Raw genomic sequence first — 72089 nt, 5'->3', positions numbered from 1 at the left:
AAGATAGAGGACAAGACAGCAGGGAGTCAAAAACCCCAAGCAAGTAAGCAGAACTGGAAGGGCAAGGATAACAAAAGGAAACGATGGAATACAGGAGACAGCCAAAAGGGAGGTCTAGTAGACAAGCAGGTCAAGTTCTCTCCCTACCCTAAATGTGGGAGACCACATCCAGGAGCCTGTCTTTTGGGTATGACTGGATGTTATTCGTGTGGTCAAGAAGGACACCTGGCTAAGGCATGTCCTAACAAGCTCAAAGCACCTCAGCAACAGGCAGCGCCATACGGGAGCAAGCCTCAGTTACATTACATGCCTGTAACTCTGGACGGACCTCAGCTCAGTCAAGGAAAGTAGGAAGCACCACCAGTTCCAGCCAGTACCAGAGTATTCTCCCTCACTAAAGAGGAAGCTGCTAGTGCCTCCACGGTCGTAACAGGTCAAGTAGTATTTTTTAGCATTTAGCTACGATACTTTTGATACTAGGGTGACCCATTCTTTTATATCAGTGCCCTTTGCCAAGGAATTTTTGTAACGCCCCACCCCTCCTGCTAAGGCGACGGGGGTTACTTGCGACACATACATACTTAACACAGCGGAAGTCTTACTTAGAGAATTTAAAAAAAAAACATTTTCTTACTTAAAAATTCACTATAGATATAAAAGAACCACATAGCATACCTATCATATTTTTGAGTCTTAAATACCCAAACACATACTTAAGGTCATGGAGTCATAAGGTAAAAACATCAACATGGTAAATCTCCTATTAAATAAAAGCAGGTCATTTCTTTTAGTCAGTCCACTACCGCACACATCCTTCTAGCCCCTCCTGCTGCTCCCCTAGTCCATCCATTTCTTGCCTTTATCTGTGGTACAAGTAAGCTGTGAGCACTCATGGCTCAGTAAGTTCCTTTCCTACTCACAAAAACCGTAAAGCATATTAAAAACACAAGTCATAAGGCATAAAGACAAATGTATCATGTCAAGAGCATATCATGGCATATCATAACACAACATAAAGTATCATGGCATAATCATAAAGTATAAGCATGGTAAATTCCTAAACATATATCATGCAACATATGCAACATGTCTTTTGAAAACTTATACAGTACATACTTAAACATAATCTCAACATGATTGGGGCCCCGGCTTGTACCACATACATAAATGCGCGCGTCCTATGTAGGTCCAAGGTAGCAAGTCTTGAACCCTACAAGGCATACATACTAGGCCCGTTTCTTAGTCCATCGACCTAGGGGAACTTAGTAGCCCATCCCTAACGAGGCCCGTTTCTTAGTCCATCGACCCCGGGGCGCTTATGGAGCCCACCCTTGGTACAAGCCATACATAAAGTAAAGTAGCATGTCATACATATCGTAGTTCTTATTCTTACATGCATATCATGTTTCTTGACATATCATAAAACATGCATTTTTTTGGGCACACAGCACATGCATGAATCATTGCATACATTATGAACATATCACTTAGCATATCATAAAGCATGCATATTTGGGCACACAGCACATGCATGAATCATAAGCTTGCATAATGAACATATCATTTTTATCATATCCTAAAGCATGCATGATAGAGCACATAGCACATACATGGATCATAAGCATACATAAGAGAGCATATCACTTATCATAAAAGACATAACCATTCATGGAATCATTAAATAACATCCCTTGATTCATTCATAACATGTGAGGTACATCTAGATCACTAAACCCATATGGCCGAAAGTCATGAATAGAGGCATGATATCTAGACAACATACAAATATAACAATCTCATGATATCTTCACATACTAGCATAATAAAGGTCATAAGCATGTTAACCTAAATTTTAAGCCCTCCTAGGTTTCAAATTCTTCATGGCCGAAACCTTTCATGTAGAGCAAACAAGTTCTAAATAACATGCAAACATGTAAACCCTAAGCTCATATCATATCATATTTCATAAGGAACCACTTAAGCATATTTAGTTTGGGTTCTAAGTTCCTTAAGCTCCCAAACTTATCATGGCCGAACCCTAACATGTCTCCTTCTAGGTTACAAGGAGCATGGAAGTGTTGAACCTTAAGCCAATATCTTATACATTTTCATGAGAAACAACATAAGCATATTTGTTTTAAATTCCAAACTTCCTAGACCCCTTAACTCAAGGTGGCCGAAACCTATACCTCATGGAATTAGGTTTTTAGTGGAATAAGAGCATGGTAACCACAACTACATTTCATAGCATATATCACAAGACATCATAAGCATATATAAGTTGGGTTCTAAGTTTTCTCTAGGCTTTTAAACTTGTAATGGCCGAAACATATAAATCATGGAACTAGATTTTTAGTGACATAAGAGCATAGGAATCACAACTACATTTCATGGTACTTATCACAAAAACATCATGAACAAATGTAAGTTGGTTTCAAAATTTCTCTAGGCCTTTGCACTAGTATTGGCCGAACCCTAACAAGCATGAACTACATTTCTAGTGGCATAAGAGCATGGAAACCCTACACAATTTTCATGACATCATAACAAGGAACAACATGAGTAAACTTAGTTAAAAAAAATCTACACATACTAGCTTTAAAACTTAGTGTGGCCGAAAGTTACATGTACTCAAAATTCTATGTAACAAGCAACCATAAAACATCCACTAGTTTCATATTATTTTATCAAGAAAGTCATGAGCTTCCTAGCCTTGGTTTAAACTTTCCTAGACTTCAAATCTCATCATAACCGAACCTTCATAAGTATGAAATAAGATTTATAATTAACATACAATCATGGCATAAAACTTCATACTTTGTCTTAGGAACAATCTTAGCATGCTTAGCCCTAGATTTAAAACTCTCTTAAGCCTTTACTTCTTACATGGCCGAATACTCATGGGCATGAAAAATGGAGTTTCAACAATATACAAGTAGGAGAAATAGTTAACAACATTATTATCATAGGGTACATAACTCAAGAATAAAGAAACATGCTTAGTTTGAGTCTTAAACTTACCTAGTCTTCTTGTTCATGCTTGGCCGAGAGTTTAAAGCTTATGGATCTAAGTTTTCATCATTTATTCTAGCATGGAAACCTTAGATTAACTTTTTACATAAAATACATATCACAAGAAGGATAGTAAGCATATCTAGTTACCACTTTCTTAAACTCTTCTTCTTCTTTTGGCCGAATTTTCTTAAGGCAAGTCCTAGGTTTTTAAGCGATCTAACTCCATGAAAAACCATACAAACTATTGTACCACAGGTGAGGGGAAGCTTACCTAGTGTTCACTTGTTAATCTTTAAAGAAATGGTACCCTTGGTGAAGAGGAAGTAGGGGGCTTCTTCTTCTAGCACTCCTTTTGATTTTCTCTTGCTTGGAAGGGTACACCTTGAAGGCTCCTTCTTGTAGTTTAGTTTTCTCTTAGGGAGAAACCTAAACTTGGCTTGTGGGGATGAGGGAAGAGGCTTAGAGTCTCAGCAAGGGTGAGGGGGAAGGAAAAAAAAATGAAAACCTTTAGTTCCTTTCCTTTTTATGCTAAGTAGGTGGAAGTTACCAAAATAAACTTTGCTTCCCTTCCTCCTTATCTCATGCATGTATTTTCTTAATGAGAATATGTCCTCATTCCCTTCCCTAAATTCTTCTCTTTATTATCCTCTTAAACCCCACAAAAATAGAGAAGGAAAGGGAGAAGGACAACTTGTCTTTTGCTACTCTTTTTCCTTAACCAAGAGGTAAACAAGAGAAAGAAGCCACTTGATTTTCCCTTTGTTCCTTCACTAAATTTTAGCTTTACTTTTAACTACAATTCCCATCATTTCCCATTCACATATTATTCATTATCCTAGTGGTTATCATACATAATTTTATTTCTATCCTTTGTGAGAGGTTCAAGGTTCAAACCTTCACCTCTTCTTTTATTTCTCTTATTTCTTTTTTTTTTTTATTCTTCTAACTTTTATGCTCTAAAGCAACTAACACCCATATACTTATCTTATAGTTTTGTGGGTATTACAGTACCCCATACCTCATAGAAAGTTCATCCTCAAACTTAAAATAGCTCTGGATACTTTTGTTTCATATCATCTTCTCATTCCCACGTGGCTTCTTCGTACTGTTGATTTTTCCATAGGACTTTTACTATGGGTACTTCTTTGTTCCTTAGTCTTTTGACGTCTCGATCCAATATCTGAATTGGTCGACTCTCGTAGGTTAGGTCCTCTTGCACTTGTACCATCTATGGTTCGATCACTTGGCCCGTGTTCGGAATACATTTCTTCAGCATCGAAATGTGGAACACGTTATGAATGGCTGACATTTCTTGAGGCAGCTTTATTTCATATGCTACCTTGCCGATTCTTTTCAGAACCTGGTATGGTCCCACATAGCGCGGGCTTAGTTTCCCCTTCTTACCAAACCTCATCACTCCCTTCACAGGAGCTACTTTGAGGAATACTGAGTCTCCGACATTGAATTCCAATGGCCTTCGTCGCTTATCCGCATAATTCTTCTGTCGACTTTGAGCAGTTTCTATTCTTTGGCGGATATTCTGTATGACACGGGTGGTGTTATCGATAAGCTCCGTTTGAAATCCCATCTCCTTCTTTTCTCCGCCTTCATACCAACATATAGGTGATCTACATTTTCTACCATACAGAGCCTCGTAGGGTGCCATCCCGATAGTAGCCTGGTAGCTATTGTTATAAGCAAATTTTGCTAAGCATAAATATCGGCACCAGCTTCCTTTGAAGTCCAAGGCACAAGCCCGTAGCATGTCTTCTAGCACTTGGTTCACCCTCTCTGTCTGTCCGTCGGTTTGAGGGTGGAAGGCAGTACTAAATAATAGCTTTGTACCAAGAGCCCTCTGAACACATTCCCAAAAATGCGAAACAAAACGACCATCTCTGTCAGAGATGATGGTCTTAGGGACCCCATGTAGTCTAATAATTTCCTTGACATATAATTGAGCCAGCTGCTCAATTGAATGAGTCATCTTAATTGTCAGAAAATGGGCGGATTTAGTTAGTCTATCCACGATTACCCATATAGCGTCATAGCCGTTTGTTGTCTTGGGTAATCCTGAAATAAAGTCCATAGAGATACCCTCCCATTTCCATTCCGGAATTTGGACAGGCTGCAGTAATCCTCCAGGCCTCTGGTGTTCTGCTTTAACCCTCTGACAGGTCAGGCAGGCACTGATGTACTGAGCCACATCTCTCTTCATACCGGACCACCAGAATTTCTTTTTCAAATCTTGGTACATTTTGGTGGATCCCGGATGCATTGCATAAGGCGTTGAATGAGCTTCTTCTAATATCTTTCTTCGCAACTCAGGGTCCTCGGGAATACATAATCGATCTCTGAGGTATAATATCCCGTTGTCCGTGGTACGAAATCCATCATTCTTTCCCTCTAAGATCTCTTGTTTAATCCTTTGGAGGCTTTGGTCATTGGTTTGCTTCTCTAATATATTGTCGAATAGGGTGGGTGCTATGGTCAGGGTGGAGAGTTGCTCGGACATAGTCTCGATCCCATGACACGAAATGTTTCTCGGTTTCCCGATAGACTTGACCACTGGTTTGCCTTCAGTATTTAATAAAACTTTAGTATGTTGGCTAGAGATAAACGGTTGACCTGTAACAACGGTAGAGGCGTTCGCTGCATTTTCACTAGATATCGCAAAAACCCTGGCATTCGTCATTGCTGGCGGGGCTTCCAATCTCCCCTGGCTGATTGAAGTCCCTTCTATAGCAGTTTGCATCTGGTGTAGTTGTGAAGGGGCACCCCTATTCTGGTTGTTCTGCTGGAATGGTGCCTGCATTTGAGTAGGACAATCTCTGGCCAAATGTCCCTCCTATCCACAATTATAGCATTTTCGTGTACCTTTGTGACACAATCCGGAATGCAGCTTCCCACAAATAGAACACTGGGGGTATCTCGGTTGCTTATTTACTGACCCACTTTTTGCATTGTCCCACTGCTTTCTTTTTCCGGTAGACGTTCCTTTCCAGCCTATTTTGGTACTCTGAGGTTTCTGTCCCTCGGCTCGTGTCTGACCTTTATTCTCCTTCATTGCTTTCTGATAATGCTCTGTAATCAATGCACTGCTGACTAATTCCTCTGTAGTCTGCGGTCTATTAACTCCGCCGGCCATGTTCAGTGCTATCTCGGGTCGAAGCATCTTCAGCATTAGTCTGACCCTTTCTCTCTCTTTACGCACTAATTCAGGACAAAGGCGTGCTAGACGGTTGAAGCGCTTTACTGCTTCATTCACTGATAAGTCACCTTGCCGGAACTCGGTAAACTCGTCGTAATGTCGGTTCGTCATTTGCGTATGAAAGAATTCATCGAAGAACTCTGTCTCGAAGTCCGTCCAATTCATCAGATTAATTTGCCTCTTCGCTTTAACTCTTTCCCACCACATTCTCGCATCTCCGGAGAAGCAGAAAGATACACATTTGATCTTCTCTGATTCAGGCCAGTCCAAAAGCTCCACTGTGCTTTCTACTGTCTTGAACCAGGCCTGGGCATCCCACGGCTCGCAAATACCCGAGAAGTTTTCCAGTTTCAGCCTCAACCACTGTATCAAGTAAGTCTCTTGTCGAACCACTGGGGCAGGGGCTACCGGTGGTACTGGTGCAACTATTGGCACAACGGGCACTACGTTCTGAACTACTGGTGGGGTGGTAGGGGTTCCTTGTTGACCCATCAAGGTCGTGATCAACTGTTGTTGTTCCATGATCTGACATTGAAGGTCGGTGACTACCTGAGTCAGATCTGGTGGAGTGATTGCCTCGTCTGCTCGAGTAGTACGTCTCCTAGCCATGCTTATCTTCATTAAACAATAACAAATTATCGTTATCCCTATTTGTTGTCATAAGGTTATTACTATTCCTATCCTACCATCATGCATACCTATCCTAATTCAAAGTATAAGTAAGCATGCAGATTATTAGATTATTAACAAAAAAATTAAATTACCCTAAATCAAAGAATAAATAAACATGCATAATATTAAAGCATCAAAACAAAAATTAAATTAACTAAATCAAAGAATAAATAAACATGCATAATATTAAAGCATCAAAACAAAAAATTAAATTAACTAAATCAAAGAATAAATAGACATGCATAATATTAAAGCATCAAAACATAATTTTACATTAAGCATATAAAATCTTACTTGGAGCGGCAGGATAGAGGCTTGACATGTGTGTAGTGGAAAGGCTAACCTGGCTCTGATACCAAACTGTAATGCCCCGCCCCTCCTGCTAAGGCGACGGGGGTTACTTGCGACACATACATACTTAACACAGCGGAAGTCTTACTTAGAGAATTTAAAAAAAAAACATTTTCTTACTTAAAAATTCACCATAGATATAAAAGAACCACATAGCATACCTATCATATTTTTGAGTCTTAAATACCCAAACACATACTTAAGGTCATGGAGTCATAAGGTAAAAACATCAACATGGTAAATCTCCTATTAAATAAAAGCAGGTCATTTCTTTTAGCCAGTCCACTACCGCACACATCCTTCTAGCCCCTCCTGCTGCTCCCCTAGTCCATCCATTTCTTGCCTTTATCTGTGGTACAAGAAAGTAAGCTGTGAGAACTCATGGCTCAGTAAGTTCCTTTCCTACTCACAAAAACCGTAAAGCATATTAAAAACACAAGTCATAAGGCATAAAGACAAATGTATCATGTCAAGATCATATCATGGCATATCATAACACAACATAAAGTATCATGGCATAATCATAAAGTATAAGCATGGTAAATTCCTAAACATATATCATGCAACATATGCAACATGTCTTTTGAAAACTTATACAGTACATACTTAAACATAATCTCAACATGATTGGGGCCCCGGCTTGTACCACATACATAAATGTGTGCATCCTATGTAGGTCTAAGGTAGCAAGTCTTGAACCCTACAAGGCATACATACTAGGCCCGTTTCTTAGTCCATCGACCTAGGGGCACTTAGGAGCCCATCCCTAACGAGGCTCGTTTCTTAGTCCATCGACCCCGGGGCGCTTATGGAGCCTACCCTTGGTACAAGTCATACATAAAGTAAAGTAGCATGTCATACATATCGTAGTTCTTATTCTTACATGCATATCATGTTTCTTGACATATCATAAAACATGCATTTTTTTGGGCACACAGCACATGCATGAATCATAGCATACATCATGAACATATCACTTAGCATATCATAAAGCATGCATATTTGGGCACACAGCACATGCATGAATCATAAGCTTGCATAATGAACATATCATTTTTATCATATCCTAAAGCATGCATGATTGAGCACATAGCACATACATGGATCATAAGCATACATAAGAGAGCATATCACTTATCATAAAAGACATAACCATTCATGGAATCATTAAATAACATCCCTTGATTCATTCATAACATGTGAGGTACATCTAGATCACTAACCCATATGGCCGAAAGTCATGAATAGAGGCATGATATCTAGACAACATACAAATATAACAATCTCATGATATCTTCACATACTAGCATAATAAAGGTCATAAGCATGTTAACCTAAATTTTAAGCCCTCCTAGGTTTCAAATTCTTCATGGCCGAAACCTTTCATGTAGAGCAAACAAGTTCTAAATAACATGCAAACATGTAAACCCTAAGCTCATATCATATCATATTTCATAAGGAACCACTTAAGCATATTTAGTTTGGGTTCTAAGTTCCTTAAGCTCCCAAACTTATCATGGCCGAACCCTAACATGTCTCCTTCTAGGTTACAAGTAGCATGGAAGTGTTGAACCTTAAGCCAATATCTTATACATTTTCATGAGAAACAACATAAGCATATTTGTTTTAAATTCCAAACTTCCTAGACCCCTTAACTCAAGGTGGCCGAAACCTATACCTCATGGAATTAGGTTTTTAGTGGCATAAGAGCATGGTAACCACAACTACATTTCATAGCTATATCACAAGACATCATAAGCATATATAAGTTGGGTTCTAAGTTTTCTCTAGGCTTTTAAACTTGTAATAGCCGAAACATATAAATCATGGAACTAGATTTTTAGTGACATAAGAGCATAGGAATCACAACTACATTTCATGGTACTTATCACAAAAACATCATGAACAAATGTAAGTTGGTTTCAAAATTTCTCTAGGCCTTTGCATTAGTATTAGCCGAACCCTAACAAGCATGAATTACATTTCTAGTGGCATAAGAGCATGGAAACCCTACACAATTTTCATGACATCATAACAAGGAACAACATGAGTAAACTTAGTTTAAAAAAATCTACACATACTAGCTTTAAAACTTAGTGTGGCCGAAAGTTACATGTACTCAAAATTCTATGTAACAAGCAACCATAAAACATCCACTAGTTTCATATTATTTTATCAAGAAAGTCATGAGCTTCCTAGCCTTGGTTTAAACTTTCCTAGACTTCAAATCTCATCATAACCGAACCTTTATAAGCATGAAATAAGATTTATAACTAACATACAATCATGGCATAAAACTTCATACTTTGTCTTAGGAACAATCTTAGCATGCTTAGCCCTAGATTTAAAACTCTCTTAAGCCTTTACTTCTTACATGGCCGAATACTCATGGGCATGAAAAATGGAGTTTCAACAATATACAAGTAGGAGAAATAGTTAACAACATTATTATCATAGGGTACATAACTCAAGAATAAAGAAACATGCTTAGTTTGAGTCTTAAACTTACCTAGTCTTCTTGTTCATGCTTGGCCGAGAGTTTAAAGCTTATGGATCTAAGTTTTCATCATTTATTCTAGCATGGAAACCTTAGATTAACTTTTTACATAAAATACATTTCACAAGAAGGATAGTAAGCATATCTAGTTACCACTTTCTTAAACTCTTCTTCTTCTTTTGGCCGAATTTTCTTAAGGCAAGTCCTAGGTTTTTAAGCGATCTAACTCCATGAAAAACCATACAAACTATTGTACCACAGGTGAGGGGAAGCTTACCTAGTGTTCACTTGTTAATCTTTAAAGAAATGGTACCCTTGGTGAAGAGGAAGTAGGGGGCTTCTTCTTCTAGCACTCCTTTTGATTTTCTCTTGCTTGGAAGGGTACACCTTGAAGGCTCCTTCTTGTAGTTTAGTTTTCTCTTAGGGAGAAACCTAAAATTGGCTTGTGGAGATGAGGGAGGAGGCTTAGAGTCTCGGCAAGGGTGAGGGGGAAGGAAAAAAAAATGAAAACCTTTAGTTCCTTTCCTTTTTATGCTAAGTAGGTGGAAGTTACCAAAATAAACTTTGCTTCCCTTCCTCCTTATCTCATGCATGTATTTTCTTAATGAGAATATGTCCTCATTCCCTTCCCTAAATTCTTCTCTTTATTATCCTCTTAAACCCCACAAAAATAGAGAAGGAAAGGGAGAAGGACAACTTGTCTTTTGCTACTCTTTTTCCTTAACCAAGAGGTAAACAAGAGAAAGAAGCCACTTGATTTTCCCTTTGTTCCTTCACTAAATTTTAGCTTTACTTTTAACTACAATTCCCATCATTTCCCATTCACATATTATTCATTATCCTAGTGGTTATCATACATAATTTTATTTCTATCCTTTGTGAGAGGTTCAAGGTTCAAACCTTCACCTCTTCTTTTATTTCTCTTATTTCTTTTTTTTTTATTCTTCTAACTTTTATGCTCTAAAGAAACTAACACCCATATACTTATCTTATAGTTTTGTGGGTGTTACAATTTTAGGTGCCTACAGAGAGCATGAACTCCAAGTTCTTGACAACCCTACCTTCTGGGGAAGTCATGGAGTCTAACCAGTGCTTCGGGTTGTACCAGTCAAAATTTCAGACCGAGAGCTATATGTTAATTTAGTAGTCCTTGCGATGCAGGATTTTGATGTTATTCTGGGTATGGATTTCCTCAGCAAGTACAGTGCTTCGGTGGACTGCCGCAGAAGGAAAGTGATCTTCAGCCCAGAAGGCGAACCACCCTTTGAATTCATGGGAGTCCCAAAGAGGAGGACTAAGAAGTTCCTATCTTCTTTAACAGCTCACCAAATGTTAGCTAAAAGGGTGTGCTGGCTTTCTTGCGTATATTGTGAATATAGAAGGACAAAAAGGACCCAAGCAGGAAGATGTTCGGGTAGTCTGTGAGTATCCAGAGGTATTTCCAGAAGAGCTACATGGACTACCTCCCAACAGAGAAGTAGAGTTTGAAATTGAGTTGGTTCCTGACACTGGTCCAATTTCAAAATCTCCGTACTGAATGTCTCCAGCAGAACTAAAAGAGTTACAAGAACAACTTCAGGAGCTACTTGACAAGGGTTTCATCCGCCCTAGTCATTCACCCTGGGAAGCTCCAGTGTTGTTCGTTAAGAAGAAAGACGGATCTATGCAGATATGCATAGATTATAGAGTATTGAACAAAGTAACAGTTAAGAACAAGTACCCTCTTCCCAGAATAGATGATCTATTTGATCAGTTAAAGGGGGCAACAGTGTTCTCTAAGATAGACTTGCGCTCTGGGTACCATAAGTTGAAAGTGAAAGAAAGTGATATACCCAGAACAGCTTTCAGGACCAGATATAGACACTACGAGTTTGTAATCATGCCTTTTGGTGTGACTAATGCACCTGCGGTCTTCATGGACTTAATGAACAGAGTGTTCAAAGAATATCTCAACAAATTCGTCATTGTTTTCATCGACGACATTCTGATTTATTCAAGAACCCTAAAGGAGCATGACACACACTTGAGAATCGTACTGCAGACCCTTCAGCAAAAATAGCTTTATGCCAAATTCTCAAAGTGTGAGTTTTGGTTGGAGCAGGTGGCGTTTCTAGGTCACATCATTTCTAAAGAAGGTATCCAGGTGGATCCTGCCAAAATAGAGGCGGTCAACCACTGGTATAGACCCAAGAATGCCAGCGAGATCAGAAGCTTCCTTGGTTTAGCTAGGTATTACAGGAAATTCATGGAGGACTTTTCGAAGATAGCCTCTCCACTAACAGCCCTAACTAGGAAGAACAAGAAGTTTGAATGGTCAGACAAATGTGAGCAAAGTTTCCAACCATTGAAGAAAAGACTGACCAGTGCTCCCATTCTGACTATTCCAGAGAGTGACAAGAGTTTTGACATATACAGTGATGCTTCCAAGATGGGCCTTGGAGTTGTTCTCATGCAAGAGGGGAAGGTTATAGCTTATGCTTCCAGACAACTCAAAGACTATGAGAAGAACTACCCCACTCATGATCTTGAGCTGGCAGCTGTGGTCTTTGCACTAAAACTCTGACGACATTATTTGTATGGAGTTCAGTGCAGAATCTTCACCGACCATCAGAGCTTGAACTATTTCTTTACCCAAAAAGACTTAAACATGAGACAGCGCAGGTGGCTAGAGTTGGTTGAAGATTATGACTGTAAAATCCTCTACCACCCAGGTAAAGCTAACAAAGTGGTGGATGCACTAAGCCAAAAATCCAATGCAACCCTGATGCCCTTGTCATCATTAGCACTGCCGCTGCAGAAGGAATTGTCAGACTTTGGAGTTGAAATTATTTATGGACAACTCTCGGCATTGACCTTAGAGTCAACCCTGCTTGAGGATATATAGAGAAAGCAAAGTGAAGATCCAGATATCCAAAAGATCAAGCAAGGGATACAAAAAGGAGAAAATTCATAGTTTCGAGTATCAGACAGTGGAATCCTCTATCAAGGGAGCCGCCTTTGTGTCCCCAACGATGAGGAATTGAGAAGGAAGATTCTAGAAGAAGCTCATAGTACATCGTACTCCATGCATCCTGGTTCCACCAAGATGTATCAAGATTTGAAATAAAGATTCTGGTGGTCTGGACTCAAGAGAGATGTTTCAAAATATGTCAGTACATGCCTGATATACCAGAGAGTCAAAGCAGAGCACCAGAGACCAGGAGGAGTCCTACAGCCTCTCTCAATACCAGAGTGGAAGTGGGAAGAAATATCCATGGACTTTATAATAGGTCTTCCAAGGACCACTAATGGGTACGATGCGATATGGGTGATAGTGGACAGGTTGACAAAGTCTGCCCATTTTCTAGCCATCAAGGTGTCCCACTCTATAGAGCAGTTGGCACAGCTATATGTTAAGGAAGTGATCAGACTTCATGGAGTTCCGAAGTCGATTATTTCTGATAGGGATGGGCACTTCACCTCCCATTTTTGGGAGTGTGTTCAGAATGCATTAGGCACCAAACTCAAGTTCAGCACAGCCTTCCATCCCCAGACTGATGGACAGATAGAGCGAGTAAATCAGATTTTAGAAGACATGCTCCGGGCTTGTGCATTAGATTTTAAGGGCAGTTGGTGCAAGTATATGTATTTAGCTGAATTCACCTACAACAATAGCTACCAGGCCACTATCAAGATGGTACCTTACGAGGCACTGTATGGCCGAAAGTGCAAATCACCCATTTGCTGGCAAGAAGTAGGTGAAAGGAAAGAAATGGAAGTTGAGTTGGGCATTCAGATATAGATGATAGATGAGACCACTCAAGCTATCCAGAAGATCAGACAAAGAATTGAGACTGGCCAGAGTAGACAGAAAAGTTATGTTGACACACGTCATAGGCCACTTGAGTTCTAAGTAGGGGATTCAGTCTTTCTCAAGGTCGCTCCTATGAAGGGAGTGATGAGATTTGGCAAAAAGGGCAAGTTAAGTCCTCGCTACGTAGGACCCTACCTGATCACAGAGAGGATTAGGAAGGTAGCTTACAAGCTGGACTTACCTCAAGACATATCAGCAATACACAATGTATTTCATGTCTCCATGCTAAAAAAGTGCCTCCACGACCCTAGCCAAGTGATTCAGCCTCAGTCAGTGCAGATCCAAGAGGATCTTAGCTATAAGAGCAGACCTACACAGATAGTAGACAAAGGAGTTAAGAGACTAAGAAACAGAGAAGTGCCACTAGTGAAAGTCATCTGGCAGAACCAGAAGCACGAGGAAATTACTTGGGAGCGTGAGGATAGCATGAAACAGAAATATCCAAAATTATACTAAGTTCAAGGATGAACTTTTTATAAGGTACGGAGAATTATAACACCCCAAATTTCAATTGTTTGGAGTTCTAAAAGTGCTTATAAATATTTAGAAATGCTTTAGGAATATTCTAGAGATTTTTAGAAATTTTTAGAGTATTTTTATGAAATTTTCGGAGTTCGTTTGGTATTTTTACCAAAAGAAAGAAGTTGCAAAAAATAAAGAGGTTCGGTCGAGGTTCGAACTCGCGACCTTCGACCCGATCCAAGACTTAAGCGAAGCGCGATAGCCAAGCGCTCAAGCAGGTGTCTCGTGATAAAAGTGATGGCGAAATAAATTTAAGTAATAACTGAAACCGAGAATACCCATTGGTATAAAAAGGAATCGGGTTATTTCCTCACGACCAAAACCCTCTCATCCTTACCTCTCTCGCGTACGACGGCGCTGCTCGAGCGAAAATGAAGTCGAAGCTAGGGCTTCGTCTCCGGCGGGCGGCCAAGGGGTAATTCTGTGAGCTCTTCACAGATTCGAGACCCTCTCGTCGAGTAGAACCCGTAGGCACGAAAAAGAGGCTGAGATTTCAAGCCCTCTGAAACCCTAGAAGTTTCTCTTCTCGGCTGTAAGTTCAAGAACACATAGGTAAGTGCTCTCGCCTGCAGTAGGAGTAGTTTTCGGATCTTTGTTTCCTTCTTTAGTTTTAGTTTTCAACAAACAATTAATAGAAGTCTAATTCCAGCAGGTTTAGATTTTCTTTTGCTATTTATGGGGTACGAACAACCCCTTACCCTTAGCACGTTATTTGAGTTTCCTTGCTTCTTGATTGTGCATGTTAGTATTTCAGTTTTTAGTTTTGTTACTGATTTAGGGAGCATGAACAGCCTGTGTTTTAAGTATACCATGTTGGTTTGCTCTGTTCCTGCAATGAATAAGAACAGCTTTATTTGAACCATGTCATTTAGACCTTTTCTGCTTTCCAATTAACACGGATAGCCTTACCTACGCTCCAGCATGCAATTTTAGATGTTCCTTTAGCATCCCAGTTTGCTTGTTTTTAGTTCGTGTTAAGTTATTGAGCATGAACAGATCACATATTTGAGTAGTTATAAGTAAGAAAAGACCAAGGATTTAATTTAATCCCAAATTCAAGAATTTGAGATCAAACATACACCAAGTGTTTGAAGAAATGTCGAGGCACTTCATTTTAGGAGTATTTAAAGATAATATATATTTTATTTGAAAAGGCTAGTACCCGACTTTCGAGGTTGTCGTTAAATAAATCCAGGTGACCAATTTCGAGGTCTTGGCCCTGGTAAGACCAAGGTCTTGGCCCTGGTAAGACCAAGGTCTTTACCCTAGTAGGACTGGTGGCTCGCTACCTCAGTTTCTATTAGGGAGCGTGCAATGGTACTAAGTCTGGGCCCAAGAGATTATTATTATTTTGAAGTATAAGAGTATAAGTTTGGGAATAAATGAAATAAGCTTCACATAGGTTTAAAAAAACCCAGCAAATTTAGCTCTTTTATTCTAGCATGTTGTTTAGACTTTCTTACTGCTATTTGCAAGCATGAGCAGCCTTACATGTTTAGCATTTCAGTCTGTTTTGATTCCTCTGTTAGCTTGACAGGTATGACCAGCCGATCCTTTAGCTTTGCAGTATTGATTTCTTTGATTTCGGTTCCTTTGCTATTAGATGAGCATGAACAGCTTTTCTTTTAAAGCATTCAGTTTCTAGATTCCTTTTTATACACATGCATATCCGAGTTTTGCGAGTTAGATAGCGCTTACTAAGCATCCGCTTATAGTTGCATTTCCTCTTACTGCAGAAAAAGGAAAAGGAAAGCTACAGTGAAGGAAGGCGACAAGGAGGTGTGGGATGGATGTGTGATGTCTGGACTATGAAAGCCTTGGGACCTTGCTAAAGAATTTAATAAGATTAATTCCTTATTTAAGTTAATAAGAAAATTTTTGAATCGGATTATCTATTTCGTGCTGCTAGGGGATTCATTGATGGGTTAACTATTTTCCTTATTGTTAGCTAAGGTTGCTTGGAAATTTTAATATGATACAGTCATTACACTTGAATTGCATGCATTAGTTGTTGTAAGTTACATGTGTTGGAACCTCAAGGTTGTTTTGGTGTGATCAACAAGTTAAGTTAGGTCCCTTGGATTAACAACCTCCCCGGTTGTAACCAAGTCAAAACCGGTGCCTCGTTTTTATGCTTTACTTTCTGATTAATCCATTTTTTTTCAAGTGTTAGCTTAATTGTCCGAGAAAGGGTTGTGTTTTACTCAGGGCTATTCAACCCCCCCTTCTAGCCGGCCGCATCGGTCTTACAACATGTTCTATTCTTATTTTCCGGATCAGGTAAAGGGGGTTAAGTGTTACTATCTTTAGAGTAAGCAATATCAGTTAAGTAGAATGAGTAGTTAAGTAGCGTCCACCCTTAGATAGTAGTAGTAAGGAGGGTGGTCGTTACATGTTAATCCAAGGTGATGAAAAGCGCAGTAAGAAAACTCCTTCTCTGAAGGCGGAAAAGCCTTTTACATACTTAGAAAGCTCAACAGTTGCTAGGAAATCAAATACAGAGTTGAATGAATATTTCCTATCTTCAGGGGCCTTTATATAGCTCCTGGAAAGTTTATCCCGAGGGTCCAAGGCGCCTGCAACAAGGTTCAAGGCGCCTCCATCTCGGTCAGCGGATAAAGATTTATCCGCAGCGCAAACGGTCAAATCTGTAACGCCCCGCCTCCTACTAACTAAGCTGTAAGGCTGGGGGTTACATTATGCTGTTGCTAAACTATTCTTAATGTGCGAAAAACTGAACAAATTTAAGATTTTGCTAACTAATACAATTTCTTGGTTCTGCCTGTGCTAAGGGGTGCATTCTAAGGTATACATGGCGTATCCTACATCCCCTAAGGTCAAGGAGCTGAGTCACAAGGTTTCCTGGTCGAAACCTAGCTTCCCAATCGATTCAGATTGAACTCAATCGATTGACAGCTACTGGATCGATCTGTGGATCGATTCAGTTTGCTACTGTATACGGAAACTACGTTCGGATCGATCGGCTGATCGATCCAGACTGGTTGATCGATCCACTGATCGATTCAGCGTGCTATTGTGCACGGAAGAATTTATGGATCGATCGGCTGATCGATTCAACTTAGTCAATCGATCCAGTGATCGATCCTAGAGCTCTCTGTTCGCTACAGAATGCGACTGGATCGATCGGTAGATCGATCCAGAAGCTTACTGTTCGCGGAACAAGTTGCCCAATCGATCAGCTGATCGATTGAGGAGCCTCCAATCGATCGACTGATCGATCGAGGTTTCTGATTTCGTATCAGGAGTCTGATTTCAGCACTGTTTCATACTCAAATCACATATATCAGTTCTAAATGGCTGGGAAAACATCATAATATAAAATAACTAATATTCCAAGCATGGCATCGCACATAATTCACTAGTTCATGGCATTTAACATACTAAGGTGCGGAATAATAAAATGCTAAAGAGTTCTAATGCTCAAAAACAAAACTTGCTGGATCCCTAAGATCTTTATTCCAAGTTCCTGCCCACACACATCTTTGTAGCATTGTCCTCTAGTCTCCGCTAATCCATCCTTCCTTTACCTTTATCTGCAGTATAAGGAAAAGAAGTATCTGTAAGCTCGAGAGCTTAGTAAGAAACCATCTACCTCACAAAACATGCATACGATGCCATTTATGCTTTTAAAACATGTTATTTGAAATATATGCTGAACATTGCTAAACATGGATTCTAAAACATGGCATAATCACAAACGATATATGGCAATCATAGCTAAGCATAAAACCATCATGTGGATCCATAAGAACTAAACTGAAATAAAAGCTAAGCTACACTACTGCTAACTGATGCTAAGCTGCTCTGTATTCACATAAACTATGTTATGAAGTTTTGAAAGCTATTTATCATAAATAGATGAACATACATAATCATGCTGCTGATGGGCCCGGCAACTGTACTTGTTGTGCGCGCATCCCTAACTAGACCCAGGGTTGCAAATTCCGAATCTAGTAGGGTTTACTAGGTTATCTAAACCTAGGGACGACTATGAGAGCCCAACCCAATGGACATCTAGTCCAGTACAGTGCCACTGAAAAGTAAAATACTGTGCATAAGCTAATAATTCTTGTCTTTCTTTTACTAGGTTGTCTGAACCTAGAACTAGGTTATCTAAACCTAGAGGCGACTGTGGGAGCCCACCCATTGGACCGTAGTCCCATATAAGCTGTAGCAAGACTAAATATGTTATTCTAAATGCTTCTACTGCATTTACTGATCTATTAAAATGTCTACTGTAGCATTTTACTGAGCTAAACATTTTATCAAGCACTTGGTGTGCACTAGAACACACCCTACGTGCTGAAAATCTGCATACTACTAAACTAATACATAAAGCACACGTATAGCTACTTATACTGCAGGTGAGGGGTTTCTTACCTCCTGCTCGAAGTTTCTTACAAATCTAAACGCTAGGTTTTCCGGTGGAGAAGATCCCTTCGTCGATTTCCTCGCGTCTATGTGCTCTTCTCTTGGAGAGGAGTGTTCTCGTGCCGGAGTTGTCGCCGGAAGGTACTCTTATGGCCCTAGGAATGGATCCCTAGGTTCTTCCTTGGACTTGGGCGTTGAGAGGTGAGGAAGGGAGAGGGGTCGACGGGTGAGGGTTTGAGGGAGAGGAAAAGTTACGATGAAAATAACTCTCCTCTTAATTTCCTATTTATATTAAGTGGTTAATTCACCCAACTTAAATATAAATATAATTGATTCCCTTTTCTTTCAGCACGGCCCTGCTGGGTTCACTTGGTTACTAGAGTTATCTATAAGACTTAGAGTCCTATAGGTCTCGGGTTCGATTCCCGCTTAAGCTGTTTTACGTTTTATTCATTTTTGCTACTTCTGCTACTCCAAAAATTCCATAAAAACATCCTAAAATTTTCAGAAAAATCATAGAATATTTCTAAAATTTATTTGAGAATTTTCGGGCGCTACAATCCCCCATACCTTATAAAAAGTTGTTCCTCGAACTTAGAATAACTCTGGGTACTTATGTCTCATACTGGCTTCTGTCTCCCAAGTTGCCTCTTCTGCTGTGTGACTTTGCCAAATAACTTTTACTAATGGTACTTCCTTGTTCCACAATTTCTTAACTGCTCGGTCTATTATCTAAATAGGCCGACTGTCATAGCTGAGGTCTTCGCGGACTTGTACCGACTGGGGCTCAATCACCTGGGTGGTATCTGGGATATGCTTCTTCCGCATAGAGACATGAAATACGTTGTGGATAGCTAACATCTCCTGAGGTAGCTCTAGCTCATATGCTACCTTGCCAACTCTTCTGGTGATAAGGTATGGTCCCACATATCTGGGACTTAGTTTGCCCTTCTTCCCAAAATGCATTACTCCCTTCATGGGAGCCACTCTGAGGAATACTGTATCCCCAACTGAAAACTCTAGGGGTCTGCACCGTGTATCAGCATAGCTTTTCTAGCGGCTCTGAGTTGTCTCTATCCTCTGGCAGATCTGCTGTATAGCTGCTGCGGTATCTGCTACTAGATTTGTCTGAAGTTCTAGTTCTTTCTGTTCACCACTTTCATACAAGCAGATTAGAGATCTACACCTCCGCCCATAGAGAGCCTCGTAGGGTGCAATACCGATAGTGGCCTGATAGCTGTTGTTGTATGCAAATTCTGCTAAACTCAGATATTTGCACCAACTTCCCTTGAAGTCTAGGGCACACGCTCGGAGCATATCTTCGAGTACCTGATTTACTCACTTTGTCTGACCATCTGTCTGAGGATGGAAAGCTGTGCTAAATTTTAACTTAGTGCCCAATGCTGACTGTACACACTCCCAGAAGTGTGATGTGAATTTGCTGTCTCTGTCTGAAATAATGGTCCGTGGGACTCCATGCATCTAACAATCTCCTTGAGATACAACTGAGCAAGCTGCTCCATGGAGTAGGATATCTTGATAGCTAAGAAGTGGGCTGATTTAGTCAACCTGTCGACTATTACCCAGATGACATCAAAACCATTCGTGGTTCTAGGTAATCCCACTAAGAAATCCATGGAAATATCCTCCCACTTCCATTCTGGGATCTGAATGGGCTGCAGAACTCCTTGTCACGCTCCGCAAGTGTATGGAAATGTCGCAAGTAATATAAAAGATTATCGTATCCACAGGGACTGGAATAAGCACTAGAAATGTCTCAATGCGAATTAGCTAAACAACTATCCAATTGTTTCGAATGCAAAGTGAAGGTAAACAAATCTAATATTAAAGATCAACAAACAAGAGTTTAGTGTTTTGGGTTATGATAAAGGGAGATTCTAGGAATTTTTGGTTTCTTTGTAGGATTTCTCGAATGTAAATGGTTCAACAATTCTTATCCCTCAATTGCCAAACATGTAGAAAGTTACCGGTTCTCTCTTGCAATAGACAACCGGCTAAGGACTGAGAAATGTATCTAAATAGGATTAATTAGACATGAACCTATGTTGTCCTTACACAGAAGTGTACCTATTACTATGCCTTCCTCGGATATCAACATAGAAGCCCACGACTTATTAATCTATCAAGATACAAGAAACTAATCACAAAATCCATCCTACTCTCTTGAATATTCTTATTTCCTCTTCAAGATTGTCTCTCAAACGTCCTTACACGGGCTTGCACCTGTCACGTGGATCCCTCGGATGATCGAGTGAGAGTTTATCTTTACAAAGTCCATAAGAAATCCAAACAATTAATCAAGAATGAGAATTAAGCACGAATCACCATTAATCATTCAAGATCTAATTGATACAAGCAAGATAATGTCATTGAAACAAGAAAATGGCAAATCCATAAGAGATTACATCAATCCATCATACAAATACTCCCTTCATCCTAGAATACAAGATCTACTCCATGAATCGAGGAAGAAAACCCGAAGAAATAGAGAATACAAGCATTTCTTAAATCCCCAATCCAAGAAACCAAGAAAAGGGGGAAAGAGAAAACTTATCTACGAAGAAGCTTCGTCTTCGGATCCAATCCTCGCTCCGGAGTCGAAATCGTCAAGAACTCCCCTTGAATCGCCCAGAAATCCTGCCAAGATTGGGAAGAAACCACCAAATCTTGCCTTCTCCCAAAGGGGGAGAGATCCCCTTTCAATTCATGAAGGAAGGTTTAAATAGAGGAGGGAATCGGGTGCCACACGGCCCCTCGACACGGCCGTGTGAGATCCACACGGCCATGTCCAGTTCCTTCTCTGCCAATGTTGCACGGCCGCGTGGTGCACACTGTTGGTTACTACTCGGAAAACCTAGAGGTTCCACTGTACAAAAATTTTGTACAAAGGTCTGAACCTTTTCCTAGCTACCATATGTTCTTTTAAATTAAATTTTGGATCGCCTGCGGAACTTAACACGTTTGATCCAAAACTTAATCTATTTGTTCTTTAAGGTTTAGACTTGGATCTCCTGCGGAACTTAACACGTTTGATCCAAATCACCTAAGTTATTAATTCCATTAAATATTAATTTCCATAATTGGTTCCCAGTACTGACGTGGCGAGGCACATGGCCTTCTTGGATATGGGAACAACCACCACCGACTAGACAAAACCTTTTATGGAAAGTTAATATTTAATTTCCTAAAATAACTTTAGGTCAACCAAAAAGAACAATCAAATCACAAGGAAAAGAAAAATAAAAGAACACAACTTCGAAAAACATATTCGAAATACTAGAATCGTAAGCCTCTTGTATTTGGTATTATTTCCATAAATAACTAGCATGATGGGGAAAGGAAAAATTACTAGTTATACCTTCTAAAAAGACCTCCTGATCTTCTACCGTATTCCTCTTCTAACCTCGGACGTTGTGTGGGCAACGATCTTCCGAGATGAGAACCACCAAGCACCTTCTTCTTCCTAGCAAGTTTCGGCCACCACAATTCTCCAAGAGAAGTAGAGGTCCGGCCACCACCACCAAGCTCCAAGGGATGCAAGAAACAAAATCACCTTTCTCTCCTTCTTCTCCTAGCTAGAACTGACCACCATCAAGAGCTCCAAGAGAGGTTGCCACCGGCCATAAGAAGAAGAGAAGAGGAAGAAGCTAGGGCCGGCCACCAAGGAGAAAAAGAGAGGAGAAGAATAATAGAGTTGATCACCCGTGAAGGCACCTCTACCCCCTCTTTTATAATCCTTGGTCTTGACAAATAAGGAAATTTTAATAAAAAATTCCTTAATTCTTTTGTCATAAAAAAAAATTATTTTAATTAAAAAACAATTTTCTTCTTTTAATAATAATGGTCGGCCACTTCTAATTCCCCAAAACAAGGAAAATTTAATTCACACAAGAATTAAAACTTCCTAATTTGTTTCTAGAAATTTATAAAAATTTCTCCAATAATTTTTATCCCTTCATGATTGGTTAATAAAAAGAAATTTTATAAATTAAAATTCTTCTTTTAAACATGTGGATAATTTCCAAAAGGAAAGTTATCTCTAAAAATTAAAATCTCTTTTCAATCTACAAATAAGGAAAGATATCAAATCTTTTCTTAATCTTTTGTAGAAACTAATAAAAGAGAATATTTAATTTTTAAACTTCTCTTTTAAATTATTATCATGGTTAAAAAGGAAAGTTTTTCTTAAAAATAAAATCTCCTTTCAATCTACAAATAAGGAAAGATTTCAAATCTTTTCTTAATCTTTTGTAGAAAGCTTTAAAAGGAAAGAATTAATTTTTAAACTCTCTTTTAAAACTATGATATCCACATAAGAAATAATTTAAAAAAATCCTTTTTAATATGATGTGGCCTCCAAGCTATTGGCCGACCACCTTAAGGCCAACCTTTAGGCTTGGCCGGCCCTAAGCTTGAGCTTTAAGCTTAGCTTGGCCGGCCCCTATTGGTTGGGTAAGAAGGTGGGTATGTGGTGGGTATAAATCTCTATATACAAGAGGCTACGATAGGGACCGAGAGGAGGAATTGGTTTTGGTCCCCTGATGAAATTAAGCTTCCCGTGTTCGCCCCGAACACACAACTTAATTCCATCAATAATAATTCATTCCACTAAAGAACTATTATTGAACTACCGCACCAATCCCAAATTACATTTTTGGGCTCCTTCTTATTATGAGTGTGTTAGTCTCCCTGTGTTTAAGATAACAAATGTCCACTAATTAAGTAAGTTACTGACAACTCACTTAATTAATATCTAGCTCCAAGAGTAGTACCACTCAACTTCATCGTCATGTCGGACTAAGTCCACCTGCAGGGTTTAACATGACAATCCTTTTGAGCTTCTCTTGGGGACATTCTCAACCTAGTATCTCTAGGACACAGTTTCCTTCTATAATCAACAACACACACTATAAGTGATATCATTTCCCAACTTATCGGGCTTATTGATTCATCGAACTAAATCTCACCCATTGACAAATTAAAAAAATAAATATCAAATATATGTGCTTGTTATTATATTAGGATTAAGAGCACACACTTCCATAATAACTGAGGTCTTTGTTTCTTTATAAAGTCAGTATAAAAGAAACGACCTCTAATGGTCCTACTCAATACACTCTAAGTGTACTAGTGTAATTATATAGTTAAGATAAACTAATACCTAATTACACTACGACCTTCAAATGGTTTGTTCCTTTCCATCTTGGTCGTGAGCTACTGTTTTTAATTTATAAGGTACTGATAACATGATCCTCTGTGTGTGACACCACACACCATGTTATCTACAATATAAATTAATTGAACAACTACATTTATCACAAATGTAGACATTTGACCAATGTGATTCTTATTTCTAGATAAATGTTTATATCAAAAGCTAGGCTTTTAGTATACACTCTAACACACACGGCCAAGGCCCTCCTGCTCTCTGGAAATGCTACACGGCCGTGTGGTGCACACGGCCGCCACCTGCTTGGTCTCTACAAACTCCACACGGCCATGTAGATCTACACGGCAATGTAAGGCTTCTGCTCTGATTTCTTCAAATCGAGACACGGCCGTGTGGGATTCACACGGCCATGTCCTCTTCCCTTCCTGTTAGGACCACACGGCCATGTGTAGTTCACTGCCCGATGCTCTTTCTCCCTTCAATTACTTCCAAGCTTGCTCAAGGACACTTAATCTTCACCAATTTCGACTCCTGTGTACAGAAAATGCACAAAAAGCAAATCTCCAAACCAAAAGAGTAAATATGCTAAAAGGAAAGCTGGAAGTATAAAAATGCATAGATCAAGCATGCTCAAAGTATATAAATGTGCGTAAAAACATGCATAAAAGAGTATATAATCTACGCACATCACACCCCCAGACTTAAACCTTTGCTTGTCCTCAAGCAAAATGCTGTAGTCTAAATTCATATGTTCTACAACACATTCATAAAACCTAGTGCACTTTCCTAATTCTATCAAAAAGTTTCATTAACAAGCATGATCATGGAAACAAGTAAAGTATGGTTCGAGCATAAGAATCTTGTGCACAGTGTAAAAGTAACTCAACACCCTTCAAGTTTCAATCCATGTCCTAGTCAAGTCGTCATCAAATTTGAATTCCTAATGTTTCCAGTGAAAGACAAGTAACCAGTGATAGGCACTTACTCACCATTCACTTGGTTCATATTTCTCAACTAACCCAAGGTCTCAAAGGTGTGCTCAATCTCAAGAGAAGCTAAGCAGTCATTTCCCCAGTAACCTAACTCGGTCTCAAAGGGGTGACTTGCTAGATTCCACTCATGACAACTATTTTTTATATCCTTTTTTTTTATAAGTGTTTGCATTGTGCAAAACTTATTCACAAATGCACTTTTAGCACACATGTTGGGATATTTTGATTTTTCCAAATGAGCTTTAATGATTTGAGCCTCATCCAGTAACCAAAATGAAAGTTGAGAAATCACCATGGAAACCAAGTACTAAGCAAACAAGATGAATCATGACTATTTCAATGACATCAACTATTCAAGCATCAAGCACAAGTGTAGTGAAGATAAAATCCTTAAGGTTGAACCAAAACTAAAACTCATCACCATAAGATTCTTAGCTTATTAATGCTTCCCAAGATAGAAAAAAGAACTACACAAAATTTACTACTAGCATCATTCGAACATCATGAATCAAGACAATAATCGTGCTAACATTTCACTTGAATCCAAGAAAGCATATAAGTGAAGATTTGATGTTCTCAAAAAAAAAAATTTTTTTTTTTTTGCCATGATTATTTCAAAAACAAGCAAAATAAAGCAACAAGCAATGAAAATAAGAACCAACATGAAAAACTAACAAAAACTAAAAACTGAAAACCAAACTAAACAATACATGACACCCCCCAGACTTAAACTTTTCATCGTCCTGATGAAATCAATATGGTGGAGGAGGTGGAGGTGGACGAGGAAAAGGGGGTCTACGACGTGGTTGGCCAATAGGAAAACTAGGAAAACCTGGAATCTCACCCAAAGATCTATGATACTCATATAAAGCATCTACTTGTTGGCTAGTAAGTGTCATACTCTGCATAAAATCTCTCATCCTAGCCTGATCAGTATCATAATCCTGCACAAACTCAGCCACTTGACCTTGAAAATTCCTCGTAAACTGAAAATGATTTTGTACCTCCCTAAACTGATCATCAGATAAAGAGAAGCGACCCTCCAACATTTTTCGTTGGGCATCTTGCTTCTCATGAAGTGACTCTAGAGACGCACGAAAATCTGAAAAATCAAACCTAGAAGATCCCGTGTCATATGCAAAAGAATGCCTAGCAGGCTCCATAAAACTAGAAGGCTGCGGGTATCCAAATGACGGGGGCTCATGATGTGGCTCAGTGTCTCCAGGTATAGAAGGGTTATCCTCAAAATCCAACTCAAAAATTACCCAATTAGCCGGGTTACGGATAGTAGTTCGTTCAGGAAAAGGAAGGGGTAAAGGAGAACCACTCCTCCTAGGAAACGCAAAACCATTCTCATCCCGAACGATCATTTTCATAGCAAGACATGCATCAATGTCAATCATGTCATTACCATGAATTATTTCCAACCCATCAACATCAAGATTTAAATTATACGCTATTCGGATAATCAAACCACCAAAAACAATTGATCCCAATGATGCCCTAGCAGATCTTAATAAGGTTTGAACAAAATGAAAACCAGAATCAAATTCAACCTTATAAAGCATAGCCCATAAAGCATAAAACTCTATCTTTTTAACCACCCCATCACTCTCTCCCCTACCAAAAATAGTTTTACTCATGACTCTATGTAGATACCTAAAGATGGGGTTTTGCATATTGGAGGCCTTAGCTCTTGAAGGCTCATAAGGTTGACATAACCCAGTTATTGCATTCCAAAAATGATTCCAATTAAACCTTGGATCAAACCTACGAGGGCTACCGGTGGTTATTCCAAAACAAGAATTAAAGTCGCTAAATGTCCATAGAAATTCTTGATTCATTAGTCTAAATGAGATTTTTCCAAAATAATCATCTTCATTAGTAAAATGGACATCCAATGAACTTAAAAATTCCAAAACAAGACGAGGATATGTAGGCAAATGTGTGTACATAATATCACCCCAATCTAAAAACCCAATCATCAAATCTACATCTTCCCTAATTCCAAGCATATCAAGAACAGTTGGGTCCATATATCTAGTACACACTATCTTTCTATTGACAAGAATTGCAAATCTAGTTACTTGATCATCATTTCTAAACACGATATTGAATTCATTGTCATTACCTTCGTTGCGTGAAGTCATTTTGCCTTTGCCCTTCACTGGTTGTTTTCCCTTGTCCTTTGATGGCTCCTCCTCTTTGTCCCCACTGGATCCACCACCTCTTTTGCGAAGTTTCTTCAAAATGTTGGACATCTTGATGAGTTTAGATAGGGGAAAAGTTATCTAGGGTTGGAAGAATGAAACTCAAAGAACAAAACTTCAAAGAGCAAAGATCTTAGGTTAGGAGGATGAAAAGTGAAGAGGAGAATCCGGATCTAAGAGATCTTGAGAGATTAGAGAGGAGTTTTTAAGAGATTGGGAGAGAGAAAGATGTTTTGGAGAGTTGGGGGTGTGCGGAACACGGCCAAGATCTCCCCGTGTGAGGTAGAAGAAAGACTTTAATAGTTCTCCTACACGGGCCGTGTAGATCTACACGGCCTCCCCCTCTTCCTTCTCTGGATTCCTCGCACGGTCGTGTCTGGGACACGGCCTCTCCATCTTTCCTCTCGGGATACTTTACACGGCCGTGTTTGAGACACGGCCTAGATCCTTTTCTCCTCGGAAGATGCTACACGGCCGTGTCTAGATGACACGGCCTAAGCACTTCCCTTCTCTGCAACTTTTGCTTGGCCGTGTATAGCACACAGCCGAGCTCCGTTTTGTACCTAACCTGAAAACAAAATCAAAAGAATGCATCAAACTAAAAGAAATTTAGATACAAATCAAAACTAACTAAAAGAACCTTTGGGTTGTCTCCCAAGAAGCGCTTGTTTATGGTCTTTAGCTCGACCAAACTTTATCATTCGCTTCTTTTCCTCGCCCTTGGAGGACAGATATACTTTTCATTTTTGTTGGGAGATCTTCTCCCAACATCTTCCACCACATTGTCTCCTTCATTTGGTGGCCTTCCATGAGGATGGAAATTCCATTCCTCAAGTTTATAAATGCTTGTCCTGCTACAAGCATTTAAAAGAGACGAGACATGGTTAGAGATATTAGATAAATTATATTCCAACTTTTCCTTACCAATTACCAAAGAAAGCTTATGATTTTTGACATCAATTATAGCTCCAGCTGTAGCAAGGAAAGGTCTTCCTAATATGATAGGAATCCTAGGGTCCTCTTCCATGTCCAACACGACAAAATCTGTGGGAATAACATTCCCATCCACCTCTACTGGCACATATCTTCTATAATACCCAAAGGGTACCTGCAGGAATGATCGGCAAGTTGAAGTGCCATAGTAGTAAGTTTAATGTTTTTGAGACCTAATTTATTACAAATTGAATAGGGAATGAGGCTAACACTCGCCCCCAAATCACAGAAAGCTTTTTCAAAAAATTCTTTTCCTATGTTGCAAGGAATATAAAAGCTCCCTGGGTCCTTCAGTTTTGGAGAAGTGTTCTTCTCAAAAATAGCACTACATTCCTCTCCTCTTCTTCTCTTGTTTGACATGAGATCCTTCAGGAATTTGGCAAATCTAGGCATTTGTAGAATAGCATCGATAAGAGGTACCTCTACACAAATTTCCTTAACTTTTTCTAGAAACTTGCCAAATTCTTCATCTTTCTTGAGCATTGTAAGTCTTTGAGGAAAAGGGACAGCTTTGCTCTGATGGTTCAGTGGAAGAGTTTCTTCAACCTCAATGGTACTCTCCTCATTAGCTTGAATCTGATTTGGTATAGGAGGAGAGAGCTCTTCTTCTTTTTGTATCCCTTTTGAAGCAGTCGCTTGGGAGTCTCCCAAGGTCCGTCCGCTCCTAAGCTCAATTCTATTGCAATGCTCCATAGGATTCACATCAGGTTTTCCGGGAAGTTGTCCTGGTACTCTGGATGAAGAGGAAGCTAGTTGGGCAATTTGACTATCCTGGATCTTTTGATGCTTTTCAGAATTATCCATTCTCTGAATGAGCTTTGCTAAATCTTGCTTCATTTCATTCTGACTTGAGATAATTTCTTCAAGCATCTTTTCAACATTTGACTTTGGTAAGCCTTGAGAAGATAGATGTTGAAAATTTTGTTGCCCAGCTTGGAAATTTGGTCTTGCCCCCATAGATGGTCCTTGATCTTGATTATTTCTGTAAGAAAAATTTGGATGACTCTTCCATCCAGGGTTATAAGTATTTGAGTATGGGTTGTTCTGCCTTTGATTGTAACTCATGATTGCATCACATTGTTCAAGTTGATTGATTTGTGCAGTGATAGCTCCTAATGGACATGAGTCATTTGAATGCTCTGAACTCCCACATACTTCACAAGATGTACTAATAGCATTGATCATATTAGCACTAGCCCCCATATTCTCAAATTTCTTTGTAAGAGCGTCCAATTTTGCAGACAAAAGAGTGACTGCATCTACATCAAACTTCCCTGATGCTTTAATTGTTGGGTTTACAGAAGAATAGCCACCACTTCTTTCATTTGCCCATTGATGATGATTTTGTGCTACACTTTCAATGATTTCTTCGGCTTCATCTAAGCTTTTGTTCATAAGTGCCCCTCCAGCAGCTGAATCAAGGGACACTTTGGTATGATAATTGATACCATTATAAAAAGTGTGCAACACTAACCATCTTTCCAGCCCATGATGTGGGCATTGTCTGAGCATACTATTATATCTATCCCATGCTTCAAAAAGAGATTCCGAGTCAGTTTGCTTGAAGCTTACAATTAAATTCCTCATATGAGCTGTTTTGCTTGGTGGATAGAACTTATCAAGAAACTGTTGCTCACACTGCTCCCAAGTGGTGATGCTATTAGGGGCCAAAGAATTCAGCCATTGCTTTGCCCTATCTCTTAGAGAAAACCCAAATAACAATAATCTAACTGCATCTGAAGGAACTCCATTCATTTTCATGGTACCACATATTTCATAAAAGACCTCTAAGTGTTGATTGGGGTCTTCATGAGGTCCTCCACCAAATTGGTTCTGCTGCACCATGGATATGATTGCGGGTTTGATCTCAAAGTTATTAGCTTCCACTGAAGGTCTTGAAATACTAGATCGAAAACCTCTTGCATAGGGTGCTGCATAATCCTTGAGTGGTCTATTTGCCATGTTCAAATGTTCCTGTTCTTCAATTTGCCTTTGCAGAATTCTCCTTTTATGGAAAGTTCTATCAATCTCAGGGTCAAAAGGAAAGAATTCCCCTGCAAAGTTAGATCTTCGCATACACAAGAACAAGATAGCAAATGGCAATTCGACAAAAAAAAGAAAAAATAGAAGAATCAAAAATGCAGAATTGAATTTGTACAAAAAGAATTAACAAGAAGTGAAAGTTATACAAGAAAGTAAAAACAGAAATCTAATGATTAGTTACAACTATGCAATATGAAAGGAAAACAAATGTTATGTTTAGTCTAACTCAATTGATAATCTCCAATGTTATAGCGCAGTCCCCGGCAACGGCGCCAAAAACTTGTCACGGAAATGTCGCAAGTAATATAAAAGATTATCGTATCCACAGGGACTGGAATAAGCACTAGAAATGTCTCAATGCGAATTAGCTAAACAACTATCCAATTGTTTCGAATGCAAAGTGAAGGTAAACAAATCTAATATTAAAGATCAACAAACAAGAGTTTAGTGTTTTGGGTTATGATAAAGGGAGATTCTAGGAATTTTCGGTTTCTTTGTAGGATTTCTCGAATGTAAATGGTTCACCAATTCTTATCCCTCAATTGCCAAACATGTAGAAAGTTGTCGGTTCTCTCTTGCAATAGACAACCGGCTAAGGACTGAGAAATGTATCTAAATAGGATTAATTAGACATGAACCTATGTTGTCCTTACACAGAAGTGTACCTATTACTATGCCTTCCTCGGATATCAACATAGAAGCCCACGACTTATTAATCTATCAAGATACAAGAAACTAATCACAAAATCCATCCTACTCTCTTGAATATTCCTATTTCCTCTTCAAGATTGTCTCTCAAACGTCCTTACACGGGCTTGCACCTGTCACGTGGATCCCTCGGATGATCGAGTGAGAGTTTATCTTTACAAAGTCCATAAGAAATCCAAACAATTAATCAAGAATGAGAATTAAGCACGAATCACCATTAATCATTCAAGATCTAATTGATACAAGCAAGATAATGTCATTGAAACAAGAAAATGGCAAATCCATAAGAGATTACATCAATCCATCATACAAATACTCCCTTCATCCTAGAATACAAGATCTACTCCATGAATCGAGGAAGAAAACCCGAAGAAATAGAGAATACAAGCATTTCTTAAATCCCCAATCCAAGAAACCAAGAAAAGGGGGAAAGAGAAAACTTATCTACGAAGAAGCTTCGTCTTCGGATCCAATCCTCGCTCCGGAGTCGAAATCTTCAAGAACTCCCCTTGAATCGCCCAGAAATCCTCCCAAGATTGGGAGGAAACCACCAAATCTTGCCTTCTCCCAAAGGGGGAGAGATCCCCTTTCAATTCATGAAGGAAGGTTTAAATAGAGGAGGGAATCGGGCGCCACACGGCCCCTCGACACGGCCGTGTGAGATCCACACGGCCATGTCCAGTTCCTTCTCTGCCAATGCTGCACGGCCGCGTGGTGCACACGACCAAGGCCCTCCTGCTCTCTGGAAATGCTACACGACCGTGTGGTGCACACGGCCGCCACCTGCTTGGTCTCTGGAAACTCCACACGGCCATGTAGATCTACACGGCCATGTAAGGCTTCTGCTCTGATTTCTTCAAATCGAGACACGGCCGTGTGGGATTCACACGGCCATGTCCTCTTCCCTTCCTGTTAGGACCACACGGCCATGTGTGGTACACGGCCCGATGCTCTTTCTCCCTTCAATTACTTCCAAGCTTGCTCAAGGACACTTAATTTTCACCAATTTCGACTCCTGTGTACAGAAAATGCACAAAAAGCAGATCTCCGAACCAAAAGAGTAAATATGCTAAAAGGAAAGCTGGAAGTATAAAAATGCATAGATCAAGCATGCTCAAAGTATGTAAATGTGCGTAAAAACATGTATAAAAGAGTATATAATCTACGCACATCACTCCTCCTGGTCTCTGATGTTCTACCTTGACCCTCTGACAGGTCAGACAAATACTAACATACCTAGCGACGTCTCTTTTCATTCCAGGCCACCAAAAACGTTTCTTCAGGTCTTGGTACATTTTGGTGGAACCAGGATGCATCGCATATGGAGTCCTGTGAGCCTCGTCTAGAATCTTCCTCCGTAGTTCCTCCTGATCCTGAATGCATAGTCTGTCACCAAAATATAATACCCCACTATCTGAGACTCTGAACTCTCTACTTTCTGATTCTGTTAACCCTTGCTTGATTTTCTGAATTTCAGGGTCCTGATCCTGAGCTGTCTGGATGTCACCAAGCAGGGTAGATGCTAAAGTCATAGTAGAGAGCTGTCCCACTATAAGTTCGAGACCAAAATCTGTAATCTCCTTCTGTAGGGATGGTGACATGGCTGCCAAGGATAGTAAGGTGGCACTGGACTTCCTGCTAAGTGCATCTGCCACCTTATTGGCCTTTCCTGGGAGGTAGAGGATGTCTATATCATAGTCCTTGACCAGCTCGAGCCATCTGCGTTGTCTCATATTCAGATCCTTCTGAGTGAAGAAGTACTTCAAACTCTGATGATCTGTATACACTCTGCACTGAGCTCCATACAAGTAATGTCTCCAAATTTTGAGAGCGAAGACAATTGCTGCAAGATCGAGGTCATGAGTAGGGTAGTTCCTCTCATAATCCTTGAGTTGTCTGAAGGACGAGGCGATCACCTTGCCATTTTGCATTAGTACTGCTCCTAGTCCCAACTTAGAGGCATCACTATAAATGTCAAAGATGTCTGTGTTTTCTGGTAGAGCCAGAATGGGAGTACTGGTCAATCTCCTCTTTAGCTCGCTGAAGCTGTTCTCACAGTCCTCTGTCCACTGAAATTTTCTGTTCTTTCTGGTAAGAGCTGTCAGTGGGGAGGCTATCCTTGAGAAGTCCTCTACGAATTTTCTGTAATAACCTGCTAGTCCCAAAAAGCTTCTGATTTCACTGGCGTTCTTGGGTCTTTCCAGTTACTCACAGCTTCTATCTTACTAGGGTCTACCATAATACCATCCTTGGAGATGATGTGACCCAGAAAGGACACCTGATCGAGCCAGAATTCACACTTCGTGAACTTGGCGTATAGCTGGTTCTGCTGAAGGATCTGTAGTACTGTCTTCAGGTGCTCTGCATGTTCTTCCTGAGTTCTGGAATAGATAAGAATGTCGTCGATGAACACAATAACAAACTTATCTAAGTATTCCCTGAATACTCTGTTCATGAGATCCATGAAGGTAGCTGGAGCATTTATCACGCCAAAGGGCATGACTACGAACTCATAATATCCGTATCTGGTCCTGAAGGCTTTCTTGGGTATATCACCTTCTTTAACTCTAACCTGGTGATATCCTGACCGTAGGTCTATTTTGGAGAACACTACTGCTCCCTTTAGCTGATCAAACAGGTCATCTATTCTGGGAAGAGGATACATGTTCTTGATCGTGACTTGGTTCAGTGCTCTGTAATCTATACACAGGCGCATGCTCCCGTCCTTCTTCTTCACGAATAATACAGGTGCTCCCCATGGTGAGTGACTAGGATGTATAAAGCCCTTGTCAAGCAGCTCCTGTAGTTGCTCATGAAGTTCTTTCAGTTCGGCTGGAGCCATGCGATAGGGTGCTTTGGAGATGGGATTCGTATCGGGAATGAGCTCTATCTCAAATTCTATCTCCCTGTCTGGTGCTAGGCCTAGTAACTCCTCAGGAAAGACTGCTGGGTAGTCACATACAACTCAGACCTCTTCTAGCTTTTGGTCCTTGTCCTGACTGGTATTGACTACATGCGCTAAAAATCCCATACATCCTAAATCTAGCAATTTCTGTACTTTCAGAGCTGAGAGAAATTTCTTGGCTTTTCTCTTTGGTTCTCCACTGTACTCAAATTGTACTCCTGCTTCAGGTTGGAATATGACTTTCTATTTATGGCACTCGATAGAGGTACCGTATCGGATCAGGAAGTCCATTCCAAAAATGACATTGTAATCAGTCATATCTAACACTATCAGATCACAAAAGAGTTCTCTGTCTGCTATAATGACTGGCACTGTTCTAAGCCAGTGCGTGGATGTCATAATTTCTCCCGAAGGTAGTTTCGTCAAAAATTGACTACTGAGTACCTCTAGAGGTATTGCCAACTTTTCGGCGAATCCCCTGGATATATAAGAATGGGTTGCCCCAGTATCGAATAAGACAGTTGCACTTTGCTGTAAAATACTAATCTGACCTGTAACAACTGTCGAGGCATTCGCTACATCCTCTCTGGTGAGTGAGTAGATCCTCGCATTTGTCGCGGCTGAGGGGGCTTCTAGTCTGCCCTGGCTAATGTGTGGACCATCTAAGGCAGCCTGCATCTGATGCAACTGTGCTGGCTTGACTTCGTACTGAATCGGCTGTGGTGGAGGCAAACTGGTCTTGTTTGGGCATTGTTTAGCCATATGCCCTTCCTGGCCACATTCGAAACATCCTCGAGCGCCCTTGCGACAAACTCCTGGGTGAAATTTTCCACAAGTGGAACACTTGGGATAGCTGGGCTGTTTACTAGCTGGTCCTCCTTTTGGGTAACTCCCTGATTTGCGTTTGTTGTTGGAGTTCCCTTTCCAGTGGGAGCTGTGGCCCTGGTGTTTCTGAGTACCTGAGCCTCCTTGGCCTTTTGACTCTGAGAGGACTTGTTTTTGCTGCTTGATGCTGTTCTGATAATGCTCGGTGGTTAAAGCACTGCTCACTAGTTCTTCCGTAATTTGTGGCCTATGGACCCCGCTGGACACATTCATTGCTATTTCCGGCCTTAACATCGTGAGCATGAACCGGACTCATTCTCTTTCAGTGCTGACTAGTTCAGGGCATAGACGAGCCAATCTGTTGAATTTCCTCACGGCCTCCTCGACTGAAAGGTTGCCCTGACGAAATTCAGTGAACTCGTCGTAGTGGCGGTTTGTGACCTGCATGTGGAAAAACTCCTCGAAGAATTCCCATTCGAAGTCAGCCCATGTCATCTGATTCACTGGGCGCTTCGCTTTGATTTTCTCCCACCACATACGTGCGTCTCCTATCAGACACAAAGAGGCGCACTTCACCTTCTCATGTTCTGGCCAGTCCAGAAGCTCCATCATACTCTCTAGTATTTTGAACCAGGCTTGAGCATCCCATGGTTCACTGGCGCCTGAGAAATTCTCTTGCTTGACTTTCTGCCACTGGATCAGATAGGCTTCTCTCTGTGTCCTTGCTGTTGGGGCCTCTAGTGCTGCAGGTTGGACTAGTGGAACCTCTATCACTACTGGAGTTGCTAAGTTAGGCTCTGGAGTGACAGTGGGAGTGTTCTGCTGGTTAGCCCTCAAAGTGGCTATTTCCTGTTGCTGTTCAGCTAATTGCTGCTGTAACTGAGCCACTACTGCTGTAAGGTCTGGAGGAGGTACTGAACTGCCTGCCTCATGCTGGGGCTCAGTAGCTGGTGCCCTTCTAGCTGGGCGTCCTCATGCCATTTCTAGAGACATAGAGGACATACATAACTAATACAATCATAATTGCGTAACTATTGTTATCATGTTAAATGCTATCATAAACAAACATGCTTTAGTTATCTATAAACATGAAAACAAGAAACATAAATAAAGTGAGAGATGTTCTTACTTGGAAGCTGCAGGTTCAATGCTGATGTGTGTGTAGGAAGTATGGAACTTGCTCTGATACCACTCTGTAACGCCCCGCCTCCTACTAACTAAGCTGTAAGGCCGGGGGTTACATTATGTTGTTGCTAAACTATTCTTAATGTGCGGAAAACTTAACAAATTTAAGATTTTGCTAACTAATACAATTTCTTGGTTCTGCCTGTGCTAAGGGGTGCATTCTAAGGTATACATGGCGTATCCTACATCCCCTAAGGTCAAGGAGCTGAGTCACAAGGTTTCCTGGTCGAAACCTAGCTTCCCAAACGATTCAGATTGAACTCAATCGATTGACAGCTACTAGATCGATCTGTGGATCGATTCAGTTTGCTACTGTATACGGAAACTACGTTCGGATCGATCGGCTGATCGATCCAGACTGGTTGATCGATCCGCTGATCGATTCAGCGTGTTACTGTGCATGGAAGAATTTATGGATCGATCGGCTGATCGATTCAACTTAGTCAATCGATCCAGTGATCGATCCTAGAGCTCTCTGTTCGCTACAGAATGCGACTGGATCGATCGGTAGATCCATCCAGAAGCTTACTGTTCGCGGAACAAGTTGCCCAATCGATCAGCTGATCGATTGAGGAGCCTCCAATCGATCGGCTGATCGATCGGGCTTTCTGATTTCGTATCAGGAGTCTGATTTCAGCACTGTTTCGTGCTCAAATCACATATATCAGTTCTAAATGGCTGGGAAAACATCCTAATATCAAATAACTAATATTCCAAGCATGGCATCGTACATAATTCACTAGTTCATGGCATTTAACATACTAAGGTGCGGAATAATAAAATGCTAAAGAGTTCTAATGCTCAAAAACAAAACTTGCTGGATCCCTAAGATCTTTATTCCAAGTTCCTGCCCACACACATCTTTGTAGCATTGTCCTCCAGCCTCCGCTAATCCATCCTTCCTTTACCTTTATCTGCAGTATAAGGAAAAGAAGTATCTGTAAGCTCGAAAGCTTAGTAAGAAACCATCTACCTCACAAAACATGCATACGATGTCATTTATTCTTTTAAAACATGCTATTTGAAATATATGCTGAACATTGCTAAACATGGATTCTAAAACATGGCATAATCACATACGATATATGGCAATTATAGCTAAGCATAAAACCATCATGTGGATCCATAAGAACTAAACTGAAATAAAAGCTAAGCTACACTACTGCTAACTGATGCTAAGCTGCTCTGTATTCACATAAACTATGTTGTGAAGTTTTGAAAGCTATTTATCATAAATAGATGAACATACATAATCATGCTGCTGATGGGCTCGGCAAATGTACATGTTGTGCACGCATCCCTAACTAGACCCGGGGTTACAAATTCTGAATCTAGTAGGGTTTACTAGGTTATCTAAACCTAGGGACGACTATGGGAGCCCAGCCCAATGGACATCTAGTCCAGTACAGTGCCACTGAAAAGTAAAATACTATGTATAAGCTAATAATTCTTGTCTTGCTTTTACTAGGTTGTCTGAACCTAGAACTAGGTTATCTAAACCTAGAGACGACTGTGGGAGCCCACCCATTGGACCGTAGTCCCATATAAGTTGTAGCAAGACTAAATATGCTATTCTAAATGCTTCTACTGCATTTACTGATCTATTAAAATGCCTACTGTAGCATTTTACTGAGCTAAACATTTTATCAAGCACTTGGTGTGCACTAGAACACACCCTACGTGCTGAAAATCTGCATACTACTAAACTAATGCATAAAGCACACGTATAGCTACTTATACTGTAGGTGAGGGGTTTCTTACCTCCTGCTCGAAGTTTCTTACAAATCTAAACGCTAGGTTTTCCGGTGGAGAAGATCCCTTCGTCGATCTCCTCGCATCTATGTGCTCTTCTCTTGGAGAGGAGTGTTCTCGTGCCGGAGTTATCGTCGGAAGGTACTCTTATGGCCCTAGGAATGGAACCCTAGGTTCTTCCTTGGACTTGGGCGCCAAGAGGTGAGGAAGGGAGAGGGGTCGGCGGGTGAGGGTTTGAGGGAGAGGAAAAGTTATGATGAAAATAACTCTCCTCTTAATTTCCTATTTATATTAAGTGGTTAATTCACCCAACTTAAATATAAATATAATTGATTCCCTTTTCTTTCAGCACGGCCCTGCTGGGTTCACTTGGTTACTAGAGTTATCTATAAGACTTAGAGTCCTATAGGTCACGGGTTCGATTCCCGCTTAAGCTGTTTTACGTTTTATTCATTTTTGCTATTTCTGCTACTCCAAAAATTCCATAAAAACATCCTAAAATTTTCAGGAAAATCATAGAATATTTCTAAAATTTATTTGAGAATTTTCGGGTGCTACAAAATCTGACCTGTTGAAGGCGCCTTCATCAAGCCTGAAGGCGCCTTCATGTTGAGGGTGCCTTCATGCTTCATGAAGGCGCCTTCAAGTTGGTTTTCCAGCTTGTGCTTCTTTTCCAGCTCCATTCCGTTGACTGTCCATGCTCCAATAGTTTGGGTGATTCGGCCAACCGAAATAGGGCTCACCCGAACCCAATTTCCGGCCTTCCTCGAGCAGCCTTCCTCCCCAGCTTAACGTCCCTCGAACTCCGTGCACGTTCTTCTCGCCCACCGATGTACTCTTCCGCAGCTCTCTCGTCCTTCGGACGCACCGAGCCCGTCGGCTCCCTTCCCGTGCCGTCCTTCTCGCTAGTTGCGTCTTCCGCTCGACTTCCTGCGCTCCTAAGCTCCTACACACTCAAACACAGGGATCAAACACAAAGCAGGACCTAACCAATTTGGTTGATCACATCAAAACACCCACGGGGTCCAACACCGTCGACCTAGTTGGGCTTCGTTCCAGCTATCCGGTCGGCCTGTCGACCTAGCTGGCCTTCATGTCAGATATCAGGTCAGTCCGTCGACCTATCTGGACTTCTCCTGCACACTTCATCAAAGTGTTAGATCACAACAAACTAACTTAACCTACTTTGTTATTCATCAAAACCTGAGTTAGACCACTAGTGCTAACCACACTACCAACATCAAGGATGAATGCCCTAAACTAAAGAAGAAGGAGAAAGACAAGGGCAACAGACCAAAACACAAGAAATTGAAGGTCATATGGGATGAATCATCATCCTCTGAGTCTGAGATCGAGGCCTTCTCTAGACTAGCCCTAATGGTAAACCATCAAATAGAAGATGAAAACAGCTCAGAGATGAGCATCAATGAAGGGGGAGGATCATCAGAAGAAAGCTGCGATGAAGGGGAAGTATTAGATCACGAGGTAAGTGAGGTACGTGCACTATCTCTTGAGTAGTCTTTTAATTTTATCAAAATGCTTTCTAAAAATTTATACAAATTAGAAAAAGGAAGTATTGATTTAAAAAGACAATTAGCTAATGTATGCCCTCTAAAATTGTATGATAATCTAAAATTAGAAAATGAAAAATTGAAAAAAGACCATGCATGCTTGAATTTGAATAATTGTCAAAAACCAAAATCTAGAAAGTATGGTAGACTAAACTGATATATTAGACATCACCAGGGGTAAATTAGAAATATTCCTAAAAATTATGTATCCCCTAATTTTTAATTAACCCAGTAAGTAGGAACTTCTATTCGGTTCCAAAGTCATGGTTAGATTAAAATTTTTTAAATAAAATCTCAGAAAGGAAATTAAATATTAATTTCTTTAAAGGGCTTTGTCTAAGAAAGTGGTTGTTATTCTAATATCCAAGAAGGTCTAGTGTCTCGCCATAGCCTGAAAGCTAATTATTAAATTTAATATTTAATTGACTAACTGTTAAATGATTTACTGTTATAATCATTTAACAAGTTTTAAGATTTTTTTTTTAGTCGAGTTTTTAGAATTGATAAAATATTTTCTATAAAACTCTTTCTCGTCAAATACAAAGTATGACTTTATTGAAATTTTTTAAGTCCCCTAAAATTTATTTCTAACTTTTTATGTTATTTTCTTATTTTTTTCGATGTGATCAAAGGGGGTGGAATATGTACAAGTTTAGGGGGAGATTTTAAAATTTTGAATTTTGCAACATTTTAAAATTTTGAATTTTACAACATTATACTTAATGTTCCTAAAATGTTATTAATGTAATTTCTTTACAATACTTTTATTGCATTATTTTTACCCTAACTTGAACTTGGGTTGATGCACATCAAAAAGGGAGAGATTTTTGGAACCCCGTGGTAGTTTTGATGTGATCAACCAGGTTAAGTTAGGTTTTGCTATGTTTTGATCCTTGTGTCTAAGTGTGCAGGAGCTTAGTAACACATGAAGTCGAGCAGAAGATGCAGCTAGCGAGAAGGATGGCACGGGAAGGGAGCCGACGGGCTCGGTGCACCGATGGACGAGAAGGATGTGCACGACATTCCAAGGGACGAGAAGCTAGAACGGAAGCCTGCTCGAGGAGAAAATCAGGAAATAAGTTCAGGTGAACCATATCCTAGATGGCCACGATCACCCATGCGATCGGAGCAGCAGAAGAGCAAAAGGAAAGCTGGAAATACTACTAGAGGTGCTTTCAAAGGGAGTTGAATGCGCCTCTGAGGTGCCTCCGCACCTTCATTGTGGAAGGCGCCTTCCATGGCTAGAAGGCGCCTTCGATGAACAGTACCAAGGCGCCTTTCAGCCCTATGTAAGGCGCCTTTGACCAGAAAAATATTACTGTTTCCAAAGGATAAAGCTTTATCCTTTGGCGCCTCACTGGAGGTGCCTTCTAGCCTGTTGGAGGCACCTTCCAGCCTATTGGAGACACCTTCCACCCACGGATATGATTTTTTAGGAGCTATAAAAAGGCCCCTGGAACTAGGAAATAGATAAAAACTTTAGTATCAACTCTTGTATTCTTTTCCTAGCAACTATCTGAGCGTCTAACGATTATAAGAGGCTTCTCTGCCTACACAAAGGAGATCTTTTAGAGCTTTTCATTGCCTTTGGATTAACAACCATCTAGGTTGTAACCAAGTAAATAGTGTGCCTCATCTTTTTAGTTTTTAATTTAAGTTATTATTATTGTTGCTTTTAATTTGAGTTGAAAGAGCGGGAAAGGTATTATTTTCTTTTTTAGGTTATTCACATCTCCCTCTTACTGGCCTCCAAGGGTCTTAACACTCTGTTCTGCCAGCACTTGGACATCAACTTCCACTCTAGCTCAAACATTCATTCTACAATTTTAGCCTCATATTGTGGATGTACTATTTCCCTACTACGCCCGACTACTGCTGGAGGACTGACACTAACACACGAGGACATCCGGATCTTTATCTTTCATGTTGGTAACGAATTTACTATTATTTTTTTTATTATACCTGCTTAAAGAAAGTGTAGTTTGTTACACTATTCAATTTTTTTTTTTACTCTGATATGGGTTATGATGAGTGGACCCGGAAGGTGACGTGGTAGAAGGAGTCAAGATGATGGGGTGGTCGAACTCGAACAAGAGTAATATCCCCTCATCTGACATGGACTAGTCACCCAGTGCTAAGCTTCTTAGATTCCACCAGACCAAGTTATAATTCAGTCGAGGAAGGATGATCAACCCTTAAGCCGAGCGAACCGAGGAGCCTGGTGCCTCAAGGCTGGCTAGATTCTAAGGCAACCATGAGTGAGACCGGTTGACCTTAAGGGCTGACCGAAACGATTGACTCATTCCACAACAAACTAACTACTGGAGGATAGAAGGTAGGTAAACTCGTCTAGTTATAAAGTCAGACAGACTTATATGTCTCGGCCGTATAAAAACTAGGGCAGGACAAATACAACCCCTCTTAGTATGTTGATCAAGGCTCTCAGATCGAAGCAGGCTTTCTCTAGGTAACTTATCACACTCTCGGTTAGGTAAAGGGATGACCGGGCATATGACACTTACACTTATATTATTATCACCTGATCAGAATTCCAACATAACATATATTATTATTAAAGGGATTTCTTGGGAGCATGATACACTCTACCATTCTCCGGCGAGTATCTTAATGTTACGCAGAACGTGGTTGAGCAGCTTAATATAATGCATAGCAGTGGAATATACAGAATATAGCTGAACAGCTCAATGAAAGCGACCGGCTTAAGGACCAGTCTAATTATATTCAGCTAATAGCATCATCCTAATAGGGTGGCCAGCTTAAGGGACGACCGAATTATATTTAGTTGATAACATCACCTCAACAGGATGACCAACTTAAGGACCGGCCGAATCATGTTTAGTACATAATATCCTGACAACTTGTCATAATAGCAGGGAATATTCTCCTGGAAACTTCTTCAGGGACTATCATGTCTCCCATTATCAGACCAATAATAACCACATATTCTTTCGGCAACCTTAGTAATACAGAAAAGGTTTTAACTGATAAAAGGAGTATATATATGGGTAAAATATGTTCAAGTGTATACTAAAAGCCTAGCTTTTGTAAACATTTATTTGTTAAAATAAAAGAATCACATTGGTCAATATCTGCATTTATTTATTAAATGTAATTGTTCAATTAATTTATATAGTAGACAACATGGAGTATGGTGTCACACTCAGAAGATCATGTTGTCGGTTCTCTATAAATTATAAACAGTTGCTCGCGACTAAGATAGAAAGGAACAAACTATCAGTGTAGTCGTAGTGTAATTAAGTATTAGTTTATCTTGACTAATAAATTACATTAATACACTTTAAGTGTATTGAGTAGGATCATTTAGGTATGTTCTTTTTGTACTGACTTAGTAAAAGAACTAAACCTTAGTTATTATGGAAGTGTGTGCTCTTAATCCTAATATAATAACAAGCACATATATTTAATATTTATTTCTTTGATTTATCAAAGGGTGAGGTTTAGCTCGATAAATCAATATGCCCGATAAGTTGGGAAATGATATTACTTATAGTGTGTGTTATTGATTATAGAAGAAATATGTGTCCTAGTTATCTAGGATGAGAATGTCCCCAAGAGGAGCTCATAAGAATTGTCATGTTAAACCCTGCAGGTGGACCTAGTCTAACATAACAATGAAGTTGAGTGGTACTACTCTTGGTACTAGATATTAATTAAGTGAGTTGTTAGTAACTTACTTAATTAGTGGACATTCGTAATCTTAAACACAGGGAGACTAACACACTCATGATAAGAAGGAGCCCATAATATAATTTGGGATTGGTGCGGTAGTGCGGTAATAACTCTCTAGTGGAATGAGTTATTATCGATGAACTTGAGTTGTGTGTTCGGGGCGAACACCGGATACTCAAGCTCATCGGAAGGCCAAAACCAATTTCTCCTCTAGGTCCCTGTCGTAGCCTCATTATAGCCTCAAATCCATCCAAATGTAAGGCTCTTCTTGGTGTCCAAGAAGGGGGTCGGACCATTGCTTGGTGACCAAGCAATGGCCGGCCACATCCTCTTGAAAGGGCCTGGCCCTATAGCTTGGTGACCAAGCTTGTAGGGGCCGGCCATAATAATTCAAAAAGGGAGGGTTGTTTTGAATTTTTAAAATCTTCTCTTTGTAGAAGACTATAAGTTTTAAAAGAGATATTTTAAATTTTAAAACTTTCCTTATTTAAATTAGGCCACATGTTTAAATAGAGAGTTTAAAAGATTTTAAAACTTTCCTTTTTTAATCATCCTTATGGTTTAAGACAAAAAAGGGAAAAGAAGTTTTAAAATTTAAATTTTCTATCACCATGTTAAAAAAGGAAATTTTATAAGAGAGTTTTTAAATTTTAAAACATGGTTTTAATTTTTTTAGAAACTTTCCTTTTTTAACTCATACTTTAGGAAAGAGAGCTTGTAAATTTTATAAGAGGATTTCTTCTTGTAAAATTTTTAAAAATTATTTTTCCTTTCCTTTTAATTGTGGTCGGCCACCTTGCTTGGTGCCCAAGCAAGGGCCGGCCAATAGGATCAAACCAATCCCAATCCTAAACCAAATAGGATTGATCTCAACCATTGATTGGTGATTGATTCAATCAAGAGGAAAGAAAATGAAAAATAAAAAGGGAAAAGGAAAAACTCTTGGATGATTTTATTTTTTGTAAAAGGTTTTTCCTTATTTGCCTTGGGCAAGTAATATAAAAGAAGGGGTGAGGGGGTTTCATGAGAAACAACTCTTATTCTTTTGCTTGGGTGATCTCTTGGTGGCCGGCCCTCTCCCTTCTTCCTCTCCCTTTGCTCTCTTCTCCTTGGTGGTGGTGATGGCCGGATTTTAGAAGAAGAAGGAGGAAGATTTTGGGTGGTGTTCATCTTGGAGGATCGTCGCCCACACGACGTCCAAGGCGAGGCGAGGAATACGGCAGAAGATCTCAAGATCATTAGCTTACAAAGAGAAGGTATAATTAGTAGTTTTCTTCCGCATCATACTAGTTATTTTTCTTTGTATGAATTCTAAATACAAGAGGCAATTAGATCTAGTTTATCGAATTTATTTTTCGATTTTGTGTTTTCTTCTATTTCGAATTTGTGATTCGATTGTTCCTTTTGGTTAACCTAGAGTTATTTAAGGAAATAAATATTAGCTTTCCTTAAAAGGCTTTGCCTAGGCGGTGGTGGTTGCTCCCATATCCAAGAAGGCCATGTGCCTCGTCATGCAGTCCTGGAAGCCAATTTTAGAAATTAATATTTATGAAATTAATAACCTTGGTAGATTTGAATCAATAGTGTTAAATTCCGCTTGCGATTCAAATCTAAACCATTAAGAACAGATAAGTTAAATTTGGAATCAATGATGTTAAGTTCCGTCTGCGATTCCTTAATTAACTTCTAAAGAACACAATAGGTTATTTAAGGAAAGGTTCGACACTTGTACAAAAATTTTTGTACAGTGGAACCGGTACGTTTTCCTAGGTTTAACCAACAATTGGTATCAGAGCTAGGGTTTGCCTCTGTGTATTTTTAGAATTCAAATAGGTTATGCACATGTCATACATAATTTAGGCAGGAAAATAGTAGGATGTGCTAACTCTTTGGTTGTACGCTCCAACTATTATGGCTTATTGATATTGTGTGTGATTAGACCCTTGGACATGTCAAGGGCATTATTTGTGTGCATGATTGTATGTATAAAATACAGCAGGAGCTGTATTATTTTTAGAATTTTATTTTCGATCTAGAATACATGTACATTCCCTCGTGGAATATAGGATCGATATATGTAAAATTCTATTTTTGTCGCGGATCGGATTCTTACGAGGCGAGGTACTTTTGGAGCACTAGAGGCGCAGCGGAATAAGAAGTAAGAAGGATGCGACAACTCGACCCGATAGCGGTGGCTAAAGATGGCAGCAGCTAGGGTTGGAGCATACTGAAGACAGTGATGGAAAAGGCCATAATAGTTGGAAAATTAATTTCCAAATTTATTGCTTTTATTTACTGTGATGTTTATATGCATGTGATGAATGTTAGCATAGGTTAAAATCCTCATTTCTAAATAACTAAGTGGGAGAGGGATTTTAATAAATCTCATGGTCTCCATTACTGGTTTGTAAGTGATGCAACAAGCTTGCGTGTTGGCTCTGAGTGGCCTCCCTCCACAACGAATGGGTTTGTTGCGGATCACTAGATCAAACTTCCTTTTATGGATGGTTAAAGGAAATTATTTAGGAGCGTGTGATCTTCTCCAACTGAAGGGGCACACTCCTATTTAATGGACTTAGTATCAAGTAATGGTATACACTTAGGCGCATTCAATAGTATCCTCCCCAACGGAGTCACTGCTATTGTCTTGTGTGACCAAAGTGAAACCAACTATTAATTTTATTTGTCATAAAGTTAGGATGACAAGATAATAAAATTAATGGGTCACACCCTCCTCTTACAAATGGTGAATTTGTATACGTCCACACTAACGTGACATGCAATATTCACGGTGATTTGAGGTGTTGGTTAATTTAAAATAGTATTGTTTGAGGAATCAATATTATTCTAAATTTAGAGTCTTGACCAAAGTTACTTTTGTGATTCTTAGGATGACTTTCAACCCACTAGACATTATACTGAAAGAGAACAAACTTACTGGTCCCAACTATATTGATTGGAAAAGAAACTTGGACATAGTTCTTACTGTTGAAAGCTATAAGTTTGTACTGACTGAGGCTTGCCCTGATGCACCTGACAGTGACTCTACGCCAGAGGAGATTGAGTATCATAAGAAATGGGTAAAAGCTGATGAGATGCGCGGTGTTACATTTTGGCATCAATGTCAAATGTATTGCAACATCAGCATCAAGATTTACCAACAGCTTATGATATAATGAACAATCTCAAAGAACTCTTTGGGCACCAGAGTCGGACTACTAGGCAAGAGGCAATGAGAAAGCTAATGACAGCCACCATGTCTGAGGGGACACCCGTAAGGGATCATATCCTCAAAATGATGGCTTATCTGAATGAAATACAAGTCCTTGGAGGAGAAATCGATGGGGAAACCCAGGTCGATATAATTCTCCAAACGCTACCCAGAAGTTTTGAGCAGTTCCGCCTCAACTATAACATGAACAAAGAGAGTATACGTTGGCGAAACTTCTGACAGAACTACAGGCAGCAGAAGAAATATTTCGTCATAATTCTCAGATTCATTATGCTGAAAATGGTTCTACTTCTAAGTCGAAAGGCAAGAAGAAGAAGAAACAGGATTTTTCAGCAAAGAAGGTGAATAAACCTCAGAGTACAGGACAGAAAGCTGGAATGAAGAAGCCGAAGGGCAAGTGCTTCATCTGCAAGCAGTCTGGACATTGGAAGGTGGACTGTCCTCGTAGGAACCAAAACAATAAAGGTATATCTCATACTCTAGTAGTTGAAACATGTTTAGTGGTGTTATCTACCAACACCTGGTGTGTAGATACGGGAGCCACTGATCATGTCTGCAATTCTTTGCAGGGGTTCCAGGAAACCCGGCGACTATTTAATGGAGAGATAACTGTCTACATGGGCAATGCTACTAAGGTGGCGGCTGTTGCAGTGGGAGACGTCTACTCATCTTTTGATAGGAATAGAAATTTGATTTTAAGAAATTATCTTTATGTACCCAGTTTTAGAAAGAATTTAATTTCAGTTTCTAAACTATATTTGGATGGATATTCAGTCTCTTTTAGTAACAATGTCGTTATAAAGAGAAATAAGGTGATTATCTGTTCTGGTGCATTAGTTGGAAATTTATACACTTTAAATTCAATTTCTCCCACAAAGCAAAATATGGAAATTAATAGCACATCTTCTAACTCTAATAAGAGAAAAAAACCTTCGAAAATGAACCAAACATATCTTTGGCATCTAAGGCTTGGACATATTAACCTAAGTAGGATTCAAAGGCTTGTAGCCGATGGACTCTTAGGTTCATTAGAGTTGGAAAACTTTCCAACATGTGAATCCTTCTTGGAAGGTAAAATGACCAAGAGACCTTTTAAGGCCAAGGGGTATAGAGCCAAAGATACGTTAGAACTGGTTCATTCTGATTTGTGTGGTCCTATGTCTATCCAGGCAAGAGGTGGTTATGAATACTTCGTCTCCTTTATAGACAATTATTCAAGATACGGATATATTTACCTGATGCACCGCAAGTCTGAATGCTTTGACAAGTTCAAAGAATATAAGGCTGATGTGGAGAAACGTCTTGGTAAAAGTATCAAGACACTACGGTCTGACCGTGGTGGCGAATACCTCTTTGGAGAGTTTAGGAATTACTTATCAGAAGTCGGGATTCAATCCCAATTGTCTGCTCCTGGTACACCCCAGCAGAATGGTGTGGCAGAACGAAGGAATAGGACTTTTATGGAAATGGTTAGATCAATGATGAGTTATTCAGAATTACCGAATTCATTTTGGGGATATGCTTTAGAAACAGCAGTGTACATTCTGAATATGGTACTTATAAAACAGTTCCTTCTACTCCCATGGAATTATGGAATGGGCGCAAGCCTAGTCTGAGTCATATCCGGATATGGGGTAGTCCAGCACATGTGCTAAAGGGAGATACTGACAAGTTGGAATCACGTACAGAAGTTTGTCTGTTTGTTGGATATCCTAAGGGAATGAAAGGTGGTTTGTTTTATAATCCTAAAAATCAGAAGATCATTGTTAGCACCAATGCTCGATTTTTAGAAGAAGATTATGTAATGAACCATAAGCCCATGAGTGAAATAGTTCTAGAAGAAATTAGAGAGGACACGTCCACTTCAGTACCAACAGTACAAGATGAAGTACCACAAGAGACTGCAACACGTGTTGCACGTGATACACAACCACAGATGGTGCCTCGTCGTAGTGGGAGGGTTATAAGGCAACCTGAGAGATTCATGTTTTTGGGAGAGTCTTCGGACTTGATCCCGGGTAAACATGAACCTGATCCCCGAACATATGATGAAGCACTCCAAGATATAGATGTAGTATCTTGGCAAAAAGCAATGAATTCTGAAATAGAGTCTATGTACTCTAATAAGGTCTGGGAGTTTGTAGAACCACCTGATGGTGTAAAAGTTGTTGGATGCAAGTGGATCTACAAAAGGAAAAGAGGGACAGATGGGAAGGTAGAAACCTTCAAAGCAAGGCTTGTTGCGAAAGGGTATACTCAGAAAGAGGGAATCGACTATGAGGAGACTTTTTCACCGGTAGCCATGCTTAAGTCTATCCGAATACTCTTATCCATTGCTGCTCATATGGATTATGAGATTTGGCAAATGGATGTCAAGACAGCTTTCCTTAACGGAAGTCTTAAAGAAAACATCCATATGAAGCAACCAGAAGGGTTCATTGAAAAAGGCAAAGAGCATCTAGTGTGCAAGCTTAATCGGTCCATTTATGGATTGAAGCAAGCTTCAAGATCTTGGAACATCCGGTTTAACTAAGTAATCCAGTCATATGGATTTATCCAGTGTCTGGATGAGTCTTGTGTATACAAGAAGTGTAACGGAAATGTGGTGGTATTTCTTGTACCATACATAGATGATATTTTGTTAATTGGCAACAATGTCAAGGTATTATCGGATGTAAGGGTATGGTTGTCCAAACAATTTGATATGAAGGACTTAGGAGAATGTGCACACATTCTTGGGATCAAAGTAATAAGGGATCGCAAGAAAAGAATGTTGTGTCTATCCCAAGCTTCATATATAGATACAATCCTTGCTCGTTTTAGCATGCAGAACTCCAAGAAAGGTTTCTTACCTTTTAGGCATGGAGTAGCCTTATCTAAAGAGATGTCTCCGAAGACATCAAAGGAGATGGAGGAAATGAAGACAGTTCCTTATGATTCGGCTGTAGGAAGTCTTATGTATGCAATGCTGTGTACGAGACCTGATATCTATTTTACCGTGGGCATGGTCAGCAGATATCAGAGTAACCCTGGACAAGGACATTGGACTGCGGTAAAGCATATATTGAAGTATCTGAGAAGGACTAGAGATTATATGCTAGTTTACCAAGCAGACGACTTACTCCCTGTGGGTTACACGGATTCGGACTTTCAATCAGATAGGGACAATAGTAAGTCAACATCAGGCTATGTATTTACTCTAGGAGGTGGAGCCATTGCATGGAGGAGTGTTAAGCAGAAATGCGTCTCGGACTCAACCATGGAAGTTGAGTATGTGGCAGCCTCTGAGGCAGCCAAAGAAGTTGTATGGCTCAGGAACTTTCTAATGGACTTAGATGTGATTCCTGGTTTTCCCAAGATCATCACAATTTATTGTGATAATAGCGGTATAGTTGCAAACTCGAAGGAACCACGAGCTCATAAGGCAAGTAAACATATTGAGCGCAAGTACCACCTGATACGAGACATTGTCAAGCGAGGAGAAGTTGTCGTCGCCAAGATTGCATCAGAAGATAACCTAGCAGATCCTTTCACAAAGGCCCTTTCGGAAAAAGCTTTTGATCGGCATGTGGAGGGGATGGGAATCAGATGTAAGGCAACAGATATGGTAGCTTAGTCTTTTAGTATAAGTGGGAGATTGTTGGAGTGTATACTAAAAGCCTAGCTTTTGTAAACATTTATTTGTTAAAATAAAAGAATCACTGTAACGCCCAAAAATTCTCAAACTTGCATTAGAATTATTCTATGATTTTTCTAGAATTTTTAGATATTTTTCCGGAATTTTCCGAGTAGCGGAAGTAGCAGAAGTAATTAGATAAGCAAAATGGTTTAAGCGGGAATCGAACCCGGGACCTCTCGAGTCCGCTAAACCTTTAGTTAGCCTTAGTAACCGGTGAACCCAGCAGGGCCGTGCTGAAAGAAAGAGGAACCAATTATAATTATATTAGAATTGGGTTCAATAATCCACTTAATATAAATTAAGAACTTAAGTTGGGTTTGGTTTAATTTGATTCGGCAGCCCTCTCCTCACAAAACCTCACGCCACTTTCTTTCTCCAAACCCTCACGCCGAACACCTCCCTTCTCTTCCTCCTTCTCTCGGCGCCTCACCAAGAAGACCTAGGGTTCTCTCCCTCGGGCCCCAAGGTCACTTTCCGGCAACGATTTCAGCACACGGACGTTCCCCTCCGCGAGTAGAACATGTGGACGCGAGTGAATCGTCGAGAAGTCGTCTCCACCGGAATTTCTAGCGATTAGATTTGTAAGAAATCTAGCACACAAGGTAAGAAACCCCTCACCTGCGGTATAATAGCTTCCGTTTGAGTTTTTATGCTTTAGTTATGATGTATGCGGATTTTTATCGATATCTAGGGTGTATTTAACTCTCTTCGCAGATTAGGGATTTAGTTGAGCACCTCTAGATGGGCCGGGCACGTCTTCCCTCTTCAGATAGGAGGTTAGACGTTGTCGGGTGCCTAGAGGTGGGCTCCCTAATAGGGAGAAGAGTTAGAGCATCCTAGGGGCTCGATTGAATGTCTAGCTCAGTAATAGACAGTTTAAATAACTTATTAAATGCACTAAAAGCATTTAAAATAGCAAATTAGTTTATTTCAACTTATGTAGGACTACAGTCCAATGGGTGGGCTCCCACAGTCGCCTCTAGGTTCAGACAACCTAGTTCTAGGTTCAGACAACCTAGTTCTAGGTTCAGATAACCTAGATTCAGCAAAATAAGTATATAGTATTCAGTATTTTACTTTCAGCAGTGGCACTGTACTAGATTAGATATCCACTGGGCTGGACTCCCATAGTCGTCCCTAGGTTTAGCTAACCTAGTAAACCCTACTAGATTCGAAACTTGCAATCCCGGGTTTGGATAGGGATGCGCGCATAGCAAGTACAGTTGTCAGGGCCCATCAGCAGCATGTTTAGTATTTTCACTTATTATATGTATAGCCTTTCAAATTCACAATCAGTTATGTGAGTTCAGCTTAGTTTCAGTACCAGCTCAGTTAGTTTAGTACAGATCATGATCAGTTTAGTTCAGTTCCATGATTTGTTTTCAGTTTCAGTTTTCATGCTCAGCTCTATTTTTGCAAGTATGATAGCTTATGTTCAGTTCTTGATTGCTATGCTTGTATGATCACATGCCATGCCATGTTTAGCCTAGCCAGTATATTTCAAATGGCATGCTTTAAAAATCATATCTGCATCGTATGCATATTTTTGTGAGGTAGATGGTTTCTTACTAAGCTTTTTAGCTTACAGATGCTACTTTTCTTATACTACAGATACAGGTAAAAGAAAAGTGGACTAGTGGAGGCTGGAGGGCAATGCAGATCAAGATGTGTGTGGGAGGAACCTGGAATAAAGATCTGAGGGATCTAGCAAGTTTATCTTATGTTTTAGAATATTTAGCAAGTTAACTTCCTTACAACTTTAGAGAGTTATCTATCAGAACGTTGTTAGTTGTTTTTTCTGCACTTAGCGTGGTTACTTGTCATGAAGTAATGAATCATATCTCACATCATGTTTAGTATGTTAGCCATTACCTAGTAGAATGTTCATTTAGCTTTTATAGTGTTGTATAATGATTTTGCACGATCGCCGATATCGTAGTTTCGCACGAATCAAACCTCCGATCGGTCGAGATCGATCGGGGGTCTCGGATCCGTCGATAGACCGATCGTGAGCTGGTTTCGGCGATCCAACTCTCGTGGATCGTTCGGCGATCGATCCACCGCAATGTAAAGAATCCCGACGCTGATCGCGAGACACACCGACGGTCGGTGACCGATCGGTGAGCCTGATCGGATCGGCCATCCGACCGATCAGTGAGGTCCTGGATCGGTCGGCAGACCGATCCAGGTGCGTATAGAAACTCTAGTGAATCATGGATCGGTCAGTCGACCGATCCAAAGGTTCTTCCCCATGCCAGTGTCAGTGGACCGGTCCGTGGACCGATCAGAAGTCCGGTATCAGTGGTAAATACCTCCCCTAGCATGTGTACAATTATTAGGTACATGTAGAACATTCAGTTCCAGCATTCCCAGCAATTAGATTAGCAAAATTTTAATAAACCCAGTGTTCCGCACAGCATATAGACAGCAGAAATTGTAGCGACCGGCCTTATAGCCAGTACCCAGAAGGTGGGTCGTTACAATCACATTGGTCAATATCTATATTTATTTATTAAATATAATTGTTCAATTAATTTATATAGTAGACAACATGGAGTGTGGTGTCACACTCAGAAGATCATGTTGTCGGTTCTCTATAAATTATAAACAGTTGCTCGCGACTAAGATAGAAAGGAACAAACTATCAGTATAGTCGTAGTATAATTAAGTATTAGTTTATCTTGACTAATAAATTACATTAATACACTTTAAGTGTATTGAGTAGGATCATTTAGGTATGTTTTTTTTGTACTGACTTAGTAAAAGAACTAAACCTTGGTTATTATGGAAGTGTGCGCTCTTAATCCTAATATAATAACAAGCACATATATTTAATATTTATTTCTTTGATTTATCAAAGGGTGAGGTTTAGCTCGATAAATCAATATGCCCGATAAGTTGAAAATGATATTACTTATAGTGTGTGTTATTGATTATAGAAGGAATCTGTGTCCTAGCTATCTAGGATGAGAATGTCCCCAAGAGGAGCTCATAAGGATTGTCATGTTAAACCCTGCAGGTGGACCTAGTCTAACATGACAATGAAGTTGAGTGGTACTACTCTTAGTACTAGATATTAATTAAGTGAGTTGTCAGTAACTTACTTAATTACTGGACATTCGTAATCTTAAACACAGGGAGACTAACACACTCATGATAAGAATGAGCCCATAATGTAATTTGGGATTGGTGCGGTAGTGCGGTAATAACTCTCTAGTGGAATGAGTTATTATCGATGAACTTGAGTTGTGTGTTCGGGGCGAACACCGGATACTCAAGCTCATCGGAAGGCCAAAACCAATTTCTCCTCTAGGTCCCTGTCGTAGCCTCATTATAGCCTCAAGTCCATCCAAATGTAAGGCTCTTCTTGGTGTCCAAGAAGGGGGCCGGACCATTGTTTGGTGACCAAGCAATGGCCGGCCACATCCTCTTGAAAGGGCCCGGCCCTATAGCTTGGTGACCAAGCTTGTAGGGGTCGGCCATAATAATTCAAAAAGGGAGGGTTGTTTTGAATTTTTTAAATCTTCTCTTTGTAGAAAACTATAAGTTTTAAAAGAGAGATTTTAAATTTTAAAACTTTCCTTATTTGAATTAGGCCACATGTTTAAATAGAGAGTTTAAAAGATTTTAAAACTTTCCTTTTTTAACCATCCTTATGGTTTAAGAAAAAAAAGGGAAAAGAAGTTTTAAAATTTAAATTTTCTATCACCATGTTAAAAAAGGAAATTTTATAAGAGAGTTTTTAAATTTTAAAACATGGTTTTAATTTTTTAGAAACTTTCCTTTTTTAACTCATACTTTAGGAAAGAGAGCTTGTAAATTTTATAAGAGGATTTCTTCTTGTAAAATTTTTAAAAATTATTTTTCCTTTCCTTTTAATTGTGGCCGGCCACCTTACTTGGTGCCCAAGCAAGGGCCGACCAATAGGATTAAACCAATCCCAATCCTAAACCAAATAGGATTGATCTCAACCATTGATTGGTGATTGATTTAATCAAGAGGAAAGAAAAGGAAAAATAAAAAGGGAAAAGGAAAAACTCTTGGATGATTTTATTTTTTGTAAAAGGTTTTTCCTTATTTGCCTTGGGGAAGTAATATAAAAGAAGGGGTGAGGGGGTTTCATGAGAAACAACTCTTATTCTTTTGCTTGGGTGATCTCTTGGTGGTCGGCCCTCTCCCTTCTTCCTCTTCCTTTGCTCTCTTCTCCTTGGTGGTGGTGATGGCCAGATTTTAGAAGAAGAAGGAGGAAGCTTTTGGGTGGTGTTCATCTTGGAGGATCGTCGCTCACACGATGTCCAAGGCGAGGTGAGGAATACGGCAGAAGATCTCGAGGTCATTAGCTTATAAAGAGAAGGTATAACTAGTAGTTTTCTTCCGCATCATACTAGTTATTTTTCTTTGTATGAATTCTAAATACAAGAGGCAATTAGATCTAGTTTATCGAATTTATTTTTTGATTTTGTATTTTCTTCTTTTTCAAATTTGTGATTCGATTGTTCCTTTTGGTTAACCTAGAGTTATTTAAAGAAATAAATATTAGCTTTCCTTAAAAGGCTTTGCCTAGGCGGTGGTGGTTGCTCCCATATCCAAGAAGGCCATGTGCCTCGCCATGCAGTCCTGGAAGCCAATTTTGGAAATTAATATTTATGGAATTAATAACCTAGGTAGATTTGAATCAATAGTGTTAAGTTCCGCTTGCGATTCAAATCTAAACCATTAAGAACAGATAAGTTAAATTTGGAATCAATGATGTTAAGTTCCGTCTGTGATTCCTTATTTAACTTCTAAAGAACATAATAAGTTATTTTAGGAAAGGTTCGACACTTGTACAAAAAATTTTGTACAGTGGAACCGATACGTTTTCCTAGGTTTAACCAACAAAATAAAGATTCCTTGGATGATTATGGTGAACTTCTTAATAAACTCTGATATATTTTGCTACTTATGATTGCGGAGGTTACGTAAGGTGGTATATAGAAAGGGAGTTCTCTCTGTGATGAAGGTAGACTCATTGACATCTGCAGCTCTACTCTCGCGCATACATTTTGACAGTTCTTCCATTTGTTCGGATGGGGACTGACTTGAGCATCGGAGGACCTTTACCAAGGACTCTCCTTAGTTTCTAGGCACTGATGTTTTATTGGATCATCTCCTTGTGTGCATGATCAAAGGAGAAGCTTCTTTTGGAGAGAAAGGTCTTCTGACGGTCAATCACTCATCCACCATGCCCAGCGCGTCATCTCCGCAAGTCTCAGACAACATCAAATTTGATACCATCTATGGGAATCTTCGCCTGAATCTGAGGATCAGAGATGGAGGCTGGAAAACTCACTACTGTTACTTTGACGCAAAAAGACCTAGATCTACTCATCAATGCTCGAATTTAAAGGGTGTTGCAACCGCAACAACAACAGTAAGGAGCCACCAGTGGTACTCTGCTGCCACCTAATCCCATCGCATCTATAATGGCTCACCAAAGGAAGTGAGTGGCTAGGGAGGAAGGCCCGATTCATTTGACACATGTGTCTTACTCCCCGACTCCCCACAACCGAGCCCTTTTCCATATGCCGCCTGAGCATATGGACCAAGAAGAGCCCCACCAGGAGTCTTCCGGAGAAGCACCTATTCGTGAAAGGTGAAGGGGAAAATCTTTGTCACGCTACAGCTCCCTTGAAGAAATTATCATGCCTTTTGATCAAAAGGTGTTAGAAGATAAGTTTCCGAAGCATTATCAGAATCTGGCAATAGGAGAATACTCAGGGTCAACTGACCTTGAGGATCATCTTGTTAAATTTGAGCACGCTACCCTCTTTCACCAATTTACTGATGAGGTAAAAGTGTCGAGTGTTCCTCACCACCGTTTGCGGTTTTGTTTAAAGATGGTTTAAGCGACTACCTACTGAATCCATTCGCTGTTTTAAGGATTTCTACAAGGTTTTCCTTCACTTTGCAAGCAGTCAACAATACCAAAAGACTCCCCTGAGTCTTTTCTTACTAAAGCAGGGATCTAAGGAATCACTGAGTTCCTATATTAAAAATAATTAACCAAGTGGCTATGGGCGTTCCTTCAACCACCACTGAGATCTTAATGAGCATCTTCTCCCAAGGGTTCATCAATAATGATTTCTTTAATTCCTTCATTAGAAGATCCCCAAGAAATTTTGATCATCTATTGGACCAGACGACCAAATTCATCATTGTTGAAGAGGCACAAACTGCCTAGAGGAAAACGCCTCTACACCAACACTAGCTCCGGCGCCTAAGCGCTGAGCATTGCCTACTCCCCCACCTAGAGGACCCTAAGCAGCTCCTCAACCTCTTCATCAAGAACCACGACCACAGACCGTGCAACATGTGGGGTTCAAGCAAGAAAGATATCCAAAACCTCCTTAAGAATCCCCAAGACGGTGGTGCACTCTTCACCGGTTGACCACCCATGATACACAGGATTGCTACCTGCTAGCTAATCGTCAGGGTGGTAATCGGAGATTTCGCTGGTGCACTTAGTCGCCCAATCACCGACCCTACTGAAGACCAAATGGATTGCCCAGAAGAAATCAGCGTGAGGCTGAGAGACTGCAGAGGGACGCCACCTCCACCTGTAGACCGGACGCCAACTCCTGCTCAGAACCAACCAGAGCTCCTGACCAAGCAGGAGGAGAACCACAATAATGCTTGCCAGGCCAACATCAATATGATAGTGAGAGGTCCGACTAATGGAGACTCCAACAGATCAAGAAAGTTACATTCTCAGCGGTTGGAAATCCATGCAGTCGGTTATAGCGCAAAACTGGCGGTCGGGCCTGAATTAGTTTCGGGCTCAAGGATCTAGAGGGAGTGGAGATATCTCATGATGATGTACTAATAATCAACTCTGTTATAGTCAACTATAATATTTCTTGTAGTTTTGTTGACACAGGTAATTCTATCAACATCATTTTTAAGCAGACATTTGAGCAACTGTAGATATACCTGAACGAGCTCCAACCCATGGTGATTCCTTTATATGGATTCACAAATAACGAGGAACAACCGCTCGATCAAATAAAATTGGCTATATTCTTAAGAGAGGAGCCCCTAGTGAGGACACGCCAATTGAACTTTATTGTGGTCGATATGCCCTCGGCTTATAATGTTATTTTAGACTGCTCGACCCTAAATGAGTTTTGGATAGTAGTCTCCACCTGTTAGAAAATAAAATTCTCCATCGATGATCAAGTTGGGGAAGTTCAGGGAGATCAATTAATGATGCGCAAGTGCTATGTTGATAAAATAAAGATTGAACTCCACTCCACACGAAAGATATAACGGATGGAAGTCAATGTCATCTAGGAGGCTCGCTAGACCTGGCCTATGAAGAAAATGAAGAAATCCATATTTGGTCAGACATATGGCATACCGGGGAAGTGGTCACTCAAGTGGAGGCTGACCTACCCAAAGAGCTTAAAAAGGAGTGGATTGCATATCTTACACGCAACAACTATGTCTTTGCATGGTTGCCTATAGAAGTAACTAGAGTGTCACCAATAGTCATGGAGCATGTGCTTCATGTCTATCTAGACGCTCAGTTGGTTAAGTAAAGAAAGTAGGATTTGGAGCCGAGCAGAACAAGATCATCAAATATGAGGTGGACAAATTGTTGGAGGCAGTCTACATTCGTGAAGTTCAATTTCTGAGCTAACTCACCAATGTGGTCCTGGTGTCAAAACTAGGAAACAAATGGTAGGTCAGTATCGATTTTAGAGATCTTAACAAGGTCTTCTCAAAAGACTATTATATGCTCTCTCACATCGATCAGGTGGTGGATTCCACTTCTAGGTGCAAGTTTATCTGTATGTTGAACGCATACCAGGGATATCACCAAGTTTCGCTCACCAAGGATGACTAGGAGAAGGTTAGTTTCAAAACTACTGAGGGCACTTATTATTATAATGTTAAGTTATTCAAACTGAAAAATGCAGGGGCTACCTACTAACGGCTCATGAATAAGGTCTTTCGGAAGCAGATCGAGTGAAATATAGAGTTGTACATGGATGACATCCTCATTAAGTCTGTTCGAGCGGCTGATTTATGTGTGGATGTAGAAGAAACTTGTAAAACTCTAAGGCAGTATGGATTGAAGCTTAACTCCAACAAGTGCCTATTTGGAGCCAAGAGCGAGAAGTTCCTGTGATATATTGTGACTAGGCGGGGATAGAGGCTAACCCGAACAAGGTACAGGCACTTTAGTACATGACTCCTCCATACAATCTGAAGGAGGTACAAAGATTGACCAGCCGAATCACTGCTCTATCTCGCTTCATCTCCCGATCAGCCGATCGAAGCCTACCTTTTTTCAAGATACTTCACCGAGCGATTAAGTTCCAATGGGATGCTAACTGTGATAAGACTTTTGAGGAGCTAAAGAATTACTTGTCTGCCATGCCTATACTTATAAAGCCCATAGCAGGTGAGACACTATGGGTGTATCTATCAGCTAATAATCATGCGGTCAGGTCAGTATTAGTAAGACAAGAGAGGAAGGAGTACCAACCTGTATATTTTTTAAGTCATTTAATGAAAGGAGTCGAGTGTCGTTATACCGCACTTGAGAAGTTAGCCTATGGATTAATTTTAGTTGCTCGGAGGTTACATCCTTATTTCCTTTCTCATCCAATCATAGTACTCACTAACAGCACTTTGGGTTGAGTACTTATCAACCCCTAGGCCTCTAGAAGGTTGATCAAGTGGACCACCGAGCTCAGTGAGTATGATATATAGTATCAACCTCGAGCAGCCATCAAGCTCAAGCTTTAGCAGATTTTCTAACAGAGGTTCAAAATCTTGAGCTAGAAGAGACTTGAAAAATATATATGGATGGATCCTCCACTCGACAGGGTAGTGAAATAGGTATTCTTATGATATCCCCCTGAGAAGATAGAATACAGCTGTTTGTTCGGTTGAATTACCAGGCCACTAACAATGAGGCTGAATATAAAGCATTGATAGATGGCTTGTAAGCCACAAGGCATATGAGCATTGCTCGGGTTTTAATTTATTCCGACTTCCAACTAGCTGCACAACAGTTATCGGGCAATTTCAAAATTAATAACGAGTGGCTTAAGCTCTATGTGAAAGCATTTGAGAAACTTAGAGTGGAGTTCCAGGAGGTAGTTATCCAGAAGGTTTCTGATCAGAAAATCAAACGGAGGATGACCTGGCCAAGCTATCTTCCGCTATCATTCCCTGGAATATAGATAGGCCAGTAGAGTAGACACTGTTAGTAGCCTACATTGAAAGATAGGCTGACCTAGAGCTACAAAGTGATTGGAGAACTCTAATTATATTATTTCTACAGCAGGGTAGTTTACCAGCCGAGGGCGAGCATGCACATATGATTAAGAAGAGAGATAGTTAGTTTGCTTTGATTGGTGATTATCTTTATACGTGGGCTTTTTCATGTCCCTTGCTCAAGTGCATAGGGTCGGAGGACACACAATATTTTACAAGAAGTGCATCAAGATTCTTGCAAGAGTCATGCGAGCGATCAGTCTCTCGCTCGGAAGGTATTGTTAGCTATGTATTTTTGGCCCACTCTGCAAGCCAACACTGCTAAGCTAGTAAGAACCTATTTATCTTATCAGAAGCATTTGAACATCACTCATCACCCCTATAGAGTTGTTAAAAACTTCCATTGTTTCCTGTTCATTCGATCAGTGGGGCATAGATATAGTAGGTCCTTTCCCCTTAGCATCTGCTCAGAGAAGATTTCTGTTGGTAGCGGTGAATTATTTCTCTAAATGCGTGGAGGCTGAGCCATTGGCCAAGATAATCGAAAAAATGATTATCAAATTCTTATGACAGCATATTATTTGCAGGTTTGAGATTCTACATAAATTAGTTTCAGATAATGGAAGACAATTCTAGGGCATAAAAAATTAAGAAATGGTGTTCAGGTTATGGTATCACACAAGCTTTTACATCTGCGGCCTATCTTCAGAGTAATGGCCAGGCAAAGGTAGCCAACAAGGAGATCATCAGAGGTCTTAAAACTAAATTGGACCATGTTGGAGGAAGCTGGGTCAATGAACTCCCCAGCGTAGTATGGGCATATCGTATAACCCCCTTGAGAGGCAACAGGTATCACCCATTTTCACCTGGTTTATGGTGGTGAAGTAGTGGTCCCGATTGAAGTGGGTGTGGAATCCAATCAGAGACGATTATATGATGAAGATAATATCGGCCAACACTTAATGGAGCTCGATCTGAAAGAGGAAGTCAGAGACAAAGTGAGGGCTCGGTTAATAGTGTACTGGCAAATGATGAGATAAAATTAGAATAGAAGAGTTATTCCTTGATTTTTTTTTTTTCATATTGGCGATCTAGTCTAGAAGTGGGTCAAGCTAGTAGGGGTTGTAAATAAGTTAGAGCCACAGTGGGGAGGACCCTACAGAGTGGTGTAAAAACTCACCTCAGGCTCTTACTACCTTAAAGATGCAGAGGGTAAAAGATTAGACCAGCCTTGGAGTGTAAATCATTTACATCCCTACCGAAATTGACAAGTACGCCTATAATTTTCTTGTGTATTATGTAAAATTTCTTACAATTAATGAAGATGCAGGTAAACTTATCTGAAGATTCTTATAAGTTATAAATTATAGCCTCCGGCTTAAAGACCGGGTGAGTCCTAGATTCTCGAACCTTTCGGTCGAGTTATAAGTGAGCATGCTCTCGCGATTCAATTAAATCCAAAGCGACTTAAAGACCGAGCAAGTACCAGACTCCCGAACCATTTGGTATGGTAATAAGCGAGCATGCTCTTACGACTCAAATAAATCTAGAGTGGCTTAAAGACTGGGTTATAATAAACTTCTAAACAATTCGATCATGTTATAAGCAAGTATCTGCTCGCGGCTCAGAAAAATCCAGAGCAGCTTAAAAATCGGGTTATGATAAACTCGCGAACCGTTCGATTAGGTTATGAGCGAACATGCGCTCACAGCTCAGAGAAATCTAGAGTAGCTTAAAGACTAGGTTATGATAAACTCCCGAACCATTCGGTCTGGTTATAAATGAGCATGCGCTTGCAACTCAAATAAATCTAGAGTGGCTTAAAGACCGTGTTGTGATAAACTCCCGAACCGTTCGGTTGAGTTATAAGTAAGCATGCACTTGTGGCTAAGATAAATCTAGAGATTATAACCTTTGGCTTAAAAATCGAACAGGTCTTAAAACTTTCAAATTGTCTAGCCTTGAATTTTCATTTGATATTAGTATCTTGTCCGATATTATAATTTGGCATGGCAAGTGAAGAAAATTATTAGTCCTTATGTCACAAGTCTCTGAGTCATTGTCTAGGTTATAAGTGAGCATATATTCCAGATAGATTTCAACTATAAGAATTTCATTATATTATCCGACCTGATTATTTTGCTCGATGTGGTTAAGTCGTCTGGCTTGAAAGTGCATTATACAAAATCATTCAGTGTCTTGCCTAGCTTATTATGCTGATCAATATATATTATATAGCAAACGCACAAAGAAGTTTATTCTATGAGAAGTACGGGTGGTTCTGAAGATATGCAAGAAAAACATGTGTCACTTAAACTTATTTAAGGCATATCTTGACACAATCTAAATTCATATTTTAGAATATTCCAGTGATTAACTTTCATTCCTTTCAACAATTACATACGGTTACATGTTAGGGAACATAACATGGAAGGTATCAGTTAAATTTGCTTAAAATATCCGTTGGAAGCTCGTTAAGAAATCAGTGCTGGTCTATAAAATCTCTAGAGGGTTCTGTTGATAAATAACCACATTCCCATAGTTGTTGAACAACTCCTTTGGCCGCATGATTGAGCGTACCTGAAAGTCACTGAGCTAAGTTTCTTTTAAATCCGATGGAATCTAGATATGCTCTCCTTCCAACTTCATGGCGTTCAGCTTCCCCTGCCTTATAATTGGCCAGCTCGGTCTGTACAGAGTTTAGTTGAGCCCGTAATGATCCTATATGAGTCACTCACATGTTTAGTTCCCCTTTTTGCTCCAGAAGCAATAAGTTCTTCTAGGATAGCTCCTAAGGCAAGTCCTCTGCCTGGTAACTGGCTAGTTTAGCTTTTTTAGAATTTAGTTCTGCTTGCAATAATCCTATTTGGGAGTTTCAGGCGCCCAATTCCCTTTGTTGTTCCAATATCGATAAGTTCTTCGCAGACAACTCTTGGAGCAGTTCAAGAGATTTGGACGTGAGTGAAATGACCAATTCTTCTAGTAGAGTAGTTTTATGGGCTAAGTCAAAAAGAGTTTTGTCTCTCAGTGTGCTCTCTACTTAAAGCTTACACTCGATTGTAATAGGAATTCCAACCATTACTTATCTCTCTATTGAGAATCCACCAGTTGTTGAGACTCTTTCAAGGTCTGCTCCAATTATGAAAGAAGTCCATTTCAGGCTTCAACTTCTTTCTACCAAATTTCAACTTCTCTTTATAAGTTGATCATTGCAGTGTTCGGAAGGGAGGCGGTTGCCTCTAGCTCCTGTACTTGACCTTTTAGGATCTTCTTGGCTCACTCCAAGTCCATGACCAGTTGGCCCAAATGTAACCCAGAGGCATAAAACTAAATAGAATAATGATCAGTTATTATTCACAAAGGTAATTTAAAAAGACTTAGTCATGGACTCACCACAGTAGCATTTTGAGTGGGCTCGTCAACACACTCTGATATGGTGGTCCCTTGTATTTGTCTGTGTGCTTGCACCCATGACTTGGCTAAGGGACCCTTTAACTTAAGTATCCTTTAGGATGGGAAAGAAGTGGTATCCAGCCTTTGTTGGGATGGTAACCCATAAGATTGCTTGAAATGACATTGAGAACTAGGTGAAGAAGTGGGCCTTAAAGGAAGAGCAAGAGGGATCCTAGGCGACTATGAAATGGGTAGCGATTCTGATATTTTCCTGATCAACCTAGGACTTTGCTCAAGTACTGATTGTTCGGATGCATGGTCGGTCGATCTTGTACTAGAAGTCTGTTTGGATCAGGGGGTGGTTAAAGAAACACTCAAAGCTTGTGGCAGAATTGGTTGAGTAGGTAGAAGGGTTGGCATTGTCTTGATTGGCTTGATAATTGGGGTGGGGGAGGGGGGTCGCATGAGACATAGGTATAAGAACGCCTAGCCTCATCATGACAATTGTAAAATGAGAGCAACTATGTTTTTGAGATCCAGGCTCTTTACCTTGAGCTAAAGAGATCTCAGTCAAAGCAAAAGGATCCCGCTTGGTGATGGGTTACTCAAGTATATCTCGGCCTGCAACCTCTGCTTAGGACTTTTTGTGCTTAATTATGAGAGGAGCATCCGAATTTGTAGAGATAGAGGAAGAGCTACCGGAAGGTTCTCCTAGAGAGAGTATACCAACAAAAGCGGAGGCTTGTTCAAACTGATGCTCTTCTAATAGGTTCTCGCCTATTCAGTTTAAAGCTTCTTTTGCTAGCTGAGTGTTTTTGAAGAGAAATGATGGAGTAATGATCTCCGCTATAAAAATAAGTGAGTGATTAGAAATCTTTATAATAGTTGCCTAGGAAATAATAAATGACTAAGGAAAGACAAGGATCTTTTCTTATCAAAGGTGGCGCTTAGCTCGAGATTAACCGGAGTGAGTCCAAAAATATATAATAAACCTTCTATAGTCAACTCAGGCAAACTAAACTTCAAACCTCTCAGTTGATCTAGGACTTGGTGAAGGATTGGGTCTGCGCGAAGGTTACCCAAGTCGGGAATAGGAGGAAGGTTTGACTGCTAGGTTGTGTGACAGGACAGAGAGTTCAGAAGGTGTATGGAAAAATATTTATCTCTCCACTCCTCTTGGGCTGGAATTCTATTGAACAAAATCACTATAGGGCGAGCTTGAAAGCGAAATAGACCTTCCTCTACTTATCGAGGGAAGAAATTATAGTGGAACATATGAGGAGAAAGAGGAACATTGAATAAGCGTAAAACAATGACCGCACCACTTAAGATCCGAAGAGATTGGGGAATAAGTTGATTGAGTGATATGCCAAAATAATGACTAACATCAACAAAAAAAGAATGAAGGGGGAAGCGGAGTCCGGCTATGACTTGTTCTCTGAAGATAGTAATGCTCTCCAGTGGGTGAAGATGAGGGCGAGCTTGGCCGGTAGGAATAACTATATAAGAAGGAAGCTCATGGTTGATGGTGAGGTCGTAGACATCCTCAATCGTAAAGTTGGAAGAGCATTGAGTGTACCACGAACAAGCTTCAACCATGGTGAACAAGAATATGAAAGATATAGTAAGTGTGAAAATACTGAGGAAGGAGAAGAAGTAGAAACCTTAGGGGTTTTCAAAATATTTTTATAGGAAGTTGTTAAGCTCACCTATCAAGCAGAGGCATTAGATGGTAATAGCAAAAAGGCGAACTATATTTTGGATCTTTGGATGATAAAGACAAAGCGGTATGTATAGGGAAAGACACATACAAGTAATGATGAATGCACATGTGACACCAATCAGAAGCTTGCTATCGTAACTAATTTGACAAGCAGTTCTCTCGAAGCCTTATTGCTCTTATCGAGGTAAATTTAGTTTTTTGTGCAACCTTTTTTATATCCCGGCTGATCATAAGCATGCGTGAGCTTTTACGACTCTTTCAAGAGGATAATGAGTAAAGCAACCAGTTTGAGACTCTGAGTAAAGTGAGTATCGACTGACTTTCATTCTAGTCAGTCTGGCCTTAAAATTTAAAGTCAAATGAATTTATGCCCAGTCGGTCACAAAGGTGGTCGGGTTTAGCTAGAAATGATTTATACACTATAATTCGTTCAGTCTTGTGGGTTGGACAAATTTTACTTAAAGGGGATCTAAGAGGATTAGTTTGCCCCTGATGTAGTTCTTGTTTCATCCTGTCTAGGTTCTTTCAGTCAGACTTATGTAATCTTTAGTATACACATAAATTATTTGACAACCAGAATGTATAGTAAAGACATTGAGAAGAAAGTCAAGCTATATTTAGGATGGGTATGCGCATCTTGTTCAGTAATTGAAAATAACACACACAAAAAAACGTAAATTACACGAGGTTTGGAAATAGATTAGGTAGACCACTATCAGCTATCCTTTTGAGATCCAAAAAGTCGACGAGGGGATTGGAAGTTAAGTATCCATTTTCTATTAATTGCTCCATTGCACCCTTCACTCCAACGAGAAGTGCTCTGTGATGGAGCGGGAGGTGCATTGAATTCGCATGTCCCAAAGAGATCTTTTTTCTTCACCTCAAATCGCTCATTCTCTCCAGCCTGATAGGTAGCCAACTCTGCCTAGGTAGCTATTAATCCAGTTTAAGTAGTCGCCAAATCTGAGCGTAAAGAGTCTCACTCAATACACTGAGCTGTCAACTTGGACTCTTTAGTAGCTAGCTCGGCATTATGTGTCGCTTGTAATTCTTGTAGTTGAGCGGACAATTGCGAGATCTTAGTAATTTGTTCATCCTGCTCCGTTTGTATTTTCACTCGGAGAGTCATTTCTGATTGGAGTTTCTCTTCAGAAGTGTCTAGGGTGCTTTTTAGTTTAGTCGCTTTCTCAAGTTCAACTTTGGCCAGCTTTGGAGCTTCTTGAAGTTTAGCTTCTAACTCCTTGATATGCTCAGAAGCACACGTGGTAGCTACTATTGGTGCAATATCCTTTAGGTCAAGGTTGACCTGGTTGACCAAGCTTGAGTCTTAGTTTGGGTTTCGATTTTTGACAATATATTGGGTTTAGATGATATGGACAATGCAGGTGCAGTTGTTCATTTGGGGAGATTGTTGATACAATTCCCGCTTCGTCGAGGTTGACCAGTTAAGATGAGAAGGAAAGTCAAGTAGGTCAAGGTTGACTGGATACTTGACTGGAAAGTCCTGGTAAGTGAAGCCAGGCAGAAGAAAGTCCTAGTGAGTGAAGCTAAGCAGAGGAAAGTCCTGGTGAGTGAAGCCAGCCAGAAGAAAGTCCTAGTGAGTGAAGCTAGGCAGAAGGAAAGTCCTGGTGAGTGAAGTCAGGCAGAAGGAAAGTCCTGGTGAGTGAAGCCAGGCAGAAGGAAAGTCCTGGTGAGTGAAGCCGGGCAGTTGGAAAATCCTGGTGAGTGAAACCAGGTGAAAATCCTAGTGAGTGAAGCTAGGTGAAAGTCCTGGTGAGTGAAGCCAGGCAAGGGAAATCCAGATGGGTCAAGGTTAACCAGACATCTGGTGAAAGTCCAAGTAGGTCAAAGGGATTGACCGGACACTTGGTGAGCGAGTTCTAGCAGGTCAAGGGTGACCGGATGCTAGGCATGATGTACCAACAGGTCAAGATTGACCAGATGTTGGTTTGGGAGGCTTGGGACTTGGTTTTGGGCAAAAACCAGCAGTTGGATCGATCAACCGATAGATTAGATGGAGCCCAATCGATCGGACGATCAATTGGGGAGTTTCCGCGAGAAGCCTTCGTCCCAATCGATCAGTGGATCGATTGGGAGGCAGTCGCGAGCGCACAGAAGCCTGCTGGATCGATCAGCCGATCAATCCAGAGGCCCCAATCGATCAGACGATCGATTGGGAAGCTGTGATTTGTCGCGATAAGCCCTGGATCGATCCGTTGATCGATCCAGGCATTTCCTGAGAGCACAGAGGCGCTCTAGATCGATCAGTGGATCGATCCAAAGCCTCCCCGATCGATTGGGAGCAATCCAATCGATCGGGATCCGACCGTTGGCGTCGTTTATAGCTACAGGCATTCAAGAACTTCAGTAGAACTTCACCGATTCATCTCCGATCCTTACAGCATCTCCACAGCAACTCTTTGAGGTTCAGATCGCCAGTTCTTGAATGATCTTGGAGAGACATCCAAGTCAAGAGGCGAGAACACAACAAGAAGAAAAGCTAGGGTTAGGGTTTTCATTGCTTATCTTGTAAGATATTTCTTGTATCTATTTTCCCTTTGCTTTCTTCTTGTATAGAGAGATTGTAGGGCTTCTACGCCTTTGGTAGTTACCATAAAGGAGGGTTATTCATAGTGGAGGGTGCGTGCGTGTGTGGATCCTTTGACTAGTCACCTCTTGTGCGGTGGATACCAAGTAAAATCCATTTTGTTAGCGTTGTATGCTTTTGTTTCTTGTATTTCCGCTGCATATTTCTAAAGAAACGAGCTACAACGAGCACCTAGCACGCAACAAGCTATTCCCCCCCCCCCCCCCCTCTAGCTACTTTTCGGGCCCAACAGCTGCTTCAGCAGCCTGCTGCTTTAGTGATTCATTTTCTTGTGCTAGGGTATATAATTGTTGAGCCACACTCATACTTATCGCCCAGTGCTGAAAGACAAGCATCAATATGAGTATTTAATATGAGTGAAAAACAATCAAGTAAGTAACATTACCTTGATTTGCTCATAACAGTATTCATCTGCCATGTTCTTAGGGCCAAGTTCACTGAGTTGGTTTCCTGTATCCACCCGTGTCTTTTAAACGGCCCTCCAGCAATATGGGGATGACAGGTGAATAGGAGGTCGTCGAAGTAACCACATCCTAGGCAAATGGTAAATTAAAGGTAACGGAGGAATGATGAGACCAACTTCCTGTAGTAGTAGTAGCCTTTATATAGGGCGATGCAAAGAAGGTTGGCTTTAGAGAGTTACCTGGTTGAGAAAGGGCCTCCTAAGTCAGGCTTGCTTCTAGAGTCGGATCGATAGAAAGATGAATAGATAAAGTTCATTCAGAAGATTACGCCTCCTCTCGGATGGTTTCTTCTTGGGCCGACGATGGAGGCAGAGAGGGTGTTCTAAAGAAGACGCTCGTCGCTTAGGAGATGACGTAGGGGCGAGGGTAAGATTGCGCTCCTTGCATTTTTCTTGGGGGAAGCATCTTTCTTTGAAGGAAGATCCTCCAATATTGGGAGCGAATCAAGAGGTAGCTCCCCATAAGTGGTAGCTATAATGGACTCTACTGCATGACTTCGAAAGTCTCCCCGGATGAGGCGGTCAGGGGGAGACCTCGCTCGGGCAACAATTCTCGCTCCTTGGTGCGAAATTTTTCCCTAGTTAGTATAATTTCTTCATTGACCATGGATTTTAAAATAGCATTCATTGCACAAAATGAAAGAACACTTTAGTTAGCAATAATATTGTTGGTTGCTACTCGGAAAACCTATAGGTTCCACTGTACAAAAATTTTGTACATAGGTCTGAACCTTCTCCTAGCTACCATGTGTTCTTTTAAATTAAATTTTGGATCGCCTGCGGAACTTAACACGTTTGATCCAAAACTTAATCTATTTGTTCTTTTAGGTTTTGACTTGGATCTCCTGCGGAACTTAACACGTTCGACCCAAGTCTCCTTAAGTTATTAATTCCATTAAATATTAATTTCCATAATTGGTTCCCAGTACTGACGTGGCGAGGCACATGGCCTTCTTGGATATGGGAGCAACCACCACTGACTAGACAAAACCTTTTATAGAAAGCTAATATTTAATTTCCTAAAATAACTTTAGGTTAACCAAAGAGAACAATCAAATCACAAGGGAAAAAAAAACAAAAGAACATAATATCGAAAAATATATTCGAAATTCTAGAACGTAAGCCTCTTGTATTTGGTATTATTTCCATAAATAACTAGCATGATGCGGAAAGAAAAATTACTAGTTATACCTTGTAGAAAAACCTCTTGATCTTCTACCGTATTCCTCTTCTAACTTCGGACGTTGTGTGGGCAACGATCTTCCGAGATGAGAAACCACCAACCACCTTCTTCTCCTCCTAGCTAGGTTCGGCCACAAAGGGAAAGCTTCACCAAGGAAGAAAATCAAAACACTAACCAAGCTCCAAGAGATGCTAGCTTTCTCTCCTTCTTCTTCTTCTTCTCCGAGTAGTATCCGGCCACCACAAGAGCTCCAAGGGAAGAGAAGGGTTCGGCCACCACAAGAGGAAGAGAGGGAGAGGATGGCCGGCCACACCAAGGAACAAAAGAGGGAGAGAAATAATAGATGTTGTATCTCATGAAGGCACCCTCACCCCTTCTTTTATATTCCTTGGCCTAGGCAAATTAGGAAATTTAATTACAATAAAATTTCCTTAATTTCCTTGACATGATTTAATTGAGAAAAATAAAATAAAATTTTCCAATTAAATCTACATTGGCCGGCCACATTATTGGAGAACAAATTGGACAAGTTTCAATCAACAATTAAAACTTCCTAATTTGTTTCCGGAAATTTTAAAAAATTAAAATTTCTCTTTAAAATCTCTACATGGTTAATAAAAGAAATTTCTATAATTTTAATTTTATCAACATGTGAATAATTTTTAAAGAGAAAATAAAATATCTCACCAATCTACAAATAAGGAAAGAGATCTAATCTCTTCCTTTAATCTTTTGTAAATTTTACAAGAGAGATAATTTAATTTTAATTCTCTTTAATAAATTATTTCTTCCACATAATAAAATTAAAATTAAAATTCTTTTTATTTATTTTGTCGGCCCCACTAGCTTGGGTTCAAGCTAGGGCCGGCCACCCAATCTTATACCTAGGCCGGCCCTAGCTTGTTTCCCAAGCTAGCTTGGCCGGCCCCTATTGGATGGGTATAGAAGGTGGGTATAGGTGGGTATAGAACTCTACAAATAAGAGGCTACGATAGGGACCGAGAGGAGGAATTGGTTTTGGTCTCCCGATAAAATTAAGCATCCCGTGTTCGCCCCGAACACACAACTTAATTTTATCAATGATAATTCATTCCACTAGAGAACTATCATTGAACTACCGTACCAATCCCAAATTACATTTTTGGGCTTCTTCTTATTATGAGTGTGTTAGTCTCCCTGTGTTTAAGATATCGAATGTCCACTAATTAAGTGAGTTACTGACAACTCATTTAATTAATATCTAAGTCCAAGAGTAGTACCACTCAACCTTATCGTCATGTCGGACTAAGTCCACCTGCAGGGTTTAACATGACAATCCTTATGAGCTCCTCTTGGGGACATTATCAACCTAGTATCTCTAGGACACAGTTTCCTTCTATAATCAACAACATACACTATAAGTGATATCATTTCCCAACTTATCGGGCTTATTGATTCATCAAACTAAATTTCACCCATTGATAAATTAAAGAAATAAATATCAAATATATGTGTTTGTTATTATATTAGGATTAAGAGCACACACTTCCATAATAACCGAGGTCTTTGTTCCTTTATAAAGTCAGTATAAAAGAAACGACCTCAAATGGTCCTACTCAATACACTCTGAGTGCACTAGTGTAATTATATAGTCAAGATAAACTAATACCTAATTACACTACAACCTTCTGATGGTTTGTTCCTTTCCATTCTAGTCGTGAGCTACTGTTTATAATTTATAAGGTACTGATAACATCATCTTCTGTATGTGACACCACATACTATGTTATCTACAATATAAATTAATTGAACAACTACAAACAAATGTAGATAATTTGACCAAATGTGATTCTTTATTCAAAACAAATGTTTACTAAAGCTTAGGCTTTCAGTATACACTCCAACAAATATAAGGATTAAATTACTAAAACTTACTGACTTAAACCGAAAAGATATAGAAAGTCTTCATTCAACCACTTATGGATGTGGGCACGTTGGTTGCTCAATTTGGGAAGGAAAGAAATAAAGGTAGGATCCCGTTTAAACTCTCCAATGTTAGGGAGAGGAGGAAAGGAGGATTGTCATTCGGTCGATCAAGTAGTCAGATCAGGCATTTCCATGAAGAAGAAATGGGATTTCCAGCCTTTGTTTGAAGTTGACATGTCTTCAAAGCAGACTGTTTTTGGTTGAGACTGGAAAAGAAAGGGCCCAGGCTCTGATTTTTTTTAGATAAGAAAACAGATAAAGATTGCAAAAAGTAGGAGGAATGTCGAATAAATGAAACAATGTAAACATCCCACACATATACTGAAAGACATTTGAGATGAAATGTTGTAAAGGGATATGGAAGTATTGGCTTACTTCCAATAAAAAGGGATGGATAGAAAAATGAAGGTTGACTGCTAACTGATTGGAAAATAAGTTGATGTGATTAAGAGGGGGATGATGAGGACGATCATCCGACAAAGGAAGAGTAATATGGTAATTCTTGAGAATTGCAAATCTAGAGAAGAGGAAATCTTTGTCGAAATCATCAAAGCTTGAACTAGTAAAGGTGTACCAGGGGGTGAATGATTATTGAGCCATAAGGAAGGAGAAGAGCAAATGAGTTACTGGATCTCTTAAGGCATGGGCGAAGAAAAGGTTGAGGAGGAAGGTTCGTCGGGAAAGAAGTCGAAGAAGATGAAGTGCAAAGTGCTAAGGGGCTCGACTGTTTAGGGTTTTTATAAGGACTAGTTTAATGGTGACCACTTGATCGAAATGGCATGTGCTTTGGTGCACCATTGATTTGTAAAAAGTTGTTTCATTAAGTCATACAAAGTAGCGTGCATCAGAAGTTGTTTCGGAAAACGAAAAAAAGAGCCACGTGGCACTAACCAATAATCAAGCATTTATGATGGAGGTGACAACCATATTATTCCTCTAACCATGAACCTCTCCGCATAGCCTCGGTAATCTCGCTTGAAGGAACTGGTTGCGGATAGACAGTTTTTGAAAAAATTGCTAAGTCCTAAAGACTTAAAAGGAAGAGCGGATTACTAAAGGGTCTGCTGAGAAGGTTGAGCGGGCAAAAATAGGACTTGGGTCTAGTCAGTAGGTTATACCTCATTCGACTAGACTCGAAGGGCAGGCTAGTAATATGGGTTATGATGAGTGGACCAGGAAGGTGATGTGGTAGAAGGAATCAAGATGACGGGGCGATTAAACTCGAAAAGAGTAATATCCCCTCATCTAGCATGGATTAGTCGCCCAGTGCTAAGCTTCTTAGATTCAACCAGACCAACTTATAATTCAGTCGGAGTAGGATGATCAACCCTTAAGTCGAGCGAACCAAGGAACCTAGTTTCTTAGGGTCGGCTAGATTTTAAGGCAACCATGAGTGAGATCGACCGACCTTAAGGGTCGACCGGAACGATTGACTCATTCCATAACAGACCAACTACTGGCGAACAGAAGGTAGGCAAACACGTCCGATTATACAGTTAGATAGACTTATATGTCTCGACCATACAAAAACTAGGGCAGGACAAATATAGCCCAACCTGGTATGTTGATCAAGGCTCTCAAAGTGAAGCAAGCTTTCTCTAGATAACTTATTATATGCTTGGTCAGGTAAAGGGATGACCAGGTATATGACACTTATATTATTATCACCTAAACGGAATTCCAACACAACATATATTATTATTAAAGAGATTTTCCAGGAGTATGATACACTTTATCATTCTCCAGTGAGTATCTTAATGCTATGCAAAATGTGGTTGAGCAGCTTAATATGATGCATAGCAGTGGAATATATAGAATGCAGCTAAACAACTCAATAAAAGCGATCGGTAGGATTATATTCAGCCATCAATATCATCTTAACAAATTGTTGGTGCAGTTTTGCACTAACGGTCTAACTCAAATTTTGATGAATGACATGTAAGTTAAGTTAGGTTTTGTTGTGATCTAACTACTTGA

Source organism: Zingiber officinale, chromosome 1A, assembly GCF_018446385.1.
Source record: "Zingiber officinale cultivar Zhangliang chromosome 1A, Zo_v1.1, whole genome shotgun sequence".
Classification (NCBI taxonomy): Eukaryota; Viridiplantae; Streptophyta; class Magnoliopsida; order Zingiberales; family Zingiberaceae; genus Zingiber; species Zingiber officinale.
The sequence above is the reverse complement of the archived record's forward strand: the minus strand, read 5'-3'. Positions refer to the sequence as shown.